General features: G+C 36.6%; 1 protein-coding gene and 1 non-coding gene across 2 annotated transcripts; both read left to right on the top strand.

The window, feature by feature from the left end:
• The first annotated feature begins 10400 nt into the window (after positions 1 to 10400).
• LOC125496234 (small nucleolar RNA R71) lies at positions 10401 to 10507 on the top strand. Its single transcript, XR_007272931.1, has one exon. It is a non-coding gene; the product is annotated as a small nucleolar RNA R71 (small nucleolar RNA).
• A 22651-nt stretch (positions 10508 to 33158) lies between these two features.
• Positions 33159 to 62920, top strand: LOC104888728 (wax ester synthase/diacylglycerol acyltransferase 4). The gene is made up of 5 exons (XM_010673768.4): positions 33159 to 33424; positions 38009 to 38614; positions 44849 to 45202; positions 55750 to 55887; positions 62413 to 62920. Exons 1-5 carry the CDS (start codon positions 33215 to 33217, stop codon positions 62566 to 62568), a joined length of 1464 nt encoding a protein of 487 aa, XP_010672070.2. The 5' UTR covers positions 33159 to 33214; the 3' UTR covers positions 62569 to 62920.
• The last annotated feature ends 9169 nt before the right edge of the window (positions 62921 to 72089 follow it).

Genomic DNA, 72089 nt, shown 5'->3' with positions numbered 1-72089 from the left:
GCAATTATGGGACTAAGAGAATAAAGATCTAGAATAATCAAAAGCAGAACAAAGACGGAAAGAATGAAATAAAAACTAAAACTTTGAATTGAATTGAATGAAAAGTACCTTGAATGTCAATCGAATCACAAACTATGATCACTAATCTCAATTATCAATGGAAACTAAAGTGTTTTCTCTCTAATACAAAACCCTAAAATATTCTCTGAAAACTAGAATGAAAGCGTAAGTCTAAAACTAAAAGAGAAAAAGGGTTTAATGAACGATTTTCTATTCCGGAACGCATGGTGCGGGCGCACCAAAAGGAGGTGCGGGCGCACCATGCTCAGGTGCGGGCGCACCAGACCTCAGGTGCGGGCGCACCTGAGTCTTCTGTCTTTTGTAAAGTGCCACAGATGGTGCGGGCGACAATGAACAGGTGCGGGCGCACCACATGTAGGTGCGGGCGCACCTAGTCTTCTGCCTCAGTCTAATCCTCGTCAAAATGTGCGGGCGCACATTAGTTGGTGCGGGCGCACCAGACGCAGGTGCGGGCGCACCTTGTGCTGGTGCGGGGCACCAATGTCGTCTGTTTTGTGCTCCAAATTGGTCGATGGTGCGGGCGCACCAGTAGCGTGCGGCGCACCATCGTGTGCGGGGCATACCAAGCGCACCTCAGGCTACCTCTCAGCCTCTAGCTCGTTCCCTTGTGCCATGTCTCGATTTCTCGGCCCCGAAAAGGGTCATACCTGCAATAGAAACACGACAAACATGGTGAAAGCATATGTGCTAGAAATTCGATCAAAATAGATCGAAAATCTAGCAAAATGTCACTATGATCAAGTATGATCAAGTGAATGAAATAGAAGGGAAAAGTGAGGAGAAAGAAGGAAGAAAAGGAGAAAAAGGGAGCTAAAACAAGCCAAAAGAGAAGTCATAAAGTGCGTTAGAACGCACTTATCAAACTCCCCAAGCTTAGCGTTTTGCTTGTCCTCAAGTAAACCAAGAATGAGAATGAAGGAAAGAAAAGAAAAGGAGAATAAAAAGAAAAGGGAAACATGCAACAAACTAACCTATATGCTCTAAATGCAAGGTTACAATCATGACATGCAAGCTAAATGAGTTCATAGCAAGATTTAGGAGACCAACCAAACACAAGAGGGAAGATGATTAGGAAGCACAAGAGTGACTCTAAGGTCTCAATCCACCGATCAACCGAGTCTTTTTGAAAGAAAGCTTTCCAAGAATGATTTCTCACTCTTCTCCACTTCCAAGACCCAAGTTTGACTCCTCCCTAGGGATGCTCAACCATAATTGCTCGCCTCTACCAGTTTTGATGACCCTCATCATGACTTGCACAAAATCTCCCCGCCACTACTAAATAGATCAAGTCCAATCTAGAAGTCAAAAGGGACTTTTTAAGGTTGTAACGGGGCTAGGTTAAGGGTGTGGATTATATTCTAGGAATGTGGTGCAAAAAGGGTAAGTGGAGTACAAACTAGGGGTAAATACTCCCCCAAGCTAGTCCTAACACTATTCTCAATTAAAGAAATCTCACACATAGCCTTGAATTTCACTTGTTTCTTTTTCACTTTGTGAACTTTTTCATTTTTCTCATCAATTTGATCTTTCTTTCTTTTCATTTTCAATAATAAACCAAATCAAACAATAAGAATTTCTTTCTTTTATTTCTTTTGTCTTTCTTTTTCACAAATTTTTTTCAACTTTTGCTATCATACAAGCACATTAACTCCTTTCAACCAAGACTTAATATCAAAACAACTTAACTCACACAAAACTACACATAGCATCCACTTTGGGGAAAGTTTGGCCATGACTCATTATGTGGGTTAAGCAAAAATAGGATAGAAAGGCTCAGATGGGTTGAGAAGCGAATATTATGCAGGTATTCAAGCTTTTGGTTTTGTAGCTCCTATTACTAGCAAAAGAAACGCCCTAAATCATTCTCCTAGAGGCTCGTTCTTATGTAATCTTGGGGAGCTAAAATGCAAGTCACAAGTTAGGCGATCAATGGTGAGGGTTGTGAGTGAGTCTTACGAGGTTCTTGGCCCTCCTTCGGGATTCATCGCACAAGGGGCAAGGCAATCCATTCATCCAACTCGCCTAATTTCAAAGAGACTCTACCAAAAGTTATCGGTTTCAAGAGACGCCTAAAGTCACAACAGGGCTTCCAAAATCATCAAGTCTAATATAAGGAAGGTCTTCCAATCAAGTCATGAACACTTTAGCCACAAATCATGCATGCAACCAAGCTATCCTAAATGCAGAAAAAAGAAGAAAAAGAATAAAAGAGGAAAATGTTTTTTTTTATATAAAAATATGCAAAACAAAAGCAAAACAAAACTACCAAAGCAAAGCTATACAGGTGAAGAGAAGTCAGCAGGGGGGGGGAATCAAACCAACAGACAGGAACAATCACCAACTGATACCGAAAACCAATGAGACCCCTAATTCTAACCATCATGACCCCAAACTCCCAAAGATATAGACATACAGCAAGTCCCCCAAGCTTAAGCAAAACTCCGCGCTCGGAGTTGCAAAAGGAGGGAGAGGGAGGGGGGTTATGAAAAGCTCCTAATAGTTCCCACCATTACCCCCATCGGGAGGGGGGTAAGGAGGGAAATACCCACCAGAGTACCCATCAGGATAGTAGGATGGGTAGTGGGGGTAAGGACGGAAAGAAGGCTCCTCAAACGGCCCTTCTCGAGGGTCGAAAGAAGGAGGATAGTGGGGATGGTTAGGGAAGGGAGGCTCATGTCCGGAGTGGACATTGGCGAGGTGAGTGCGCCAAGCCACTCGAGACACATGGTCGAGGTCGGTGCGGATACCGGCAAGAGTAACCGCACGGTGATTGGCCTCCTGAGAGGCCTGCATCTGGGATATGGCTGCCATGACGGACTGCCATGACGGAGCCCATGTCGAAGAATTGAGAGGAGGAAGGTTCAGCCACCTCACTCTCAGGAATGCGGTGGTCGGGCCTCGGACCTCTCGGAACGCGCTCCGTAGGAATGGGCTCAGGGATAGCCCGTGGAATGTCATGGGCAGGGGGAACCCGCCAACGGTTTTCACAGTTAGCGGGAGGTCCCAAACAAGTCGGGCCCTATAAAACAGTAAGGTCGCCCCCCCACAAGCCAGATGCAGTTTTCCTTTTATAATTGCGCAGAAATTTCATCTGCTGCAGACTGGCACCATCCAATCTGTTGGACTGACCAACAGTAGGCACGCTGCTTCCAAGCGAGCCAGGTCATCGTCAATCAAGGTAGGATGCTAGCGGGTGACCATGCCACCACAAAGGATCTCCCCAGTCACCGTAGTCCCCCCGAATCTCCTGCAGTCGGTTGAAGGAGGAGCGCAGCAAAGTTAATCGGGTCTATGGTGGCCCCGTCAGTGGCCAACCAAAGAACCAGCACTCGTCCTTCCTCAACTGCCACTTCCTGTTTAGGAAAGATGGTGTAAACCAACATCCTATGGAAGTAACGGAGAGCAAGATGGATGATCTCCGACGCTTTGGACGATTCGTCCGAAACGGAGTCGTGCCGTTGGTGATCTTTGCCACCATCTTGCTCATTGTATCCCTGCCAGATGGTGCCCAAAGGGGCATCGACAGGGAGCTCGAGGATCCATCCCAAATGCCTCACAGAATTCGTCAAAGACAGTGCTCTAGCTTGATTAAACATACGAAATTGAATAGTTAGAGCACCTGTCCCTCTTACTTATGTTCAACGTACTCAAGAATTCGAGAGTGAGTTGATCATAAGTAGGTTCATGGACTCAAGGAAGTCCGATAACCCGACATTACTGCCATCTCCCTTATCATCGATTCGATGTTAAGGTAGTTGCAGGTAGTGTGGTCATAGAACTTTGTGGACGAAACGTGCGCTCAGAAAGTTGTTGAAAATTTGTTATGAGCGGCATTGGGAAAGTTTCACAGCATAGAGGGGAGGGGGTTAGAGCTGACGAGGGTCCTTGTGAAGAGGACCCGGTCTTTGCTCTCTTAGACCTAGATGAGCCTTCACCACTACTTCTTCCCATGGTGGTAAAGAATTGTGTTTTGCAAAAAGAGGAAGGAGAAGTGATGATCTGCTGCAATGACACAACCACAAAGCGGACTCTCTACACAAAGAAACACTCAAAAAGAAAAATCGAAAACACACAAATAAACACACAAAAAGAAATCAAACCACACAAAAAGGAAAACCACAAAAAGAAAAATCAAAAACTAATCCTAAGATCTACCAGCTAGCCATCCACAATTAGTAGCAACCAAGTTGCTAACAATCAAGAGTATCACCACTCAAAGAGACTTTCAAGCCAATTTCACCAAACCAACCACAATTATGCACAAGAATCAACAACACCTAAAAATTCATGCAATGTAGTTCTCAAAAAGTCAGAATATTATGAAAAATACCACAGTCAACATGAATTCACTTGTTCACACACAACAAACACAAATAAGCCAAAGTTCATGAACAATCAAAATTGGAAAACAAGCATTCAATCTAAAAGAAAACACACTAGAACTCCAATTACTAGATTATTGATGAAAAAGCAAAGATTAGAAGAGAGTTACCAACATGGAGATGAAAATCCCCAATTTTGAAACCCTAGAAATCAAATCCTTGCAAAACCCCCAATTTTTGTGCCCTTGAATGGGTAGAGAGGAAGATGATGAAGAATCCGGTTGAGATTTCCGTCGAAAGTCGCCGGAAAAGGTGTGGTGCCGGATCTAGAGAGGAGCAAGAGAGAGAAAGTGAGTGAGTGTGAGAGAGAGTTTCGAAATATATGAAGAAGATGAGGAGGAGGCCGAAAAAGTCTAAATGCGATTTTTTGCCCAGCCGGTTGGTGCGGGCGCACCTCTCCAGGTGCGGGCGCACCAATCGAAAAATTTTCAAAAAAACGTTGTGTGCGACAAAAGGTGCGGCGCACCAAGAAGAGGTGCGGGCGCACCAAGAAGAGGTGCGGGCGCACCAAACCCTTCTGTTTTTTTCGAAAAAAATTTCACGAGGCTTTGGTGCGGTCGCACCATGTCGAGGTGCGGGCGCACCATGCTGCAGTGCGGGCGCACCAAACCTCAGGTGCGGGCGCACCTAAGTCTTCTGTTTTTTTCAAAAATAGTCGACAGAATTGGTGCGGGCGCACCTTGTGTGGGTGCGGGCGCACCGTGTTTTTTTTTCGAGAATTTTTTATAAGGTGCGGGCGCACATTGACTAGGTGCGGGAGCACCAAAGTCTTCGGTTTTTTTTCTGAAAAACATTGTAGAGGAAGGTGCGGGCGCACCTGCGAGATGTGCGGGCGCACCAAACTAAATTTTCGAAAAAATTTAGAATGGTGCGGACGCACGTCCACGCGGTGCGGGAGCACCTAACCTTCTGTTTTCTCACTCTTTCTTTTTCGATTCACTCATTTCTCTTAACTTTTCACAATAACTTAGATGTCCCAATGTAGCTCTCATGGCTAACTAATAAATCAAAATTCTAACTAACAAAAGAAAAATAAACTAAAATAAAAGAAAGGGAAGAAAAGAAACGGGTTGCCTCCCGTGTAGCGCTTGTTTTAAGTCATTAGCTTGACTAAAAAGGATACATCTATCATGAGAGTCGCTCAGGTGAGCGAAGAATCAAACAACCAATGGAACCAACATCATGCGAATCATGGTAGAGCTTCAATCTTTGACCGTTCACCCAGAATGGACCGTGCTCACCCATAACCTCATAAGCCCATATGGAGTAGTCTGCAACACGGAGAAGGGACCCGACCACTTGGACTTTAACTTTCCGGGGAAGAGTTTAGTCTTGAGTTGAACAATAAGACCTTGTCCCCAACCCGGAATTCTCGTTGTTGAATCCGGTGATCATGCCATTTCTTCGTTTGCTCTTTGTATAGTCTCGAACTCTCATAAGCATCAAAACGAATTTCTTCCAGCTCTACTAGCCTTTCTTTTCGAGCTTCTCCCGCCAAGTGAAGATCCATGTTGAGCTCCTTAACTGCCCACCAAGCCTTGTGCTCTAGCTCAACCGGCAAATGACATGCCTTGCCATACACAAGGCGATAGGGAGTGGTGCCTATAGGTGTCTTGAAAGCCGTGCGAAGAGCCCAAAGGCTCATCAAGCTTCAAAGACCAATCCTTTCCGTGTCCTATTGACCACTCTCTCAAGGATGTTCTTAACCTCTCGATTCGAAGACCTCAACTTGGCCTTGGTTTGGGGGTGATAAGGAGACCTACTTTGTGATTCACCCCGTATTTCTTCAATAGAGATTCTAATTGCTTTTTGGCGAAGTGTGAACCGCCATCACTGATCAACACGCGGGGTACCCCAAATCGAGGGAAGATAATAAAGCTTGGTGACTACCTTATGGTCATTGGTAGGAGAGGCAATGGCTTCAACCCATTTTGTCACGTAGTCAACCGCAACAAGAATGTATACATTCCCACAGGAAGGAACGAATGGACCCATAAAGTCGACTCCCCAGACATCAAACGCTCAACCTCAAGAATGTTTGTTGAGGCATCTCGTGTCGCTTTGTGATGCCACCACTCCTTTGACATCTATCACAAGCCACCACAAATTTTCGGGCATCCTTTTGCAATGTTGGCCAGAACATACCACATTGGAGCACCCTAGCAACAGTTTTGCTTGCTCCACCGTGCCCCCCACATGCCAAAGTATGACAATGAGTCAAAACACAGGTCATCTCATGATTAGGCACACACCGCCTAAACACTCCATCAGCACACTTCTTAAAAAGGAGCGGGTCATCCCAGTAGAACCTGAAACTCTTTAAAAACCGCTTCCTTTGTTGGGAATAAAACCATGAGGCTCAATCCCACAAGCCAAATAATTCGCATAATCCGAACCATGGAACCTCATTTCAGAATGGCGAACAATGCTTCTTCTCTCAAATCTTCCTCGATAGGAATCTCCTCCAGATTATCAAGAGGGAGGCGAGAAAGATGGTCAGCTACCACATTCTCCGTCCCCTTCTTCTCTTTCATCTCAAAATCAAACTCCTGAAGAAGCAACACCCACCTAATGAGCCTAGGCTTGGCATCCTTCTTACTCATCAAATACCGGACCGCAGAATGATCCGTATACACCACCGCCTTATTACATGTCAAGTAGGAACGGAACTTGTCAAAAGCAAAGACCACGGCCAACATTTCCTTCTCCGTAGTTGCATAGTTCCGTTGAGCATCATCCAGAGTCCTACTTGCATAGGCTATCACATGAAGCCTCCCTTCCTTGCGTTGCCCAAGAACAATCCCACTGAAAAGTCACTAGCTCGCACATTAGTTCAAAAGGCAAGCTCCAATCCGGAGCTTGCACAATGGGGGCAGAAGTAAGGGCTTTTTAAGAGTTTCAAAAGCCTTAGTACAAGACTCATCAAACTCAAAATCAACATCTTTTGAAGTAGATTCGTCAATGGTTTGGCTATTTGAGAGAAATCCTTGATGAAACGCGGTAAAAACCAGCATGTCCAAGGAAAGCAGAACTCCCGTCACCGAGTTCGGTGGCGGAAGCTTCTCAATAACCGAAACCTTTGCCGGATCTACTCAATACCCTTTTTCGACACTTTATGCCCAGGACAATGCCTTCCTCGACCATAAAGTGACACTTCTCCCAATTCAGTACGAGGTTCGTCTCTTGACACCTTTTTAACACACATTCAAGATTAACCAGACATGTGTCAAAAGACGAACCACACACACTAAAGTCGTCCATGAACATTCAATGGAATCTTCTAGCATGTCAGAGAAGATTGCTGTCATACACCTTTGAAAAGTGGATGGGGCATTACACAAACCAAAGGGCATCCTTCGATATGCAAATGTCCCATACGGACAAGTAAAGGTGGTTTTCTCTTGGTCATCCGGATGAATGGGGATTTGAAAGAATCCGGAATAACCATCGAGAAAACAGAAGTGTGAATGACGAGCAAGCCTCTCCAACATTTGGTCAATGAAGGGAAGGGGGAAATGATCTTTCCGGGTGGATTTGTTCAGTTTTCTGTAATCAATACAGACTCTCCACCCAGTGACAGTCCTAGTTGAGATTGTTTCTCCTTTCTCATTCTCAACTATAGTCATGCCTCCTTTTTTGGAACCACGTGAATCGGGCTCACCCACTTGCTATCTGAGATAGCATAGATGATCCCGCGTCACGTAGTTTCAAGATCTCCTTTTTCACAACCTCTTTGAGGTTGGGATTGAGCCTTCTCTGATGCTCGATGGAGGAGGCATTACTATCGATGAGATGGATACGATGCATAGCAAGAGAAGGGCTTATCCCCTTAAGGTCATCAATCGAATACCCAATGACATCTTTATATTTTTGCAAAATTCCAATCAGTTTGATATAGAAATGTCATCAAGACTCGAATTGACAATAACAGGATAAGTACATGCATCATCAAGAAAAACATATCTAAGAGAGGAGGGAAGGGGTTTGAACTCTACCTTGGGAGGAGGCTTAGAACACTCCTCTTTATCAGTGGATGAGTGCTAGAACCTCAAACGCCACTTCTTGCGTTTCCTCGTCCATGTGCAAGCTAAGGGTGTTGGTAAGTGTAGTATACAACTCGTCTCCAGAATTATCCACACTCATGGCGTCATCTACCTCATCTTCTACTAGGCTTACCCGGCAAATTCTCTCCATCATAGGTCTCTTCAATGTCTTAGAGAACTCAAACACCACCCGCTCATTAGCTACCTCAACCGTGATTGTGTCGTTTTTGCAGTTTATCACGGCACCCAAAGTCTTTAGAGCTTCTCTTCCCAGAATAAGAGGAGTCTCAGGATCTTCCTCCATATCCATCACCACAAAGTCGCATGGTACAAACACATGCCCAACTTGAATCGGTATATCCTCCAACTCACCACAGGGAACTCTCACAGTGCGGTCCGCCAATTGAATCGTTTTGCGCGTAGGATGAAGAGGAAATTTCAGGTGCTTTGCAATAGAAAGGGCATCAAATTGACACTTGCTCCAGATCGGCCAGTGCACCCTTAGGCTCTAATCACCTATCTTCACCGGCAAGGTGAAACTCCCGGGATCTCTTTGCTTCTTGGGCATAGTTCGTTGCACAAGAGCACTCACTTGGTAAGGTAGGGAGATAAGCTCATCTTCAAGTTTTCGCTTATTGGAGAGGATCTCTTTCAAGAACTTAGCATAAGCTGGCATTTGAGACATAGCCTCAAGGAATGGGATGTTGATTTGCAGGCTCTTCATCACATTTAGAAATTTAGTGAACTTGTCACTCAACTTTCTCTCTACCAACCTATGAGGATAGGGAACCGGAGGCACATAGATTTGGTTGGTGGAGGTGATGGCAATGGTTTTTGTCACCAACTTGAACATGTGACTCATCTTTCTCCAAACTTCCTCTTTCTCAGTTTCCTCAGCTCCATCCTCCTTCTCAACAACCTCAGCTTCTTCATCCTTCTCTAACTCCCCATTCGGCATCTTAGGACCCGCATAACTTGTTCCCGACCTCAAATGAATGGCTTTGGCTTGATGGAGGTTGGGGTTAGGGATGGGTTGGCCTGGAAGTTGATTTGTGGGGGTTGGGATTCTTCTCAGCTACTTGGGCAATTTGGGTTTCAAGCATTTTGTTGTGGGCTTGTAGCTCTTGAAACCTTTGCTCATGGTTTTGGAGAATTTGGTTCATGGATTGGAGTTGTTGGAGAATTTGGAGAGAGGTTGGATCGGAGATGGTGTAGGTTCGGGATTTTGTTTGGGGAATGGAAGATTGGAGGGAGGTTTTGGGTTGTTGGTCCTTTGATGTGGAGCTTGGTAGTGTTGGACCCTTGTGAGGAGGAACCACCTTGGTTATAGTTTTGGTTTTGGTTATACCCTTGCGCAAACCCTTGGTTGTGAGCTTGGTTGTACCCTTGTTGAGGTTGATTCCATCCTTGTTGAGGTTGGTTGAATCCTTGGGTGTAGTTTTGTTGAGGTTGTCTCCAACCTCCTTGTTGATTGTTCCTATACCCTTGGTTTCCTTGATATCCATCTCCTCTTGAATTAATTGCCGCCACATGCTCCGAATGGGTACCTCCACAATAAGAAGTATCATGGTTAGTACCACCACAAATATCACAAGAAAAAGAGTTTACCTGTGAAGGAGTAGACGATGCAAGATTGATCTTGGAGAGCTTCTTGTCGAGTTGGTCCATCTTGCTTGAATTTGATCCATGGGGTCAATTTCAAACTTTCCGCTCTTCTTAGGTTGAGCACCTCTTCGTCTTCCACCCCATGAGTAGTTCTTGATCACTTCCTCAATTGTGGACTCAAGTTGTTCTTGCGGGATCTTAGATAGTTGACCTCCCGCTCCAGCATCAAGGTTGGCCCTGATAATCGGATCAAGACCATCATAGAAAAATCGATGAGTGGTTCTTGTTGAACTCATGGTGTGGGCATGAACGGATCATCTCCTTGAACCGCTCCCAAGCTTCGGCAAGTGTCTCATCGTTCTCTTGCTCAAATGAGGAGATCTTCCTCCTTATGTCCGCAGTCTTCCACTCCGGGAAGTATTTCTTCAAGAAGCCATTGTGACTTCTTCCCATGTAGTGAGGGAATTAGCAGGCAAGCTCTTGAGCCATGACTTTGCTTTTCCGGTAAGAGAGGACCGGAACAAGTGCATCTTGATGTAGTCAGGAGAGACATCATTAGTTGTTATCATGGCACAGATCTCAAGAAACCTGTCGAGATGGTCTAGAGGATCTTCATCTGACCCCCACAAAACTGCTCTGCTTTCACCATCCGAGTATACTGAGGGTGAATGCTGAAATTTGTAGTGGTGGTGGGGAGTCGAATTCCACCTTGAAGAACATAGGAACCCGGATTTCCGAAATCCCTAAACAGTTGTGGATTTGCTTCACCCATTTCTGATTCAACTTCACTTGATGTACTTGAGATTGGTGAAGAAGGCTCGGAACCCAAAGTCAAATTTTCCAAATTCTTCCGAAGCTTTCGCAATGTACGGTCGATTTCAGGATCTAGAGGCAATGTGGGTGAACCGTGAGTTCTTCTTCTCATGTAACACAACAAAGCTAAGCAGAGGATTAGCAAATAACAACCACAGTCAAAAAGAAAATAAAAGAAAAATCAACTAAGCAAACTAAACTAAAATATACTTCAATCAATAGCACAATTCCCCGGCAACGGCGCCATTTTGATAAGAGGTTTTTAGTGTGTCGTTAGGCACTAAGAACCGCTTTCCAAACAATATTTATAATCCTAACAAGCAATTACTAAGAGAATAGTAAGGGCAAGTCAAGGGTCGATCCACAGGGAAATGGGATTGTTAAAGTCTATCTATCTAGACTACCTAATTGAAAGGTATTTGGGGTTTGAAAGATGTTTGGTAAAATTAAGACTAACTAACAACTAGAAAAGCAAATATCACGAGTTTAAATATCAAATAAAAGACACTAGAGTTAAGGTTACTAGTATGAATAAGAAGGATATGATTGTTAATGGATTGTGAAGCAACAAAGACGATTATGCAAGGTTTAGTTCTCCTCTAAAATACTCGAGTCCTCTCTCGAATGGTCCTCAAGAGTAATCACTTAATCAATCAACTAAATCCTCTCTCGAATGGTCTTTAGTTAATTGATTAAGAGATTCAATAAGTTTGGAAAACCCCTAATGAAGGATCCCTTAATTTCCATCCAATATCTTGGTATAGAAATTAAGTTGATTCTTGGGGATGATAAAAGATTCAAAATCCGATTTAAGGACATTTGAAATCAAAATACCAAAGTATAAATGTGATCAATATCTATCCTAAGGTCTCAAAACACCAAGATCAATGCATAACCTTCTCCATACATCACAATCACATCAACATCATATTTAAAACCTAATTCATACTTTCACCCTAACCCTAGATTATGAAACTACTCACTAATCATGGAGTTAAAGCAATTAAACAATGAATCTATGACTAATCTAAGGCTAAACATGATTAAGTAAGATTAAACTAATGTAAATCGCAATTATGGAACTAAGAGAATAAAGATCTGAATAATCAAAAGCAAGAACAAAGACGGAAAGAATGAAATAAAAACTAAAACTTTGAATTGAATTGAATGAAAAGTACCTTGAATGTCAATCGAATCACAAACTATGATCACTAATCTCAATTATGAATGGAAACTAAAGTGTTTTTCTCTCTAATACAAAACCCTAAAATATTCTCTGAAAACTAGAATGAAAGCGTAAGTCTAAAACTAAAAGAGAAAAAGGGTTTAATGAACGATTTTTTATTCCGGAACGCATGGTGCGGGCGCACCAAAAGGAGGTGCGGGCGCACCATGCTCAGGTGCGGGCGCACCAGACCTCAGGTGCGCCGCACCTGAGTCTTCTGTCTTTTTGTAAAAGTGCACCACACATGTCAGGTGCGGGCGCACCTATGTCTTCTGCCTCAGTCTCAAATCCTTCGTCAAAATGTGCGGGCGCACATATAGTTGGTGCGGGCGCACCTTGTGCGTGATGCGGGCGCACCAATGTCGTCTGTTTTGTGCTCCAAAACTGGTCGATGGTGCGGGCGCACCAGTAGCGTGTGCGGGCGCACCATCGTGTGCGGGGCATACTAAGCGCACCTCAGGCTAACTCTCAGCCTCTAGCTCGTTCCCTTGTGCCATGTCTTGCATTTCTCAGCCCCGAAAAGGGTCATACCTGCAATAGAAACACGAGCAAACATGGTGAAAGCATATGTGCTAGAAATTCGATCAAGATAGATCGAAAATCTAGCAAAATGTCACTATGATCAAGTATGATCAAGTGAATGAAATAGAAGTGAAAAGTGAGGAGAAAGAGGGAAGAAAAGGAGAAAAAGGGAGCTAAAACAAGCCAAAAGAGAGTCATAAAGTGCGTTAGGAACGCACTTATCATAGAGATAGATATTTTTGTGCAGATTTAAGGAAGGAAAAAAAATAAAAATAGAAAAATAAGAGTGGGAGAGAAAATATTTACGAGGAAAAAGAGAATAAATAAAAAATTGAACTCATGCAATTTTCATGTACATGCTTTATTTACAGAAGTCTCATCAAATTTGGCACATCATCTATATGTGGACAATAAGGGGAGTATTATGAAGACTAATGTGAGTCCTTTACAATGACTGTGTAATGTATGAATAAATTCACAAAATGTTGCTGGCCACTTATTGTAATTTTGTAACTAAGGCTTTATTTCAAGTAGCACACTTATTGAATTCTAATCATTACTAGCTTTAAGCAAATTTTCTGAAAATTTTCTATAGGAAGTGGTTTAGTCAATATGTCAGCTATTTGATTTCCAGTAGGACAAAAATTCAACTTAAAAAGACCTTTTTCTACATTGTCCTTAAGAAAAGATGTGTAATATGTATATGCTTGACCCTTGAATGATGAATTGGATCCTTAGAAATGCAAATAGCACTTGTACTATCACAGTAGATAGGAACACACTTAAACTTAATACCAAAGTCTCTTACTTGTTGATTGATCTAGAGGAACATGTAGTAGCAACCTCGTTCCTGACATTTTATGGGCCCTGGGCGAAGTGTGAAAAATGCCCCCCTTACCGTTTCTATGATTTAAATAAAATTCTATAATGGACCAAAAAAAGAATTTTATTCAGCATAACAAGTCTTAATACATAAAAGAAATTCTAAAAAATATAAAAAAAGTTCGCTTTCTTGAAAAGCATACAAAACAGCTTCTTTGAGCATTTTGAGATGCAAAGTCATTTATAATTACATCAAGATCAATGTTTTCCAACATATCCTTCTCAATCGATAATGTTGCCAAACCGTTCAACCTCTCTTGCGCCATTGATGATCTCAAATAGGTCTTTATTAACTTCAGTTTTGAAAAGCTTCTTTCGGCCGATGTTACAATCACAAACACTGTTAATAAAATTTTGTAAGCAATTGCTACATACATTCATATAACAATCTGCTGATTTGACATATTTAAGAATTTCAATAGCAGGCATTGATTCATTTGGCAAAGTGAATTATAAGACTTTTAATTCGGAGAACAAACCATCTAGACCAACATCCGATAAATTTCCATGAGAAAAGGTAGAGTAAAACTTTTGACAACATTCTTTCAACTCATTTTCATTAAATGATTTTAACTTTTGTGAATTATATAAAAATCCAAACATACTTTCAAATGTCTTCAACTCCTCAAATCTGTTTTTCAAAGACGTTATTGCCATATTAGTAAAGAAAGCTAAATTCAAATCTCTTGGGGTCAAGGTTTTTCTTCCTATTTGGCCTAGAAAGTTTTCCTTGTAAAAACTCGTGTGTCTTTTCTCTAAGTTTTTGAGTTATATATATTTATTCCGCATTTTAAATTCGAAAAATTTCCCTCAACTATAATTCACCCCCCCTCTTATAGTTGGTTTAGTGTTCATACTAGAACAACAATTGGTATCAGAGAGCTTAATACCTCTAAAAATCAGTTAACCCTAAGAAGCTACTACCTGGCATCATGAACACTACAGGTGAAAAACATAATGAAGGATATTCTACTCAACGATCGCCCATGTTCAATGGGAAACACTATCCACACCGGAAAAATCGTATGGTGATTTTCATAAAACCAGAAAACTATCAAGTATGGAGAGCAATTGAGATTGGCGACTTTGAAGTTGCTAAGAAAAATGATAAAGGGAGTAGATTCCAAAACCTCTTGAAGAATTTGATAAAGAAGATTTCAACAAAATGGAGATGAACAATTTGCCTAAAAAGCTACTCCACTGTGGCCTTGGTCCTTATAAACACAATAGAATCATGGGGTACAAGATCGTAAAACAAATGTGGGAAATCCTTCAAGTTATGCATGAAGGAACAAGCAAGATGAAAAGATCAAAGATAGACATGCTTAGATTTCACCTCCCTAAATGGAACAAGATTCCGGAAGCTTATGCTGGATTCTTTCAGAAAAAACATTCTAGTTGTTTTTTCAACCGACTCAAGTCCAAACCATTTGGCGCGGGCCGGGCCGGGTTTAGAGCGCGTGAAACTCATCGTCAAGTTCCCCCCTTTCTTTGTGATGTCAAAGCAGCGAGAAAGTCAATTCTGCACTGCTGCTGAGTCGTCGGACTTATCCAAAAAGGGATTTGCATAAGTATGACTTGTTTCAAATGAAACAAAATGTGCCTGTTCAAAAAATGCTCAGTCGCTTTTCGAACATCATAAATGAACTTGAGTTTATTGGAAAAATCATTACTTCAGAGGAAGAAGTTCAAAAGGTTCTAAGGAGTCCTCCCCAGGATGAGAAGTGGATGGCTAAAGTAACTGCCTTATTGGAAGCCAAAGATTTCACTACATTCAATGTAAAACAGTTGGCAGGTTCCTTGATGACCCATGAACTGCATCTGGGAACTCACGAATAAGACGATGTGAGATCGAAGGCTCTGACTCTCAAAATAAATTATCAAGAAGAGTCAGAGACAGACGATGAAGAACCAGCTATGATCGTGCGAAGATTCAAGAAGTTCTTTAACAATAACTATAAAGAGAAGGTCATAATAAAGCCTACAAGATTAAGTTGTCACAAGTGTGGAAGTCCATGTCACTTTATAAAAGAGTGTCCCCAATGGGATACCTAGAACGGTAAAGGCAAATTCAAGGAAAGGAAGAAGAATCAACCAAAACCTTATTCAAAAACAGAGATGAAGAGAGCCATGGTTGTTGCATGGGGAGAATCTGATTCTGAAGAGGAGTGGGAACAAGCAAAATAAGAAACTCTCACCTATGTCTCATGGCCAAAACCGAAGATGAAGAAGAGTCATCAAATTCCAAGGTATGTTCTAACACTATAGAAGAAGAGCTTATAGAACATAGCAAAATCCAACTTGTGAAATTACTTCTCTAAAGCTTAGATGACTATAAGGCTATGTGTGTAAATAAGGATCAACTAGAGCATGCCTTAAAGGTCACTAAGACACATTCAGATTGGCTTTATTCTTTAAAAACCGATACTGAAAAACGATTCATTGACCTTTTTGATAAAAATTGAAGTATACAAGAAGAATTTAAAAAGGTTAAAAAAAGAGAATTACTTTTCAAACATAGAATTGGCAGGGTTGAAAATCCTTGTTCCTGAAGGAACAGTTCCTCCTACTAGTACCAGGACAAATTTTGAAAAACTAAAAACTGATTATGAAAACATTTTAAGTAAATATGTAGTACTAAGAACGAACTGGGTTTCTCTAAGAACAAATTGCCTGACCCTGTAAGTTGGATACAAAAGTATCAAAATAAAGGAAGAGATGAACTAGGTTTTAATCACAAGAAGAAAAAAAAAAGAAAAAAAATGTTGATTTGCCTAGTAGCAAGATATGTTCCTAATGTTGGAACAATGGACACATAGTGTCTGTCTGTTTCACCACGGAAGAACGTATAGAAAGAAATACATACCTGGTAAAATATGTATGGAAAGCAAAGGATGATTTGGTCCACAAAAGGAACCCAAGCAGGACTAGGTTCCTACCATTGATTAGTTTCTTTGGATACAGGCTGAAGTGAGGGGGAACAACCTATGGTTCCTCAATAGCGGGTGTTCCAAGCATATAACCGGTGATGAATCCAAGTCTCTCTCACTCTCAGCATACGATGGAGGAACAATGACCTTCGGAGACAATGTAACTGGTAATATTGTAGCTGTAGGAAAGATTGTTAACTCTCTGTCGCACTCCATAGATAACATGTTATTGGTCGAGGGCTGAAAGAATAGTTTACTCAAAATTTCTCAATTTTATGATAAAGGGAATGTAGTGAAGTTTACTAATGAGTTATGTGCTGTTAGCAATAAAAGAACAGGAACCAAGATCCTTAAAGGAACAAGGAAAGGAAACACATACATGGTCGATCTCAACCTTGTTCCTAGGAACAATCTCACATGTTTAAGCGTGACTGAAGAAGGTCCTCTATTATGGCACAAGTGTTGTGGTCATGCCAACTTGTCCCTGCTAAACAAACTAAATGGGAAAGACTTAGTAGTTGGATTACCAACGATTAAGTTCTTGAACCATGGTGTTTGTGATCCGTGTGTAAAAGGGAAGCAAGTGAGATCCTCATTCAAATCAAAGAAAATGGTAAGTACACAAATTCCATTGGAACTCATTCATCTTATGTGGCCCTGTACGCATTCAAAGTTGATCAGGTAAGAGATATGTATTAGTTATTATGGATGATTATTCAAGATATACTTGGGTTATCTTTCTTCATAACAAAGAAGAAACATTTAATGAATTTATAACATTTGCTAAGAAGATCCAACGAACCTGTGGTTTTGAATTAAAACATCTAAGATCTGACCATGGTAAGGAGTTTGAAAACTCCAATTAAGTTTGATAAATTTTGCAGCAATGAGGGTCTAGATCACAATTTCTCAGCTGCAAGAATACCACAACAAAATGGTGTAGTAGAAAGGAAGAACCGAACCCTAGAGGATATGACAAGGCCTATATTAATTGCAAGTGGTCTTCCAAAGAACTTTTGGGCTGAAGCAGTAAACACAACATGCTACATCATAAATAGGGTCATGCTAAGACCAATTACACTTAATATTCCTTATGAGCTGCTTAAAGGATAAAACCAAATATTTCTTACTTTCGAGTTTTTGGATGCAAATACTTTGTACATAATAATGGAAAAGACAACTTAGGAAAGTTTGATGGAAGAAGTGATGAGGCTATATTTCTAGGATATGCCTCAAATAGTAAAGCTTATCGTGTTTATAATAAACGGACAATATGTGTCGAGGAAAGCGTCCATATTATATTTGATGAAACTAACTCCTTGCCTTTGAAATTGGTTTGACTCGATCAAAAGAGTCTAATCATTGTGACGAGGAACTAAACCCTTCAGGAAAAGAGAAGAAGCAAGTTCCTGATCAAGAGAACTCTGTGCCTGATCCTCCCAAGGAACAAGCAGCAGGAGGAACTCAGGAAGATACAGTTTTACCTGAACTTGAAGAAGGTCACATAAATCAACCACCTTATGCAACTCAAGAAGAAACCATGATATTTGATCCAAAACCTTGGAAACACAAAAATTATCATCCCTTAGAATTAACTATAAGCGATATTGAAAAGGGACCTCAAACTAGATCCCAAGTAAAGAATTTTTGTGCTTTTCATGCTTTCTTATCTATGACAGAACCTAAGGATCATATGGAAGCACTCAAAAAGGATGATTAGATAAATGTTATGCAAGAGGAACTGAATGAGTTCCAGAGGAATAAGGTCTGGCACTTGGAGAACAAACAAAAAACCAAAAAGGTACCGGACTTAAATGGGTCTTCAGGAACAAGCTTGCCGAATATGGAACAGTGGTAAGGAACAAGGACAAACTTGTATCTAAAGGGTGCAATTAACAAGAAGGTATTGATTTCGATGAAACCTTTGCTCCTAATGCTAGAATAGAAGCTATTAGAATTTTGATTACATTTGCTGCATTCACGGGATTCAAGTTGTACCAAATGGAAGTAAAATGTGCATTCTTAAATCGATTTTTACTTGAAGACGTCTATGTGGAATAATCTTTCGAGTTTGAAAATCTCGACCTTCCAAATCAGGTTTATAAGCTTGATAAGACTCTTTATGGGTTGAAACAAAATCCTAGATATTGGTATGAAAGGTTGTCAAAATTCTTGCTTTCTCATGATTTCATCAGAGGCAAGGTTGATAGAACCTTGTTCCTTCGATGAAAAGATACAAACATACTAGTAGTTCAGATTTATGTTGATGCTATAATATTCGGTGCTACTAATGATCTTCTTTGTAAGGAGGTTGTTGATCTTATGAGTATTGAGTTCGAAATGAGTATGGTGGGAGAATCAAACTTCAGTCTGGGATTGAAAATCAAGCAAACTGAAAGAGGAACAATGATCCATCAATAAAAATATGTTAAGGAACTACTACAGGAATATGGACTGGAACAGTAAAAAACGAACCACACTCCCATAGGAACAGGAACAAGGTTAAATGAAGGCACAAACGGTAAGTATGTAAATGAGAAGAAATATAGAGGTATGATGGTTCTTTACTTTACTTAAATGCAAGAAGACCTAATATTGCTTTTAGTGTTGGTTTATGTGTGAGATTCCAATCAAATCAAATCCCAAAGAATCTCACTTAACGACAATTAAGAGAATTTTTAGGTATTTGAAAGAAAGTGACGACTTATGTTGTTCTATCCTCGAAGTGATATTTTTTTATCTTGTAAGTTATTCGGATGCGGATTATGCTGCAGACTTGGTTAACCGCAAAATCACATCAGGTATTGTTCAGTATCTAGGAACAAGCTCGGTTTCATGGAGCTCAAAGAAACGGAACACAGTTGTCGTGTCCACTGCAGAAGCAGAGTATGTGGTAGCAGCTGCATGTTGTACCTAGGTCCTTTCGATCAAGCAACATGTAAGAGACTTTGGCATTAAGTTTAAGTGTGTTCCTATCTACTGTGATAATACAAGTGTCAGTTGCATTTCTACAAGGATCCAGTTCATTGTTCAAGAGTCAAACATATACACATCAGGCATTTTTCTCAAATACAACATAGAAAAAGGTCTTGTCAAACATTTTGTCATAATGAAAATAAAATAGCTGAAAATACAACGTAAATTTGCCTAGAACTAGGAATGATTAGAATTCATTGAGTGTGCTACAGAAAATAAAACCCTTAGTCTCATAAAGTACAATAATTGACTGGCAACATGTTATGAAGATGTTCATATATTACACATCATGGTAAAGGACTCACATCTTGTCTTCATAATACTCGCCTTATTGTCCATGCATATAATTGAGTAGAAAATAGTAAGGACAACGTACATATAGCTTAGAAATGTAACATGCATGAGTTCACACCTTCCTCATTTTTCTTTCTTACTATTCTTCTCATTTCCATTTTTTTTTCTCTTTTTAGTTTTATCTTTTTCAGTGCACTCTATCAAATATTAATTATCCCTCTTCATTAATCCCCACAAACAAATTTCAAAAATTAAATTAAGCAGTGTTTCACCAACGTGCATGTACATTCCCAAAATTTGATAAATTCAAAGGATTTAGAGAAGACAAAAAGAAAAGCCGCACATAATTCTTTTACCATCCCTCACAAATCTAACCACGTAATTACCCATCAAATCAACCCACTTACACACGCCAAAATTCACCGCTTTTAACCCCAAAACCTACACCTATGCAAAGGCACTTTATTCTCTCTCCTAAAACCTCTCAACCTCAAACTCATCTTCTTCACCTTATCAAAAATGGCTTCCAAACGAAACACATCCGACAATACCAAAACTTTCCAACCGAAAAATCTTTTCCATTGGGAGATTACAATACCAGTGAAACCGAATCATCCAACTACAACGCCAATTCTTTGGGATCTCACGATATTTCAGGAGAATCGGAAGCGAATTCTCCGGAAAAAAGAAGATATGCTGGAGGAAATTGAAACAGAGCAAGACAAGGAAATTCTGGTTCCTACTCAAAGGGGTAAGAAATCGAAGTCCTCTAAATATATAATTAGGTTTTGTGTCGACTTTTCTTGGTGCAAGAAAGTCAAATGGAGTCAATTTCTTGATATGGTTAAATTCCAAAAATAGGTCAAAGTCCTTAGTTTTGATGAGGAGTTGTATGAAAATGAAATGAGTGAGTTTGTTTGGAGATTTGAGAATAATGAGGGTCTGTGCATTTGAGCAGTCAACGGGAAAATAGTGAAATTTTCAGAAAAAGTATTGGGCGAATGCTTTAAACTTTAAAGTACCTATTGAAGGGTACAAGGATTATGTCAAGGGAAGGGATAAACTTAATGTTAATGGTGCATCGAATGCTATCATTCTAAAATACTTTGGGGGTAAGGACTCTGACTTGTCCCTTGATCAAAATGACCTTTCTCCTCGCCACAAATTTTTTTTCCATTTGGTTTGGCGGTTCATCTTACCAAGAACATCCAAAGGGACTCAAGCGAGTATTATGGATCTCTCATTGATGTTCTTCCTTTCAAAAAACATTAAGATTAATTTTCCTGTCTTAATGATCTCCCAACTCTCTTACTGCATTTCCCGTAACACTAAGGTTGGATATGCCAACCTTATTTATGTGATCCTCAAGAAAAATTAGATAAAACTCCCCTCTAGTACATCATTTGATATTGAACTAGATAATTACTTGACCAAGGATACCCTTTCAAGGTTGTCCTTAAAGGTACTAGGTGGAAAATTGGCCTTTGAGGAAGCAGATACAAAGGTGAAGGGAGAGGTTGGGTCCAAGAGGAAGTTGGAGGAGGAGGTCAACTGAGGGTCCTAGGTCCGTCCGCAAAAGTCAAAGAATATCTGAGACCAAGACTCCCCAGGATCAGGGACAAGGTGCAGTGCATATCAATTTGGAAGAGGATCAAGCTCGTTCAAGATCCAAGGCAATTGATTATCCCCTACTCTCCACCACTGGCCTGTATGGGATTCTACACTCAATGCAGAAGTCTATGGCTCTCTTGAATGTTGGAGTACATGGTGTTGAAGCAAGAGTTGCTCGGGTTGATATCTAACAGGAGCAAATCCTTGCTGCTATGAAGCAAGGCAAAGCTGCAGTGAGAGAGAAGATCGACCATGTGGTATTTTCTTTCTCTGTTCGTCCCAAACCCCAATCTCCAATCTCACTTGCCTTTCTCTTAATCTCATCAAACAATTTTTTTGGATTGTATTAAACAATGGTGACTTGTTCTTAATTTATTTGTATCCTATGGTTGTGCGATGCACATCCTGTTTTGATGATTATTTTGCTTTTCTACCTCTTTATGTTTTGCCTCCTTTTCTTAATCTTTTCATATCTCCTTTTCTCCCTAAACTCATTGTTGGAATCAAGGCTTGAAAAGCCATTTCCTCTTTTCATTAAATGTTCTACATTGCTTGTGGGAGGGATCACTTTCTTGCTTTTTTATTCCCTTCTTCCTTACTCTTATTAAGTTGATACTTGAGATGCTTTTGTGATTGGATGTCATGCTTGGTTTAGGCTTGCTATCACACACGCGCACGTCGTCCGCTCGGACCGGGCCAGGGCCATGGGGTTTATGGAATAAACTTAACTTAACTAATTTTTTGGACCCAGGTTGGGTGCGTGTGTGGCTTTGGGGAATAAACTTAACTTAACCGTTATGGTATTAATAGCAATCCCGTGATATCCTTCCCGGTTTTACTGCCTTATGTTTTGCTTGATCGATTACCACCATTGTCTGGCCGTAATTGCTTTCAAGTTAGTGGTCTCCTACCACGGCACAAGCTTAAAATCAGTGTCTCTTTGCCATTGTGAGTGTCAGTTTCTAACACTCATCTTGAGCATTTTTTTTATTATGCATTGCTCCTGTCTTAATATGCTCATTACTCTGCTTGGATGGCTAGTATTATTAGATAACATGTTTGAGCTACTAAGCCTTGATCCTGTTTATATATTGTTCACTATGCATCTTGCTAATTCCATTATTGATTTTGATGATGACAAAAGGGGGAAAAGGTTGTGGCACATAAAATAAACATTCTAATCTTCTGTTTTCTTGGTAAACCTTTTTTATTTAGTCTCTCTTGTCACAAATGCTTTAGGATGTTAGAATAGATTTGCTTTAAGATGTTAGAGTAGATTTATTAGTTCAATTATTTTTTGTTTTTGAGTTTCTGATTGATCGTTTTTTATATTATTTATATTTTATTAAATTCCATAGCTCTTAATTCTTTTGCTATTGTTTCTTTTTCTTTCTTGATCTTATCTTATGCCTTATATTTGCCATCATCAAAAAGGGAGAATATTGTTGTATTTCATGTTTTGATGATGCCAAATACTTAGGTATTAATATGATTTTATTTTAGAAAATTATAAAATACCAAAAATATTGTCATGTTTATTTTATATATCTTGTAGAGAAAGATTTTATAATCTACGTCAAAATATTATGTCTAATATACTTTGAGTATTATTTTAATGTATGTTTGATGGTCTATTAACTAAAGAATCTTTATATCAAAGATTCTTATAGTTATTAGATGTGTGGTTGTTGTTTTTGTGGTTTAAAAACAGTTAGAACAAGCATAAAAAATGTTAGAGCAAATTCCGACTGGAGCATCTAAGGCACAAAATAAGGAACTACTTGCTTGAGGATCTATAACTACCTAAACCACTTGCTATAAAAATGCAACTCATTGGTGTAAGCTCTCCTACAATCTAGCTGCACTCCCACACTAACGGATAATGGTGGAAGTTGGTAGCCGTTGTAAAATTGGTGGAACAAGTGGAGCAAAAACCATGCCATGATCAACCCTCCATTACAAGTATACATCAAGGAGAAAGTGAAGCTTATTAAGCGCATGCGAAGAAGAATTAAAGGAGCTATAAAAGCGAGAATTTATTGGAAGAAAAAATAGAACTTTCAAGCATAAAGAAAAATATTGTTTTGAGAAAGTTTTTTTTGTATTTTTTCTTCTACATTTCATTGTAATACTCTAAATGTTTGTGTGAGAGAAAAATCAGAGAATCCTTGAGATAAAAAGAGAAAAAGAAAGAGAGAAAAGAGAAGACTTCTAGTGAAGTCAAAGCGAGTGCCATCAGTTCTAGGAAAACTGAGTGACTGGGAACAAATTCCTAGAGGAACACAGAAGGTCCTTATTAGGTTGTAAAGAGAGATGCTTTTGCCTATTTTATTAAAGAAAGTTGAGTTAAAATCCCTTGGCGTCAAGGTTTTTCTTTCTATTGAGCCTAGGAAGTTTTCCTTGTAAAAACTCGTGTGTCTTTTCTCCTAAGTTTTTAAGTTATATTTATTCCGCATTTTAAATTCAAAAATTTTCCCTCAACTACAATTTACCCCCCTCTTGTAATTGGTTTAGTGTTGATACTAAAACAACACCAACCAAATTGATGAACTATAAAATATGCTTGGAGAAAGTTGGGCTTCATCAATGGTAAAAGCAGATATTGAAGTTTCTGAGTTCTTCAATGCTAAACTTATTTTCACATTTGAAATCAATATTACAGTTCCAGATGAGCAAAGACTTATGCTCATTTGGGCGAAAGTGCTTGCTCATTTTCTCAAATGGGTAGAAGTGTTTGGGCATTTGAAAAAGTTTGGTCGCTTGGGTGAATGAGCAGAAGTGATTAGAAATGAGTAGAACTTTATTCATTTGGTGAATTTCGAATGAGTAATAAGCAAAAAATAGTCTTTTATGTAATGGTTACACTTTGACTTTTGACAGTGTTCACAAATTTTAGTTTGATTATCTTTTGTGATTTATGGGAAAGATAAAATATAGTCATGTGGGATCTTGTTTGATTCGTATCGTTATATACTTTTGGAATATCAAATTTTTCTAATTCTTACAAATACAAAATTAGAGATACTAATGTTGAAACATTACTAGCGGAGCACGAAAAGTTAAAGTATAACCATTAAATAGAAATGAGGGAGTAATATTTTCACAAAAATTTACTTTTCCTAATTTTATCTAACTATTGTATTTACTTTAAGCACCATTTCCAATCTCACTTTGGTTCTTGTCATCTCTATACATAAATGTGTTTAGAAATGAGTGTCATTTCAATGAAGATGATTGACTTGTTGAACTCCGATGTTTTTTTTAACGGTCGTGTCTAAACCTCAACCCGCACGATATTCTTGGTCTACCATTTGCATGCCAGGCACTTGAGAGCAGGGGGGAAAGTAAGAGGAAACACTAACGTGAGTATCGTAATTGGGAGGATTCGACCTTGTCGCATTTATGGTTACAAGGTGAATATCCAATCGAACAAGCCTATGACTATATATGGATGTCAAATAATACTTCAAGTCATCTCTTTACACATTGTGTATGCTTCTTTTCTTTTCAAATGGCAGACAATGTTCCTTTAATTTTTTCTTTATTGCAACATATGAGTTTTCACGATTACCATTATACAACTTTAACCGTTAATATCCTTTTTAGTAAAATTAGAAACAAATTGATTATTACAAAGTATATATCGAGATTCGAGACGGGTAGTGTGTATACAATATTTATTTATATACTTATCCCTCATTGTCAAATAGATAATCAACTTTGAATTTTGTACTAATCGTAAATGCTAATTTGACTTTTTTTGAACATATATATTAAAATCAATGTTAGGATACAAGACTTTTTTGAATTTGTATCGATATATATGTTTAAAATGCTATTTTTTCATAATTTTATTAGTAATAAAAATTAGATTGTAAAATTTGTATTTTGGTAAATATGAAAGTCAAAATGAACATCTATTTAATAACGAAGTATCATCACTAGTGGAAAAATAAGGAAGGGCTGCACTAAAAAAGGACCTTAGGGCTGCGCTTTTTGACAGCAACCCTTTCAATATAGCAGCCCTTCACTTTTTAAGTAGGGTTGCGCTTTTCAAACGAAGCCCTTCACAACGAAGGGCTGCGCTTTTACCTAAAAAGCGCAGCCCTTCCTACTAAAAAAAAATAAATTTTTTTTGACATTTTTTTACTCATATATTAATCTCACATTTTTTGAATTTTAACATTTGCATTAAACCTTAAAGTAAACCATCCAAAGGGGAAAAGGGAATATGGTAAGAAAAACTAAAACTAAAACAGGAAATCAAAAAATGTTATCACATAATTGCAGAACGAAAATGAAAAAAAAAGAACAAAAACTAAAACTAAAATACAGAAGAACGAAAATGAAAAAAAGGAACAAAAAATAAAACTAAAATACAGAAGAACGAAAATGAAAAAAAAAAGGAACAAAAACTAAAACTAAAATACAGAAGAACGAAAATGAAAAAAAAAGGAACAAAAACTAAAACTAAAATACAGAAAACGAAAATGAAAAAAAAAAGAACAAAAACTAAAACTAAAATACAGAAGAACGAAAATGAAAAAAAAAGGAACAAAAACTAAAATACAGAAGAGAAAAAATTATAGATCTGAAAATACAAGAACATTAATCAAAACAAAGATTAAGAAATTATAGATCTGAAAAACGAAAAATCTATAACTTGTGTTTGTCGTTGCTGGAGTTCAACCTGCGTTCAGTGAATAAGGAAGTAAAACTTACGGGAAACATCGTTTTTGGATGTTCTTGTGCGCTTGCGATTATAAAACAGTGTAGTTCACATTGCTAGTCCATAGAAGGGCGTGAGAGAGAGAAGAGACCCACTTGTTCAGAACTAGAGACCCCATCATGTATTTCAGCTTTTATTAACTCCATTGAATGACTCAAATCCCCTAGTTCAGAACTAGAGACCCACTTGTTCAATTCGTTTTTTTTCGATGGCATACTGTAGTGATACATTGAGGCCTTGTTTGGTTGTATATAGGAAGTCATACTTCCTAGGAAGTTATTTTTTCCATGTATTTGAAATTCCTATGAAGTATAAAATTGTGTTTGGTTGATAATGGGAAGTAGAACTTCCTATGGGAAGCTCTACTTATCTAGGGGGACCTAGGTAAGTAACTTCCTCCATTTTGGAGGAAGTAGAACTTCCTAGGAAGTGCAAATTCCCATGATTTTGCCAACCAAACAACTTCATATACTTCTACTTCCTAGGAATTTGCACTTCCCATGATTTGTTTTGCAACCAAACAAGGCCTGAGTGTATCAATAGTTGATATCAGGGTTGCAATATTAGCCATAGGTATTCGCAGAGGAAGGTCGTAATAGCATATTAGTAGGTACGGAAATGGAATTTGCTTTAGAGGGAGGGAGTCTAGTCTTGGTCACTTGGAAGCATATAAAATGACAAAATTACCAATTCAATAAACTTTTGCTGATATTTTTACTAATACAAGAGAGAGGGTGAGAGAGAAGAGGGAGGATGAGAGAGAAGAGGGAGGCGTGAGAGAGAGACAGAGAGAGGAAGTGAGGGCTGCGTATTTTTTTTTTAAAAAAATATCCCATAGAAGGGTTGCGCTTTTTTAAAAAGCGCAGCCCTTATGTAACAGTAGGGCTGCGCTTGGCGCTTTTTTAAAAAGCGCAGCCCTTATGTAACAGTAGGGCTGCGCTTTCTAAACAAGCGCATCCCTTCACAAAACAGGGATGCGCTTGTCTATTAAAACGCAACCCCACTTTAGTGAAGGGCTGCGTTTTATTTAAAAGCGCAACCCTACTGTATAGAAGGGTTGCGTAATGAAGAAAGCGCAGCCCTTCCAGTGCAACCCTTCCTTTTTTCCCCTAGTGCATTTTACAATGATATTAGACCATTAACTACAACTAAGATCTCTTTTAAAACTTTATTAATGTTTTCTAAATTGCAAATATGTTGTTGGATAAAACCCAAAGAAATGTGAAGATTGCCATTGAGCCTGACGATGTGTGCCTCGCACGGTTGCTACGTGTCGTACATGCTGGCTGCGCACTGCGCATCATTTTTTATAAGTTGTTTGCTGATTTGGGGACCCTCCAATCGGGCGGTGGTCTGACCAGTCGAGCTTGAGACTTGCTAGACCGAGTTCTTTGGCTGTTTTCTTTTTCTTCCAGTTTTGCTTGTGAGCCCAACAACGTGAGTTCAGACTATCCCCACCGGATGAGCTATGTTTTCGGCGGGAGTTGGATTTTCCCTTGGGTTTTATCGTTTATTTTGTCCTTCTTTAAAATCCAAAAGTTTATTCTCCCTCTAACCCCAAAACACAAGCCTACCTTTTTACCTAAGATTTAAGCAGTTCTCGAGAAATTACAACCCTTGGGGTTTGGGGTGTAGAATTCAAGGTTGTTGTGTGAACCTTGGGGGGAATTCGTCATTGGAAGTCTGAACGGATATAGTGGCGAAATAACTTCTAGATAGGCAATAACCCTCTTACCACGGTACAACGCTATATTCGATCAAATTCAACATGTTCAATTGACAAATTAAATTTATGTAGATTAGTTTCTTTAACTCTATTTTTTTTATCAATATCTTTTATTTATTTGTTTTTCATGAATTCTTCAATCATAACCCTTATTTCCTGCCTAATTTGCATACAAGGTTATCAAAATTGCGATCTAAATCGTAATATAGCTTGATTCTACGATCTAACTTGGGCTAAACTATTTGGATCATTCATAGAATCGTAATTGAAGAAAAATCTGATATATAGAATCTTACAATGTTGGTAAGATCGGTAAAATCGCGATTTATTATCGATTTTGATGATTCTACATTAACCCCTTCTATTGAAGTCTATTGTTGGATATTAAAGTAAATGTACCATGTCCATAAGATCTCATTTGTTTTAAGTCCTGTCTGCCACATTTTCACCCTCACATCTCACACGTATGCACAAATTTCTCTATCTTCTTCGGTTCTTCTTGGTGCAATATGTGTATTGAATCATTTCATTTGTTTTTGACTTAGAGAAACATGTATTTTCAATACCTCTTTTATACCCTTGATGGCATCATTTCATTCTTGGTGCAATATGTGTATTGAATCATTACGGCTAAAATTGAATTTTGAGTGTTGTCTATTGGAATAATAGGTAAACAATTTACGTATTTTATCATAGAATCTTATTACCGCGAAATTCGTAGAATATTATGAATTCAGGATTAGGTTTTACAATCCGATTTTGAGAGACCCTTCTAATTTAAAGTAGAAGTGCGATTTTGACAACCTTAGTTGCGTATGTCATTCTACTTAATTACTACGCAAGCGTTGTTCAAATAATATTGTATACATGAATACATCTGCTTAGCCTCATATCTGAAGTAGAAGTGCCTTTAGGAGATGCGTTGCACATAGCTGAACCACAATCGAAACAGTTGTCAACTTTAATTTAGCAAACAGCAGTTAACACGAAAATGACTAAACCACATTTTTTTTTTTGGAAATAAATGACTAAACCACATACTAGCTAGAATAGGTTATCTTTCATTATCTTTCACGTGATCATAGAACAAGGCGAACAAAGAATTACTAGACACATTTAATTCAAGTGGGACAAATGATATACTTCCTCCGTTTTATTTTAATTGTTACACTTACACTTTTTATGCATGTCAATACAAAACTTTGACGATATATATCTCTAGTTTTGTATTTGTAAAAATTATAAAAAGTACATGTTAATAAAATACATACTAAGACGAATCTAACAAGATCCCACATGACTATATTTTTATTCACATATTAAATCACAAACGAGGGTCAAAATGCAATTTGTGAATAGTGTAAAATGTCAAAGTGTAACAATTAAAATGAAACTGAGGGAGTATTATGATTTGAGCAAGGCGTGGTCCAAACTTAAATAAGCATACTATGAGTTTATTTATCTAGTGTACATATATAATTATATAAATGGACGCAACTACAAATAGTGGTGTCAGAATCAGATCTGACCGGTGGGTCAACCTGATTCTGACCTGACTTGAACCTGGTTCGACCTGTGAGGGTCAGTCCTTAGACCTGACCGAAACCTGACCTGGGATTACCCAGACCTGACCGGCACCCGGCAAGATTATATCCTGACCTGTTCAGACAGACCTGCTCTCAAACCCGAACCCGACCGCAATCAACAAGATATTATTAAAATTCAATTTTTTTTTATATCTACAAAATAATTTAAATATGTTAATTTATAAAATTGCTTACATTTAATAATTAATTAAATAAAAAATTAAAAATTAAATTACATTTAATTTGACTATTTGAGGCTTACACTTTCAATATCATGTATTTGTTTATATTTTTATTTTCATTTATTTTTGAATTATTTGTGTACATTATTCTCTTGTTTTAATTTTACATCTATTGATGTATATTATTAAAGTCACAACGTCAACATGTAAATTATTTTTACTGAAATTAAATTGAACAAAAATTGAGTTGAAACTTGACAAATTTTAATCAAAAATTGAACTTGACTAACACAAAGCTGTTTAGTAACCAAATTAATTTATTGTTATCTACATCAAATTGTACTTGAATTCACAAGTCAATTATTTTTACTTTGATTTTTTTATTAAACTTATTAAACCTAAGATAACATCAACTTACAAACTATTTCTAGATCCCAAACCAGCAATTTTAAATCGCTTAATCAAGTACTTGTTAACTACTGGTTTTATGCAAATCTTGTTCAATTAACAAACACCACCAAAATCTTTTATCATTTCTGAAAAAGCAAGAGATTCTACATGCAATATCATAATACAGTTAAATTAATAAGAATATAAAAATAAGAAAAAGACAGTAAATAAACAAATAAATTAACAAAAACAAGAAGAAAAAGACAGTAAACGAAAAAATAAATTAATAAAAACAAGAAAAATGAATTACAAAATTCTGAATTATTCAGCGCAAAAAATAATATTATACGAATTAAAAATCTAAAAACTAATATTTAAACAAGCTAAATTAATAAACGAATTGCGAAAATAATGTATATTGACAAGCTAAATCAAAAATCTAAAACAATATTCAGCCTTGTTGAAGATTTCGACAATTAAAAATCTAAAAATAATATATAAACAAGCTAAATTAAGAAATGATTTACAACGATGAACAAACTAAATTAAAAATAGACAAAATTTCCCCTCAAAAAAAAAAAAAATAGACAAAATTTAGTTAGAGTTTATTAAAATTAAAATTAAACGCTGAATAATTCAGAATTTTAATAAACTAAATTAAAAATAAACGCTAAAAATCTTTCGACATTCTCTCTCTCATCAACTCCACATCTCCTTCCTCTGAACTCAACTCTTCGTTTCCGATTCCTTCCGTCGATTCGTCCTTGGAGGTTGGCGTGCGGTTGTTAACGACGGTTGTTGATGAGCTATAACCGGTCTTGGAGGACTGAACCCACGTATGTGGCAAAATACATAAAAATGGTGGCCGTCGAGGGAGATGGCCAGATGGGAGATCGATGAAAAATGTGGGTGCTTCTTTTATACCTAAGAATGTTAGGGTTTTTAAATTCAATCTCATTCGTTCGATCGAAATCATCAACGGATGAGATTAGATCCCTTTTTTCCCCCTTTTATATTTCAATACACAATTAATGGTTAGATTTTAATCCTTCTCATATCAATGGTTCTAATTCATGATCCATGATATCATTTTTTAGCCAATAGAAAAATAGAATAACCTAGCACATGGATTGATGACCTAGCACATGGATTGATAATCTTATATTCTTATCGTCTTTAATAGTTCTTATGTTGGTTTAGTCTTACGGTCTTTAGTAATTAGTTAATTATTACTATTTCATTATAATTTTAAATTTTAATTATCTTTATTGAAGTTGTTATTAGTATTATTTAAGTATAATTTCATTTATTAATTAGCATAGTATAACTATTATTATTAGATTAAAATTGTGATTTGAGTTTCTAAATTTTTATTCGACTCCTTATAGCATTATTTATACAGCTATCAAACTATTATTCAATTAAGTAATTTTATGTGCCATTGATTTTTATAATCTAACGGTTTAGGTTTTCTCCTTAGTTGGTATTGGATTTTTCCTTAAGAAAAGAAATAATCCTACTAAATTAATGAATTATTATCCCAAACAGCTAACCCTATACTCCAAAACTTAAACCCAAATCTCATACACAATGTCCCTATTCTCGTGTCAATTATCTCATAGTCTCATTTATCATAAATTAATTAGGGAATAACAAAATTTCATATCATAAACAAATAAACCAATCATATAAATATATACTTGAAAAATTATCTTGAATCTTTATAATGTAATGAGCATAAATGCTAACCATTAAATTTTTATACTAGCTATATTGTTATAAGGTCATTACTTATTAAACTATACTTGGATTACTTATACAACTATTACTTGCTTAATTAATGTTTTGATTATAGTCATTTACGTGAATTATAGTATAACAATATAATTATATTGATGTGTTATAGCATACGTATACTTTTGCTTATCAAGCTATACTTCTTATAGTGTTACGTATACAACTATCACCCAATCACGTAATAGTTATATTATATCTATTTAAGTGAACTTATTGTGTAACGATATAACTTATATGAATTTCATTGAGTTGATACTAACTTCTTATAATTTATGTTTTATTATTATTGTTCTCATTGTCATTGTTGTTGTTGTTGTTAAAAACTTCTTAAATAATCTTATAGCTTATAAAGACAAGGGAGTGTTATTGTTGTTAATCTTATAGTAGTATTAAACTATATGGTTGTTAAATGTTAACAAGTTACTACTTGTTAACTATTTTACTTAACTTTGGTTGTTATTGTTAAGAGTTAACTTATTTTAATAAGTTATGATTAACTATTTTACTTAACTTATGGTTGTTACTTGTTACATGTTCTTATGATTAACTATTATTATTTTCATTTGATGTTTATTTGTAGTATTGTTCTCATTACCATCATAGCTATTTACAAACTTATATATCAATCATAATGCTTATAATAATAAATCATTTATATCAAGTTTGGAATTGATCGTATACTCATTATTGTCGTTGGTTATAATATATACTCATTAGAGTCGTTTTACGCAGTTGATTATTAGAAATAAGAGTTGACTAAAAGAATACATTAAACATCACGGTAATCAATATAGTGTTTTTATTGATTTTTCATTGTCATCCTTATATTTATCGCACACACACATATGTATGTATGTATATATATATATATATATATATATATATATATATATATATATCGATCTTAATACTTTTATTAATATGATTCATTTACAAAATACATAACAAAATCAAGATGACCCGACAAAGAGTTACCCGAAGTTGAATTGGCGTTCAATAGCGAATGGACCCGATGTTTCACAATGATTGAACTAAGGTCATTACTAATTCAACCCGAGGACATTTCACTTAACTCAACCGTACATGGAACCTAAATACGACCTTCGTAAACCCGGCTAAAAAATGTCAAAGGGCGCTTATACCCGGGAATGGATCGACTTGTAAATGGAACGTTCAGACCTGTCCGGCACCCGGGAATCCAATGATTCAAATGTGTTCGACCCAGTTGAACAAAACCTGACCAGTCATGACCCGGGGGACTGACAATCAGAATTCTGACCTGTCCGGGTATGACCTGGTTCGCCGTGGGTATACCCAGAACCTGTTTATTAACCTGTTTTGACACCACTAACTACAAATTAATTTATCCATGTGTGGAGGGTGCAAGAGTATCCATTATAATTGTTGTTCAAGAAATCAATAAAAAAGAATAAGGAAATTATGTCTCTGAGGGTAAAAACTAAAGCCAATAACAAGTTAGATGAGAATTTAGAGCCAACTAGTCCTACATCAGAATACTTCTTGACTGAGGTGGCAACACTCTATGTTCTTTGTATTTTTGAATTGGAGATACCTATTGATTCTTCATCCATCTATGCTTTTTTCAACGATGCCTTCCTTGAAAGTTATCCTCGTTTCTCGTGCATTCCGGTAATAATTTTTCTCTCTCTTCTCACTCTTGAAAAACATTATATAACATGACAGGAGATGCAACATATCATGTGGTTAAAACTTAAAAGAGGATTCTACTCTGGTTCTCTCAGATCACATGCATCTATACTACTTCCTCTGTTTCTTTTTACTCGCTACACTTTCCATTATGGGAAGTTTCACATTACTTGCGACACTTTTTTTTTGGGCAATAAACTCTTTCTATCTCTCTCCTCCCACATGGGTCCCTTTTCTTTTTACTCTCTACCTCTCTCTTCTCCAAAAATTGCCTAGGAGTCCGTGAAATGAGAAGTATAGCGAGTAAAAAGAAACGGAGGAAGTATGTTAGTTTATATCTTTCATTTCATGCTATATGCATATATAGGATCATGTAGTAACTGATCAATGTGTTTGAGCTTGCCCCATATTGTATATCCGTATTAGAATTTAGAAATGATATTGTAGACTATAGTGGATGTGATAGCTTAAGAGAGTGCTTGGCGCATTTGGTAAAGATTACATCTCGTGACTTAAAGGTCAAGAGTTCAAATCTCACCAAGTGTTGGGCACTTGGAGGAGGACTCTCCTTACCATTTCAAAATGGCTTAAGCGAGCCAAAGGAGTGTAATAGTAGTCAAAACTAGGAGGAACGTTGTTGGTTGTCGGCGATCCCGTCACAAAGGCCCGTTTGTAATCACTTCAGAAAATTAATTGAAAAATCGCAACAAATGAATATTTTATACCTTACAAATATCACCCATTTGTTGCAAATTTTTTATTCCGAAGAAAGTATCTAATATAATTTTGTTTTATTCAAAATAAATCAGCTTCAGTAGTAGAAGTTATTTTCAGTCAATACAAATCAGTCAATTGCATTAGACCACCAAAGGTGAACAAAGTCGATTTAAAATAAGAAAAGGTGAACAAGGCCTAATTAAGAACTTAAAATCTCTAATTAAGCAATAAGCAACGAAATATCTCAAATTTAAATACAAATATGAAACACCCCTGCAGAAACGTCGTCGCTTCTAATCTTATCTTGCATTATCTTACACTAATTATGTTTCACAATACATGCACCATTTGCTTTTTCATTGACTGCAACACTCTTCTTTCGACATTAATATCTTTAATTGTGTATAAGTAAAAAATTATATAAAGTTAACATTTGAATCCTTGGATTGAGACGAATTTAACAAGATCTTACTTGACTATTTTCTTACATTGATATGAGAGAAAGATTATAAAATTGGTTAATAAAAAGTGCCCAAATAAAAAATGGTGCATGTATTGTAAAACGAAGTTAGTACATCATTACATCGCTCTTGCTGCCGTAGCTCTATTTATGTACTACCAAGGTGACAAGATATTAGAATTTTGTGCCCTCGTACTTAATATATAGGGTTAGTATCAGGGGTGGATCTATGAAGTAACACATGCTAGCCCTAAAACAAACTTCAAAATTTTGGCTGGGAAAAATATTTAGAAAACCGACATATAGCAATTAGAGATGTATAGTGATGCACTTTGCCTGTTGGAGACTTGGAGTGGTTGAATGTCCTTTAACAAAATGCCATCACCCAAATTCGATTCTCGCATAGTGCAATGTTAATTTTTGTTGTTCTTTTTTTTGTTTCTTTTATATTTCCTTTTCCCCTTTTTTCCTCATATCTTTGTCATTTTCATCAAAGTGTCAAACACACTTATAAATTCTAAGTAGCATATTACAGTATTACACCAGATATGGTCCTCTTACGTAAAGTTATTGAAATATGTAAAACTCCCTCTTTCTACTAATAAAAAAAAAATCTTTTCATATTTGTTGATACACAATTTTATTTAACTATTAATATGTCTAAAAATAAACTAGTAAGTGTTTTAAAAATTTGATATTTTGTTGAAGTTAGTAACATACTCCCTTCGTTTTCTAAAGATCTTCCATCGTTCCGTTTAAGTAGATTTTCAAAAGATCTCCCCACTTTTACTTTATTCTTTATTTGGAATTTTTTTCCCTTTTTACCCTCTCATGTCCGTATCATATGGTCCACCATTACATTATGAATTCAATTTTACTTCATTTCTCTCTCCTACTTTAACCCCTTTTTATTTGTTGATTTATATTAATTGCTTTCTCTCTCCTACTTTACCCACCCTACGCCCCACACAAATGTATCTTCTTTGGTATCTGTAGGAAACGGATAGATTATATAAGAGCATATTTTATCACCATTAGCTAGTAGTACAAATTCTACCAATTTCTATACCAATCGAACACAACTTATGTATTCATATAAAAATTTATATAATTGGTATAACTAGAGAAAAATTAGTACCAAATAATCATTTTCGAGTAGCTCAAATGTTTAAGTAAAATTGGAAAAAAATGTTAAATCTAAAGCGTTAAAGTTGTAAATGGACCGAATTCAAGTCATGAGAAATAATTTTCTATAATAACATCATATCATATTTTTTTTAAAGTGAATTATATTTCAGTATAATTTATAAACGCTATTGTATAGTTTTTTATCCTATTCCTGATTGAGAATTCTGACTCCTTTTCTAATTGGGACTCAACTAACACGTCATATGCGACCACATAGATCCCAAAAATAAGGGATCCAAGAATATCGAGTATATTTCTATTGTCATGCATGATTGGAGCAAAAATTTGTTCTGGATAAGTGGTTAGTTAAAAATATTAAAGGTCAAGAGGTTTGAATTTTGTTGATGTGTTTTTGGGAGGCGTTTGATACTTGTAGTTAATATTCTGAAGTTCGATACATCGCCTCACAATTACTTAAAATCGCTTAAAAAAAAGTTGAAATTACATTTGTAATCTTTTTTTTTGTTTTCTTAAATCTCCACCACTATTCACCTCCTGCCAGGCTACCACTACCACTACCCACCACCCATCTCCTGCCAGGCTGCCACGACAACACCTTTTTTTTTTTTCTTACATCACCACCACCATCCTCCTCCTGCCAAGCTGCTACCACCACCACTCACCTCCTGCCAAGCTGGCACCACCACCACCCACCTCCTCCCAGCCTTCCACGTCAGCAAGGATGTTTCCCACCACCACAACTTTGGTTGCACAAACCAGGCGAATTTTTTTAGGCCATGGACGAACGTCCGCAATGGACGTTCCACCCATGGCCCGAACGTCTGGTCTGGACGTTCAGGCCATGGGTGGAAACGTCCATCGCGTACGTTAGCCCCATGGCCCGAACGTCTAGGCGAGACGTTTGTGCCATGGGTGAAACGTCCACCGTAGACGTTCGTCCATGACCTAAAAAAATTTCGCCTGGTTTGTAGGTGGGTGGTGGTAGAGGTTGCGGGAGGTAGGTGATGGTCGTGGAGGTTGTAGGTAGCAGTGGGGAGGTAGGAGGTGGTGGTGGGTGTTGGGTGTTGTGGAAAAGAGCAAAAGGTAAAATGGTCTATAAAAATAAATTTGGAGCAATTTTAAGTAATTTTGGGGCAATGTTTAACAAACCCCTTAATATTAGGGATTGATGCATTATTTTTCCGATTTTCTTTAAACAAGCCAGTGACTACTTTTTTTTTCTTTTCATATTCCCTCATCTTTTCATCTTATTCCATTTTCTTTTATCTTTTCATCTTCCCTTTTTAATTTCCAACACAACGAGGTCAGACCCATCTCGAAATATATAGAGGTCCTGTGCAAACTCATATTTGAAAATTTAATAATGTAATAGTTCATCCATTCATGATTCTTCACTTCATATAATCATATTATGAACAAAGAGTAGCCCAAATAAGTAGATAAATCTTTTCTTTTTACTACCTAGACTTTTCTCTATTTTGAGGCCCTCACAATTACAGGGCCTTGTTCCATAGAACATGTTGAAAATAGTAAAAAGTCGACCCTGAATGAGGCCCCTAAACAAGAATATGCACGACCCCTGTTTATATAGTGGAATTTTAGATACTTGTCGTTCGTGGTTTTTTCTCTGTATTTAAAGATTTTTCTATGTTCAAGGGCGGTTTTTGGCCCATGCAGTATAGGCGACGGAATAGGACCCCAAAAATAGAGGGGCCCCAAAATATATTATATATATTAAATGTTTGAAAGAAAAATAAAAAGAAAACATTTGAATCAGTGGTAAAGTGGTAAGGGATGGAGTAAAGGGGCGCGGGTTCGATTCTAGTTAGGAGCAGATTTAAATATGATGTAATTATATATTATTTTCAATGTAAAAGTATTTTTTTTTATTGAGAATCTAATATTTTTTATGAACTAAATATGAAGGGTCCAATTTTAAGAGAGCGTATAGGACCCCGTTATGTTTGCCCCGCCCCTGTCTTTGTCAAATATTATGTTTCCTTTTCATTACTTTTCTTGTCATAAATTTGGCACAACTCATGCAATGTTTGATAGGCATGGATGGCAGATCAAGTTTGTTGTTGTTATTACCTGTAAATTATGTCATTAGTACTAATGGGAATAAGAGAAAACAACATGCACATCTCTAGCCTGTCGTGTTTTTCTCATCTGATACATTTTTTTACCCCGTTATAGAAAAAGATGAGAAAAACTGATTGTTTGTCATTATTGATGAGCAGATTGAAGACAAGCAGAGGAGGAGAAATGTGTGGAAGAAAGTGGAAGTTAATGTGGAAGATCATATTAAATTCTCAAAATTCCCGGAACATTTATCACCAGAAAACTATAGTGACCATTTTGATGATTACATCTCAAAAATCGCTACATCACAACTTCCGAAAGACAAACCTTTGTGGGAAGTTCACACATTCAACTACCCAACAAAGAATAACGCAGCTGCAACTTTAATAGTTAAGTTTCACCATGCAGTTGGTGATGGTACATCTCTCATGGGCGTCGTCTTCTCTTGCTTTAAGCGAGTCGACGACCCGACGCTGCCTCTCACTTTCCCTTCCACTACTAGGACTTCTTCTTCAAAGGGACATGAATTACATGATTTTAAAGCTACTTTGATGAAAGTTATCAACATTGTGCCGAAATTTTTATGTTCAATGTTGTACAACATATACGATTTTGGACAAACTCTTAGGGTTCTGCTTGTTGAAGATGATCGTACTCCAATCAGGTCCGGAATTACCAACATGGCTCTTCCTTATTCCGCAAAAATTTGTTCAGTCACTTTATCTCTCACTGATGTCAGGAGAATCAAATCACTTCTTAAAGTGGTAAGTCATTTTTATATAGAGCTTTGCGCGTGTGTTTACCAATGAGTACTTATACTATAGTTAGTCAGCCTCTCAAATAAATTTTCTATAAAAAAAACTCAAATGGACCCGGTGCACACTAACTTAGTATGCACCGGGTTGGTAAGATATTAATTTCATATAGTGAATTCTAAAGAGATATAGTGAACTTATATACAATATAGTATATTTCATTAATGGAAAACATAATGTGAAATTATATGCAATATAATAGAGGAATTAATTTAAATGTTTTAACATACAGGTCGATCTAAGTTACGTAGTATATATCATGACACGTGTTCTAACATATGGAATGATTTAGTCTCCATGATATAATGAGTGTCTGAATGATATAGTAAGTTTTTGCTTGATATAGTGTGTGTTTGAATGATATAGTGAGTTTCTGCATGATATAGTGTGTTTCTGAATATATAGTGAGTTTATGTATGATATAGCATGTGTCTGTATGATATAGTGTGTGCCTGAATGATATAGTGAGTTTATGAATGATATATATAGTGAGTGTATCTGAATAATATAGTAAGTTTCTGCATGGTATCGTGTGAGTCTGAATGATATAGTGGATTTCTGCATAATATAGTGGGTTTTCGCATAATATAGTGGATTGTCAGTAATGATATGTTGTTTTTGCCTGGTGCATACTAATGTTAACGTGAACCGGGTCCACACAAGTCATATTGAATTTTCTAATATAGTCCAACTAGTTGTTGACCCGGATGATGCCCAGATCATCTACTAATGTGAATTTGAAGTGTTAAATCAAAGACTTGAAAGAAGTGAAAAAAAAGTTATAAGCATTGGATTGTGCTCGTGAAATCATCTTCCAGTTTCTTTTAAATTTCTACATAGTAAAGTACAATATAAATTATTGATCAGTATAACTCTCAGCTTCAAGAGAGTACATATATATAAATATATAACTAATTACAAAAACTATAATACAATCTTAATTATTTTTGAAATGCAGGTTAATGTGTAAGAATATAACCATGCAATATAATAGTATAACTGTGTTGATTAAGGAGGTTATAAAAACTTTAAGAGTTTTTTTTATAGAATATCATAGTACTAGAAAGTAGCACAGACTGTTATTATCATTAAAAATTAATGAGTATTAATATATGAATTTGTACTTAATTGTTTTTAAAAGAGAAATATTATGTTGTCTTTAAATAATTTTGTTTCCTACAAAGTCCATGTAGGCGGCAAGTTCAAAAGAAATTTAAGCTATCTACTTAATGATTGTGCGAATATTGTGGGATGTAAGTAATTATATATCTAAATGTTTTTCTTCGATGTATGTTAAATTTTTTCCCCCATAAAAAACAAAAAGTGATGGTAGAATAGTAATTTAGAGTGTTCGTACTCAAATGGGAGGTTGCGTGTTCGAGTCTTCACTTATACATTTTTGTTGATTACTTTGTATCATCTATTTGAGAGAGGGGAAGAGTACATGTGATAGCAGGACCTTTGTTTGCATTGGGTTATATATATATATTCTTATCTAATACTCCACTGTTTCTAAATATATATATATGTTCCTTATTAACTTACACTAAAACAAGGAAATAAAATAAATTACGAAACTAAAAGCTAAAAACAAATAGAAACAACTAAAACTAATCTAATTAATCCACCAAATAGTAATATAAACTAGTTAGTGTCCCGGGCGATACCCCGGATTGTTTCTTTTCGTAAATTTTTGTCTTGTTAAAGAAAAATTGACGTCATAATTTAAAGAATGCAAGAAATTGGAGTAAGAGTTTATGTCTACGATAGTCTACTATTATTACCATTAATGTGTTAGGTATCCAACTACTTGTATAATCTTTTAATGAGATATAATTACAAGACTTGATTATATTATATTTTGAAATATTAAACAATGATGTTATGTTGGATTAATGGTTAAGCTTTCACTTTCCATTTCAAAGGTCATGTGTTCGATACCAACATAATTTTTTTAGTTAAGGGGTTTGACATGAAAATAGAGCATTTGCATTAGAACCTTAGAGGAGAGTGCCACATGGCACATAGACATTCTTATAAACACCTTTTAATATATTAGTATAGATAATAAAAGGATAATAAAGAATAAGATAGAAAAAAGTAACCAAAATAACTCTTATTCAGCACGAATTACTACCCAAGTGACATAAATATCACCCATCAGTCATTAATTTCACCTTTGAAGAATTTTAGAAATTACAATGTTGACTCTCAAAATTGAAAGTGATTCTGCTATTGATAAAATTCAGAACTCCAATGTTATTTTTGTCATTCATTCATTATAATGAAGATTGTAAATTTGGAGAAGAGACAAACAATATGGAAGAAGAATTTGGAGGTGTTTGACATGAAAATAGAGCATTTGATTAGAACCTTAGAGGAGAGTGTCACATGGCACATAGACATTCTTATGAACGCCTTTTAATATATTAGTATAGATAATAAAAGGATAATAAAGAATAAGATAGAAAAAAGTAACCAAAATAACTCTTATTCAGCACGAATTACTACCCAAGTGAAATAAATATCACCCATCAGTCATTAATTTCACCTTTGAAGAATTTTAGGAATTACAATGTTGACTCTCAAAATTGAAAGTGATTCTGCTATTGATAAAATTCAGAACTCCAATGTTATTTTTGTCATTCATTAATTATAATGAAGATTGTAAATTTGGAGAAGAGACAAACAATATGGAAGAAGAATTTGGAGGTGAGAAACAACGGAGGAGAAAGAAATTTGAAGGTGAGAAACAATGGAGGTGAGAGAAATAATAATGGAGAGAAAAAATTGAAGGTAAGATAAACAATGAAGAAGAAAAGGTGGAAAGAAGAGAGAAATAAGCGATTATAATAAGTAAAATTTTGCTTATTTGGAAAATTAATTACCAAATTACCTAGGTAAAATATTAGTAGACACTGGAGCTACTATTAATTTTATGTCACTCTCTGTATTTAGAAAATTAAGAAAGACTAAGAAAGATTTGCACAACATAGAAATCAACATAATTGGTTTTTCTGGTTTATCAGAAAAGTGAAAGGAATGACTATTCTAAAGATAAGAGTAGGAACTAAAAATACTTATAATCAAATTTGATGCCATTGATTGTAAATATAAAATAGAAATGTGTCGCTACACCACAAAGAAATCTTTATCAATGAATCAAATTTTCCTAAGATATCGAACTCATAACCCCAAAAACTCACATGAATAATTTAGTAATATCTTGCAGGATAATATATGATATTTATATATGTTGCAACTAAAGCAATAAACAACGAAGAAATGAAGAAGAATTGACAAAAGGATTTAACGTGGTTCACTAACAATATACTTCTTCCGTCTCAAAATAGTTGCACCATTTGCCATTTGGTCACTATTCATCAACCAACTTTGACACGCTTTCTCTCACCATTATATAAGAAAAAATATAGTCAAGTAAGATCTTGTTAAATTTGTCTCACCATGAGGACCCCAAATATCAACATTTTATATTTTTTATTACGCAATTAGAGATATTAACGTTCAAAAAATCGTCTTGACAAACATGAAAAAGCAAATGGTGCAACTATTTTGAAACAGATGAAGTATTAGCTGCATCCACATGCGGGGTTTTTTTAAGGTGATTTATTATCTTGATGAGAGAGTACAGAAAAAAAAAAAAAACAGCAGAAATTAGTTAGAAGATTTATATAGTACCCTCCTAATCAAGCTAAATAATAAAGGTCATAATAGGCCCCTTTGCTGGAATATTGTTCAAAGCACCAGATTGCATGTTCAAGGTATTCCAACAATATTAGTGAAAATTCGTTAGCTTTGCAATCTGACTCCTGGATGCAAATAGGAAACTTGTGTGGGGGCAGTGCGAGTATATATGTTCATATTCATATCGATACCATAATCGTCAGTTTAAAATATCATCACAATAATTATTAATATTTACATTAAATATGATCAACGACTATTATTATGTGTGAAAATGGTTAAAACAACGAATAATTCTATACAGATCCTTATTTTAACCTAGGAGTGCTAATTGAGTGAGCCAATCGCAAGTCCAATCCTGCTCGACTCATCCTCGTTGCTAGTTAAGCTCGTCAAATCCCTGCTTGACTCATGCTCCTTAAGATTTGTTGTAACTCAACTCGAGCTCAACTCGAGCTTGGTTTCTTAATATAGCTTGACTCGAGCTCGATTTGGTCGAATAGCTCGACTCCATTGCTCGACTTGACCCCAACTCGACTATTCGAACCCAACCGAGCTAATGACAAAGTCAATCCAAGAATTCAAACCATTGTCATCATTTAAGTTCACACCTAGCAAGTCCCGTATATGATAGTGGTATATTAGGCTCGCAAGGAGACAAGAAAAAATTGCTTGGTTATCTCTATTATATAAGGGAAGGGAGGAGCAATAGTGTCCTCCTTTGAAATGCCTATTTTGCCCCCCTTCCCTTTCTAAATTACAAAAGGAATGTCAAAATCATAATCGGCACTAAAAAAAAAACTACCGAAAATTAATTTACAACACTCACTCACAAATCACTTAAAAGAAGAAATTTTACAAATCACTCATACAATTGAGAAAATCACGTTATAAAAATCACGCAAATCATTCAAATAATCAGGAACTTTATTAAAACTTAAAATTAGCATACAAACTAAAAGTAATAACCTAGAATGTCAATACATACAAAAACATTTACAAAAATTTAGTTACAAATCACTATTCTCAAGAACCATTCACAATTAATGGTGGGTCATGATAAAAAAATAGAGGTGTATTTGTAGTGAAATTGAAATTTAGAAATTAGACAAGGAAAAAAATTATTTACTTTTTTATAGTGTTCCCTATATATAATGAAACTTTTACATATATTTGGACCTATCCTTTTCTATTATATAATAGCGATTAATTATCAATGTAAAAAGGTTTATGTTACTAGAATTAAAGTACAACATATCTCTATTATATAAGGGAAGGGGGGAGCTATATATGGTGTCCCCGAATAAAGAGACTATGTTACCCCCTTCCAAAAATTGCAAATGCACTTACAAATCAAATGGGGCTTCAAACAAAAATACAAAAAATATAATTATAACAATCACTCATAAGTCAACTAAAAAAATTGCATAATTTATGTTATGCAAATCACTAAAATGAGAAAATTTTACAAAAACTTAAAAATTCACTTACAAACTACAACCTATGAAAAAATTGACTTGAAATCAAAGTGTCCACTTTCTTTACAATTTATGAAGTACTGTACTTAATTCAAAAATCAACTAAAAAATTATAATATTAGAAATCATAAATAAATTCAATAAAATTTCTTTTTTGTTCATATAATTTAACTTTGAAAAGAAAAAAAATAACAAAAAGATTGGTGTGAGACTTAAGTGACAGAAACTAAACCAATCAAATTTTGCAACTAAAACCAATTATACTTCGTATATCTAATATTCAAATTTAGACTCTTATGCCGAAAAAAATCAAGTTTTTGTTTTGAAAAAAATTCAAACACGCATCGCGTGCAAAAAAATTCTAGTAAAGTAATATTTTATAGACCGTGATAACTCTTATCTCATGATAATCCATCGATATTGTGGGACTAATGCTTCTCCTACTTTGCACCTTTTCAATTGTTTTCCTGATCCTTCATCCCTATTTTTTTTTTTCCAATTTGTTGCTTCTTTAATGAGTCACATAAATTTATTCAAATTTGGATTTTAAAAACAGAGAGTAAATTGATTCATATTTTCAGCATTATAGATATGGAAGGATTTTAATTTTCTACTTGAATATTTAGCTAATATGAGTATCTTTTTTCTATATTGAATAAAATAAATTTCTAGAAAAAAATATACTAAAAATAGTTACTGAGCTGCTCGCGAGCTTATTGAATCAAGCAAATTCTCGCGAGCTTATTTTTCTTTTCGACGATTAACCAATTCCTTAAAATATAAAGTAAGGAATCCCCCCAAACCTCTTCTATATTTAGGATCCCGAAAAAGCACTTTTTAGATTTCTCGTCTACCTTTCGAGAGTCGAGTTTTGGTCGAGTCGAGTTCGAGTTCCTCAATAACTATTATCTATATACTCTTAAATATTTAAAGTGCATCTTATTTGAAAGCCTTTGAGCATATAAAGCTCTTGATCAGATTTGTCTTTGCCCATTTTCAGACTGTTAATGATGTTGTTATTGGGATAATCTCTTTTGCAACTCGGTTGTATATCCAAGATGCAGACCAAGGAGGACGACTAAATAATGCCCGCCTAACGGCATCAATGGCTGTCAATATGAGGAGTATCAAGAGGTTTGCAAGTCCCGAAGAGATGCGGAAAGAAAATACATGGGGAAATAAATTCTCAATTATTGAAATGCCACTCCCAACTTTAGGGAAAGATGACATTAGAAATCCCCTAAATTTTGTTATCAATACAAATAAAATTCTGAACAGAAAGAAGAGGAATGTGGGTGCCATATATCTCACGGCATTGACCCTTGATGCTATAAGGATATTCGGAGGCTTCAAGGTTTGTTATTTATTATGTGCATCTTTATATGTTGATTTTTTTTTTTGAAGAATATATGTTGATTATTAAATTACATTGATTTAGAAAGTTGTCTTTGTATATCAATCAAATATATAAGTATAAAAATTATCCTCTAAAAGAAAGTATTAGAATTCTAAAATACCTTCGATCCTATATTTATGGCATTCCGAAAATAAATAATTTCTATTTGATAAGTTAACTTGTGCCTATGTAGACATTAGACAAATCATTTTAAAAAAAAGAAATGATTTTTTTTGGTGTGAAAAGAGGGCAACAAATACCCAATACATCTAGAAAGCTGAAAATAAAAGCGAAGAAAACTAGAGGAAACTAGAAGCAAAGAACAAGCCTTTACTTGAAAACTTTCTCTGTAAGAATAACATTTTAGCAGCACTCACTTGTCCCATTTTCATTCATTCTCTCTTGATTGATTTACAATCTAAGATTTAGATCTTAAATAGACCTCAGGAGACTAGGAAATTACTTAAGAAAGTGCCAAAACAAACGCCACAATGCAGAGCTAACCAACTATTAATTAAAAGGACAAAATAAGAGATATTCCTAATCCTAGGATCAACTGCTACAAGACATTCAGTGCTCTTCACTACACATCAATACAAGGAGAATAAGGAAAATATGCTAGCATTAACCTTCGTTCTTTCACTCCCCCTCAAGCTAAGAGAGAAGTTGGAGACTGAACTCTTAGCTTGGAAAATAGGAACTGGTGATGTTCTGTATTACTCAGTATCTTAGTAACAACATCAAAAACTTGGAGACTTGTAGGAACATAAGTAGGATTAATCTACCCTTCACTCACTTTTTCTTTGATAAAGCTCAGTGGCAATCAATCCTACATGCTCAGTCTTTTCATGATTTATTGGATTTGCAGCTATTGTTAAGGCTGCTTGATTGTCATAAAAAATGGGTGCGCTTCCCAAATGTTTAAGACCAAGCTCCTTGAGCAGTTCTTTAACACAAATTACTTCACATATAGTCGTAGCCAAAGACATATACTTAGCTTCAGCTGTAGATCTTGCCACTACAATTTGCTTTTTAGACTTCCATGCAATAGTTGATTTGCCCAGCAGAATACAGAACACTGTAGTTGATTTTCTTGTATTTGGGCACTTTGCCCAGTCACCGTCACAATAAGCTTGTTGCTCAGCACCAGACTTGCAAGTAAGCAAGATTCCTTATTCTACCCGCTAGATACCTCACTACTCTCTCTACAGCTTGGAGATGTACTGAAATTAGATGATGCATGAATTGGCTCAACACACGCACTGTGCATGCAATGTTTGGCTTTGTTAGAGTCAAGTAGATTAATTTTCCAATTAACCTTTCATAAGTCTCAAGGTGAGACAAAAGTTCCAAATGTGGTGAAAAGCTTAACATGTGTATCTATTGGAAGCGTCAATTGCGTACACTTTGTTAGGCTATACTCTTCCAGCATATCATTAATATATTTTCTCTGTGAGAGAAATATTCCTTGGTTGCTCCTGTCAACTTTAATCCCAAGAAAGTACCTCAATTCTCCTTATCCTTCATCTTGAATTCTGAATTCAGGAATTCTTTTACTTGATTTATATTCTTCATGTTGTTTCCAGTTAAACTCATGTCATTTACATAGGCAAGTATAGCTGTGAACGAACTTTCACTTTGCTTGGTGGAAAGAGAGTGATCTGATTTTGATTTAACAAACCCATCAACCTTCAATACTAAACATAGCTTTGCAAGCCTTTGTCTAGGGGATTGTTTAAGCCCATAGAGAGGTTCCCAAATTTGGCAAACTTGTGTGCTTGTTGAGTCATGAGCTTTGAGCTCCCCTTGGCAACTTACATCAAATCTGAACCCTTCCTTTTCATATCCTAGTGGAAAGGTCATATACACCGTTTCTTCCAACTCACAATGTAAAAAGGCATTTTTTACATCAATTTGGTGAATGAACTATCCTTGCATTGCAGCCACAACTAATAATGACCTCACAGTGGTCATTTTTCCAACAGGTGCAAATGTTTCTTTGTAGTCCAGACCATATTTTTGTTTATTCCCTAGGATTACTAGCATAGATTAAAACCTTGTATTCTCCCTCCAAGGATCATATTTGGTAGTGTACAACCACTTACTACCTATAGCTTTCTTTCCTGTTGGAAGCTAAGTGATCACTCAGGTTTTGTTCTCTTCTAATGCTTCTAGCTCTTCATTCATAGCCTGGAGCAATAGGCTATATTTAACAGCTTCTTTGGGACACCTAGGATCAGTGTTCTTAGCAATAATGCTCATAAGACAAATGTATTGCTTGCTGACTTGAGTTTCTCCCACTTTCTGAACATTCTTCGGATTGATTTGATAATCTGAGTTCCAAGAGGGGGTTTAATGATCCTTAGCAGATCTTCTTAGAACATCATACTCCTCTTGTTGTTCATCAACCCGATTCTGCTTCATTATTTCTCACAGGCTCACTCTCTATATTCTCATCCCACGCTTGAGATGTTGTAATTCAGTGTTGCTTATCCATCCCCTGTTGCTACTGAGATGAAATAGAATGAAAACATATGGTATGGATATATAGACTCATAGAACCTTACATCCATTGACACAAAAAGTCTTCTTGTGATCAACACTACAAGAAAAAGGCGATTCAGCGATCGACAAGATCAGTCGGTGAAACAGGAAAACAGTCGCTAAAACAGTTTAGCGACCGCTGGATACCAGAAATAAATTGGTCGCCAAGACACTAGTCGCAATTTTGTTTCGGCGACTGGAATTTGGTTGGTCGCCATTTTGCGACTGAATTGCGAAAACTTAGCAGCCGTTATGTTTTGCGACCATGTTTGTATTTTAGCGACTGAAACTCAGTTGCTAAATGTAGCGAGTGAAAGTTACTTTTTGCAACTACTTTTTCAGTCTCTATTTTTAGCAACCGATTTTGTTTTTTAGCAACCACTTAGGTAGTCGCTAAAATTAGCGACTGAAGTTGAATTATTGCACTACTTTTTCAGTCTTAATTTTTAGCAACCAATTTTATTTTTTAGCAACTAACTATGGTCGCAAAAACTAGCGACTGAAGTTTAATTATTGCAACTACTTTTTCATTCTCATTTTTTAGCAACCGATTTACCTTCTCAACAATTAACTCGGTAGTCGCTAAAATCAACGAGTGAAAATTATTGTTTTTGGGGCTGTATTTAATAATGCATTCCATTAATGCAAATATATTAATATACATTCCGTGCTCAAACAATCTGCTCGAATAACAATTAGTCACCAAATGTGCAACCAATTTTCAATTATAAGTTCTCTAATAACCAAAGTAATCACGAGCTACTAGTTCCAACCATTTTCAATTTACAAACCCAAAGCTATATCCGACTATTTTCAATATACAATTTTCAATATACAAAAACCAAAGCTATTTCCAACATAATAAATCATAGCTACTACCTTTCGACTACTTCCAATATACAAAAGCCATGGCTACCTATTACCAATAAACATAGACCCACTATTTTCAATTAAATAACCATAGGAGGGAATACAAATAAAACCCAATTAATGTTATGAATGGGTGTACAAAAATAACCCATAGAATGTTTTAACCTACGATTCTCAAGACCACAAAAAACATAGAGCTAATCTTTAATTAGATGGCACATAGAGCATCTCCTCCCGATGGATCAGGGGGATCATAAGGAGCACTTAAAGTGAAACTCGAACTACAAACTCGAGCATTCAATGATTGTGACATCTCCAACACCTTATGTTGTAACTTTGCCATATTAGCTTCATACATTTCTTTCTTCTTCATCCATAGAACCATTCATTTCTCATGTGCTTCTTGAGTTGCTTGAGCAAATTTTAGGCTATCTTATGCTCTCTTTTTGCTTTCTTCTGCCATACGTTTGCATTCTTCGACTTGGGAGTTAAGTTGGGAAATCAAAGAAGGAGATGAGGTGACACTATTGTTTGTGATGAAGTGGGTGCCTTGTAGAACAATGAAGATGCACTACCTAAACCATACACTTTACCCTTCTTTGGACCAACAACTTCCAAATACACTTCATCGGGATCTTTTGTAACTCCCGGGTATTTATAATCTTCAATCTTCTCTTGGTATTGAGTTTGCAACATATCATTTAATAAAATGGAAATATAAGCAAGAACCATAACAATAAAACATTCTGCAACATATCATTCAATAAAATGGAAATATAAGCAAGAACCATAACAATAAAATCAGGCTAAATACATCAGTTTCTAAAATTCATCCAAATTCAGTACACAGTAGCAGCTCCAGCCAAATAACAGTACACATAACTATAAATAGGAGTTCCAAGAAAAGGAGAAAAAATATTAGTATGAGTATACAGTAGCTCCAAAAAAACTCCTAATAACAGTAAAGCAGGCCAAATACACCAACCCCATTGAGAGTTTCTCATAGCTAAGAGGAAAAAATTTCCTCCGTTTCAATCATCAAGCCAATCATACATGAGATCAAGCATACATTGCATCACATTCTTTCTCATAGTTATCCAGTGCACACAAATGATCTAACCTATCATAAGCAAACAAGAGATCTAATTTCTGAACCAAAAAGTTATAAGTTGTGGAAGAAGCTAAAGCAGGTGATATCTTTCTCATGTAACAACACATCTCTTTGTTTGCTCTATCACTTATCAGTATATTCTATCACTCTGTTTTAGTCAACGTATTAGAACAAACAATGACACATCAGGTCAATCATACATGTTTCAATCACCACTTACCACAACTTTGTTTGCCCTATCACTTATCAGTATATTCTCACCATCCGACATTTCAAATCCATGAGTCTTCTCATACACATAAGTAGCTGAGGGTATTACTCCGTTATTCAAAGAAGCCTACATTTTGATTTACATATGAGTTTTTTTAAAAGAAAATCTATAAACTATTTGACTTAAAAAGACGGTAGCTAGATACTTACCAAACATTCCGCCACTTCAATTGTGGAAACACTTCCTTGACGATGGCCAGGATCAAAATTTTCGATCGATTGGTCAGATAAACAATTTTTCTTGGCCTTTTCAGAACGCTCCAGGAAATTCGGCTCCCGCCTCTTACGGAGGAACTCCACACGAACACTGTCAGACATCCACGATATTTTTTTGTTAAGAGGCTTTTTTGCTGCCTTGTTCACATGATCTTTAAGGCTTCAACGCCTTTCTTTCATAATCTCTTCTAACCTTATCCTCATATTCTGGTCTCATTTATAGTGACGCTGACAACATAACCAAGCTAAGGATTATAATATAGATTAGTACCCACTGAAAATTAATTTTGGACAACATAACCAAGTATTATAACTTAGATTAGTACCCATGTGTAAGTCTTTGGTCCGGCTTGGTCTGAAATGATTCAGACAAGTAATAAGTTATGGGAATAAGATGAACAAAACATAACATTCATGCATTGGGGGACTAATCTTTATTTATTGAAGGAAGGACATTTGACTCTTGCAAGTCGCATTCCCAGTAGGAATGTATTTCTCAGCACATTCCCAGTAGGAATTGCTTCACTAATGAGAGAAGCAAACCCATCAATACATCTGTGAGGTAAATTCTACTCGCATTTCAAGTTTGTTATCCTTGAAGCCATCTCTAGAACTGATAATTGACTCCCTTCATACAATGGCTCTTGTGAGGACTTTAACATGTCAAAAAACTTCTTAGGCTTGGGATTTGGCTCTTCTTTGACATCATTAAGCCTTTCAACAAATTCAGTGCCTTCCCTTGGACCCAATGCATCAACAACCATGTCCATGTATCGATTAGTTGTAGAATTAGATGACCCTAGACTAGCAAAATCCTCTCCATGACATACCCATTGAAAATAGTCATTCACAAATCCTATTCTATAGAGATGTTGTTTCACACTATCAACATCTAAATACTTTCTATTTCCGCACTTAGAACATGTACATCTAATATTTTGAGAATCGGTGAGATTAGTGTGTTCTTTAGCCAACTCAACAAATTTTCTTACTCCATCCACGAACTCCTTCTTAGTAGTCGACCTTCATATCTTTCATACATCCATTTGCGATCCAATCGATCCATAAACCTTACTTCTAAGTGTTGCCATCATAAAATGAATAGAAATTAGGAACAAATATTTCATCTAATATATGCATGTATAGACATACATTTGTACTTATAAGTATTCTTTCTATTGATTTACATATATAACATACAAAACAGAGGAAAAAGCCTACATATTGTTTATATTTTAATTCAAATCAAACTCAATATAATTAATGAACAAGCAGTGAGAGAAATAATCTATGAAAACAAACACTTATCATGAATTACCATAAATAGTAGTCAATTTCATACTAGATATATAAAGTACAATTTTCACTCTTCTATATCCTTATTCCATGTAACTGTTTAAAAAATTAGGAGAAAAAAACAAAGAAATTTAAAAAAGGCAGAACAAAAATGCACAATTGGTTTTGGTCATGATTCAAGTATACAGGGTTTGTTTGTTTTATAACAGTGTTAGAAGATCCATTAGTTTTTGGTCATGATTCAAAGATTGAATTTTTGAGCTAAAATGTATAAAATTTGTGAGGAGTTTTATTTTAGAGCTTTAGCTCTGATACCATGAATATTTTCTATGAAAGAACAATAGTTTAGCAACACTCACTTGTCCCATTTTCATTCTCCTTTGATTGATTTACAACCTAAGACTAAGACCTTAAATAAACTTCAGGAGACTAGGAAATTACCTAAGAAAGTGCCTAAACAAACTGCACAATGCTGAGCTGGCCAACTATTAATTACAAGGACAACATAAGAGATCTTCCTGATCTTATGCTCAGCCGCTACAAAATATATTGTGTTTTCCACTGCACATCAATACAAGGAGAATAAGGAAAATATCCTAGCATAACCTTGTTTCTTTTAAATACTACTAAAAACGAAACACTAAACATTTAAAGCAATTCTTCAAAGGAACCATACGAGGCCAAATAGAAATGACTATTCAATTGCTATAATAGAATGGTATACACTAAAACTTTTGAAATATTAACCTTTTATCTCTATTATATAAGTGAATAAGGGAGCATGGTATCCCCCCCTATGAAATGACATTTAAACCTTTCTACATTGCAAAAAAATTGTCAGTTTCAAAAAAATTTCCAATTAGCGTTAATTATTAATTAGTAGCACAATCAATGCAAATTGCACAACTATCTTTGTCAACATAAAAAAAATCAAAAGCTCACCATAACAAAATAGGACACTGACGCAAAAAGTACATAGAAATAATGTTGGATTGATAAATACAAAAATCAAAGGTGCTTCTTTCAAAAAAAAAAATATCAATTGCAAACACAAACTCAAAAATACACCAGTATTCTCGAATTGCTTGCAACATCTCAACACTCTCAAAATATGAATATCACACTTCGAATCAAGGTACGTAATTTGTTTACTTTATCTTCTTGCTCAATAGCACATGCTTCCGAATCTACATTTTCAAGAAAAAGAATGAGTTAGATGAGAATATGATGGTCCTCGTAAATTTTACAACTATGAATAGCACTTAGAAATGTTAAGAGAAAGCCATGAAAAAAATTACTTTATAGCCATGAAAAAAACTTCCCAGTTGTGCAATAAAATATACCAATTGAAATGCAAACAATCGAAAGAGGTCGACAATCCTAGTCATAATTATTTTAGTTGTAAAATTAAATTTAGAAAAAAAATAGTATAACCAAAAAATTTGGGGAAAAAAACGTGGAAGTCATTGATACCTATTGAATTAGTTTTTTTTAATACATAAAAATTAGAATTGTAAAAATTAATCAAAAAGAATCCTAAATAAATACAATCGAATTTGGAAACTACAATAAAAAAATCTACAAGGATTTTTTTTAAGAATTTGTTTCAATAACATGAAAATTAAAATTTTCAAATATAAATTTTAAAAAATTCTTATATCAGTAATAGAGGAAAATAAACTGATATTAATAAAAGTACATTCACAACAAACACAATTGTAAAATTGGAGATGTATGCACTATAAAATTAGGAAACAAACATAAATGGTCGAAAAGATTACCTAACAAAAATAAAATAATACATGTAAATCATAAATCAAGAGTTCGACTTTATGAAGTTTTCTTGATTACACAAGCATTTTACATATCAATCTTCTATGAAGTTTCAACCATGATTTTTCTTCTTTCGTAGTGGGAGATTGTCATTATCACACCAAAATTAAATAAACGATACTTTAAATAGAGATATTCTACAAAGTAATCCATAAAACCCAAGGATGAAAAAAATAACCAAAAAAATAGAAAAGCTCAAGACACCCAAAAAAGGGGAAAAATTTATTAATTCCGAAACTCAAAAAGAAAAAAAACCCAAAAAATCCAAAAATCAAAATATCAAAAGTGACCCAGAAAAACTAACCATGCATGAAAACCTAAGATCCCAGAACTGAAAAAACCTTGAGTGATAAACCGGCAAAAACACAAAATAATCGCTATCTACAAATTTACAAGACAATGTAGAGTATTATTGTAGTGTTTTTGTAAAGAAATTTGGTGAAAATTTTAAGAAAATTGCAATTTTTGGAAGGTATAAATAGTACAAAACTACAGGTCGACGCAAAATTATGAAAATAAGAGAGAAAAAGTGATGTTATGTGAGTGAAAATGAGAATTTTAGAACCATGTGATAGGTATAATTATGAATAAGCGTAGTATGGTTGATGAAGATTTTTATTTAAAATATAAATTTGTTTATAAGAGTTATATATACGTAGGGTGATGGGTAGAAGATGCGAGTATTTCAATCTTTCTTATTACTCACAAATTAGAGATAAACCTAGATACGAACTTTCGTTTCTGTTTTGTTTTACTACAGAGTAATAGTTGTGCCTAAAATGTCGCCGCACGCATAGCGTGCAGAAATAGCTAGCAATTGTCATTGAACGTCCGTTACTTAGTCATTATATTTCTTTTGAAGTATTGTTCCTTTCTTTCCTTGGTATATATAGAAATTTTAATCTATACATATTTTAATATAAGAATTATCAACGTATAAATTTTAATTGTTGTTTAATTATAAAGTCAACTTAATAAATGATATGGATCTAAAATTATGAATATATGGTGTGATATATTCTAATTTTATTATAGTCATTGTAAAATTATCTATAAAATAAGATTGTTTTGAAAACTTTTTTTAATACATTGTGATAAAATATATTCTATATTCTATCACATGGTTATCATTTATTACTTCCTATAGAAGACATCTTGGTTGAGCCATAATTGAGACATCAGCTGCTAATTTAGTTTATCTATGTTTTGTTATCGGATTATGCATAGTTGTTATTCCGTCCGTTTAAAAAAGTTTTTCTATGTTTTGTTATCGGATTATGGATGCATAGTTGTTATTCTCTCATTTAGAAAAGTTTTCCTACTTTGATTAATTTGCTCTCACAAAACCATTCCAAGAAAAGAAGAACGAAAATAGAGGGATTATTAGTTTATACTTCCTTTATTTCTTTTTACTTACAATGTTTGACTTTTACACTATTCACAAACACTACTTAGTTTATATTTGGTGATTTATAGTTAAGATGATGTAGAAAGATTAGGTGCACGGTCCGACAAAAAAGCCCATCCTCGAAAAGCCTGATATGATTTCTAATAATCAAGCCTCTGGTGTCATAATGCTTAATAAAACTACCTTTTCGAAAAGGAAAACAAGTTCGTTTAGCGCATGAAAACAACATTTTAATAATTTTCAAAATTTGTTTTTAGTTAATTTTCGTATCAGAGCTTTGCTAAGACTATTAATACTTTGAGAGTTTATCTCTTTTCTAGTGGATTTCGGAGCATTTGACAGATTTAACGCTTGTGAATATGCTTGTTCGGATTAGGAATGACGCTTGCTTTTCCTTCATTTATTTTAACTGCGTCATAAAAAAAACATATGTATGTGAAATCTTCTCATATTCATCTATATGTATATTTTCGAATATCTACTGTTACTAGGGTGATCCTAGAAGATTTTATCCTATATTTATATTATATTATTGGGAAATTCCCACTGGTAACCCTGTATAATGGAACAATTGGAATGGTAAACTGTTTTTCTTTTGAGTTTCAAAAATAACCCTATACTTAGTAATATTATACAACTGTGACATTAATGATGGTTTAATCGTTACTTCAACCATTAGTATTATTAGATTTTTCTTCACTATGATGAAGTATTGAAGAACATTTTATTTGTATTAGTTAATATTGGTTAGTCTGGGTTAGGTAAACCAATAATACTAATGGTTGAAGTAACGATTAAACCATCATTAATGTCACAATTGTATAATATTACTAAATATAGGGTTATTTTTTAAACTCAAAAGAAAAACGGTTTACCATTGCAATTGTTCCATAGTACAGGGTTACAAGTGGGAATTTCCCTATATTATTCACTTATCAGACATGATCATCCTTGTAGGCAGCAACTCGGACCTTTGAAAAGAGCTGGAAAAATTCTACCGTTGCGATTACCAATATGATTGGACCCGTCGATCACATCAGTGTTGGCAATCACCCAATAAAAGGCTTTTACTTCGTACCGACTGGATTGAACTTGGTCAGAATCATCTCTGTTGAATTCTCCTATATATATGCTATTTGATTTTCTAAACAGACTCGCTATATATTGCAAAAATGTACATATCATCTGCCCCTTTGTTAACAGATATTGACATAAGTAATAACTCTGGACTAAATGATTAATGTTAGAAAATTGACCGTTTCATATGATCGACTATATAAAATAAAAAATCAAATTGATAGTTTATTGTCCATTTGATAAGAAGTCATAAATGATGGTAATTATGATCTTAACTTGTAATGATGTTGTCAAAAAAAAAAAACTTGTAATGAGTAGATTACTAACATTGTAATTTCGCTACATAAAAACAAACATTAATAAGACCAATTGTTGGAATACCTTGAATTTGTAGTTTGGTGCTTCCAACAACAAAACACGATTTTTGTTTTTCCCGTTGTTGGAATGCCTTGAATGCTATTTATTTTATCTTTTTTGGTCCTTATTTGGGTTACTTCCTCCGTTTTTTACTTGCAACATTTTTTTTCATCAACTTCAATGTAAAATTTGAGTAGGAGAGAGGAGAGAAAGAAAAGAGAGGGCCTCATGTGATTGGAGATAGATAGAGAGAAAGGAAAAACAAAAGTAAAAAGTATTGCAAGTAATTAATTATTTCCCTTTTAGAAAAGTGTTGCAAGTAAAAAAAACGGAGGATATATTTCGTTTTAGTTAATTAGAAGGGTTCCATATAAACTTTATAATTGACTTGTGCCTCCATGTTTTTCACGTACTCTCTCTCCTCAAAGATAATAAAAACAGTACTTGGTTTAAATTTTTCATGAACTACGTTAAATTTATGTATTGATTGTTCTCCATTATTCGTTGCTTTATAGTAATATCCATAAAATACTAGAAAATCTAACTCCAAATTCTAGAATAAGGGTAAGAGTCTCTCCTTGGGCGATTCCTAGGGTTTGAGAAGTAGTCTTGCTTTTCGAGTGGGACAGTCTCGTTTTCAGTGAGATTTGTCCTTCTGGGAAAGATTTTGTCAGTCATCATGGCTGACTAATTAATTTTACGGTGCTCTCAATTAACAATTATGGCGGAAGAAGATGAAATTGTTGGTGTGGATGATTCGATTACGGCAGAACCGAATCCCGCCATAGCACTTTCTGTCGTGGGGAAAGTGATGACGGAAAGGCCTTTCAATTTTGAGGCCTTCAAAAAGGCGATGAATCAGATTTGGAGTATATCCAAACCGGCGCTATTCAGGCAGATTGAACGTGGACTTTTTGTGGTGCAATTTGCCTCGACTAGAGATCGATCCAAGGTGCTTGATGGGCGCCCATGGACCTTTGATCAACACTTAATTATGATGAATGACATAGACGGGAGTTCACAACCTTCGGAGATTGCTCTCACGCACTCGCCGTTTTGGATTCGTCTTCATAATTTACCGTTGGATAGCAGGTCCAAGAATCATATTGTGAAGATTGGTGGTATATTGGGAGAAGTGATGGAGGTGGAATATTCGGGGGTTTCGTGGGATAAATCAGCACGATTGAAGGTGTTGATGGACATCACTAAACCTTTGCACAGGATTGTGAAGTTCCGTAATTCGAAGGGCCATGTAGTGATTATAGAGGTGAAATACGAACGTCTCCTTATTTTCTGCTATGCTTGTGGCACCATTGGCCACATAGAACGGGACTGCAACAAGGTACCGGAGGATGAACAATTGGTTGAAAAACAGTGGGGTGCATGGCTTAGGGCTTCGCCTAGTTGTGGACTTATCAAAATGAATGAAGAGGTTAAAATCTTCTTGAATTGCTTTCAGGCTTTGGTGTTTGAGGACCATGCTTTAAATACCCATCCTCATGCAGAAAAGGACGCGGGAGATATAGCTAGCACAAAATATGTTAAAACCAGCCTATGTGATGAAGCGAATGCAGCGGCGAAAGGTGATGTTTTCCACAAGGAGCATGAGGTGCCTATCTCTATGGCTCCCCAATTCACCACATCAGACGATATAGTAAGTCCTATCCCTTCTCTTTCATTTGTTGTTGGGAGGAATAGTTCTTCACAAAAGAAGATGGTTAAAGTAACAAAAAAACGTGTGAAAAAAGACGAGAAGTTGGGTGATAATTCTGGGGTTTTGCTCGGGGAGGGGTCTCGAAAAGAAAAGAGGAAAATGGGGGATGATATGCTGGTAGATGACGAAAAAGGGGAGGAAGGGGGTGTGGAAAAGAAGTGTAAAACTGGTATAGGCGAGAAGGACATGGAGTGTTCGTTGGCGACGACGGTTTCGATTTTTGGGGATAATCTGGGTCATAGTGGTATGTCTCAAGTAGCGGAGGTTGGTGTGCACCAACCCCGCGAACAACAATGAAAATCTTAAGCTGCAACTGCAATGGGCTTGGCAACCCATTGACAGTCAAGTCTCTCCAAGACTGGTGTTGGAGAGAGAAGCCGGATTTTGTTTTTGTTATGGAAACGAAGATTGATAGTCAGCGTTTAGAGTTAATTAGAAATAGATGTGGGTTCACAAATGGGTTGTGTTTGAGTAGTTCTGGAAGATCTGGTGGGATGGGATTCTGGTGGAGAGATACGGTGGTGAGTGTATGCTCTTATTCGAGTCATTATATTGAGGTTGATGTATGTAATGCTGATAACAACCCTTGTTGGAAAGCGGTGGGTATCTATGGTTGGCCGGAGGCGGGAGATAAGCATCTTACTTGGGATTTGATTAGGAGAATGGCTATGAGTAATGCATTACCTATGCTCATGTTTGGGGATTTTAATGAAATTCTGGGAGCGCAAGAGAAAGAAGGTGGGGCGGTGCGGGGTGAAAGGCAAATTGATGCTTTTCGGATGGCTGTCGAAGAATGTGGTTGCCGTGACTTGGGCTACAAAGGCAATATTTTTACGTGGCAACGTGGAAATTCGATTGACACACTCATTAGGGAGAGATTAGACCGATATATTACGGAAAATAATTGGTGCGCTATGTTCCCAGTAGCGCAAGTCATTCACTTTCCGATTTGCAATTCGGACCATGCCGCTATCTTACTGAAGTTTGGGGACAAAGTTTAAAGGAGACAAAACAGCCGCCTTTATAAGTTCGAAGCACTCTGGTTATCTAGTGAGGAATGTGGGCAGAATGTGTCGCGGGCATGGCTTGAAGGGGCCGGTGATCTTATTCATGATCGTATTGCGCATGTAGCAGGTAAGCTTACAAATTGGGCTGCTGTAACATTTGGTAATATTAAAAAGAGAGTGAAGGATGCCGAAGTACGCTAGCCACGTTACAAGGTGGGCAGGTGGATGCTAGGCGTTTGCAACAATGTAATGAGGTAACGGAGGAATTGAATAATCTTAGAAAGCTTGAGGAGTCTTATTGGCATGCACGCGCAAGGGCAAATGAGTTACGGGATGGGGACAAGAACGCTTCTTATTTTCATCATAAGGCCTCGCAACGTAAAAAACGTAATTTTATCAGTGGATTGTTTGATGAGCATGATGAATTACAGACTGAAAAAGACGATATGAATGTCATAATTGCAGACTATTTCGTGGGTTTGTTTGCATCTGATAACCCGTGCAATTTTGAGGCAGCGCTACAAGGATTAGAAACTTTAGTGACAGACGAGATGAATGCAAAGCTTAAACTCGAACCAACAGGAGAAGAAATTAGGGAGGCGTTATTTCAGATGCACCCTAATAAAGCTCCAGGGCCGGATGGAATGCATGCTCTTTTCTTCCAGAAGTTTTGGGGGGTGATTGGCAATGATGTGGTTCAGTTTGTGAAAGGATGGTGGTGTGGTGAAGTGAATATAACGGAGGTAAATCGCACATGTATTGTATTAATTCCGAAAATAAATGACCCTAAACGAATGAATGAGTTTCGACCTATAAGTTTGTGCAATGTGTTGTACAAAATTATCTCAAAAACTCTTGCAAATAAATTGAAACCCATGTTGGGTACTTTAATTTCGGAAAATCAGAGTGCTTTTATTCCTAAACGTCTCATCACTGATAATGCACTCATAGCTTTTGAGCTTTTTCATGCGATGAAACGTAAAGGTGAAGAGCATGATGGTACGATAGCTCTGAAACTGGATATGAGTAAAGCGTACGATAGAGTGGAGTGGGGTTTTATGGAGAAGGTTATGCTGAAGCTTGGATTTAAACACACATGGACTCAACGCATAATGAACTGCATTTCGAGTGTATCTTTTTCTTTCAAGTATAATGGAGGCATTTCCGGCTGTCTGCACCCAACTAGAGGGCTCCGTCAAGGAGATCCGATATCTCCCTACTTGTTTATGTTTTGTGCAGATGCTTTCTCGACTTTGCTCTCTAAGGAAGCTAGAGATAATCATCTTCATGGGGCTCGTGTGTGCAGAGGGGCACCCCGTATCTCTCACCTCTTTTTTGCTGATGACAGTAAATTATTTGCTAAAGCTAATCTGCAGGAATGTTCTAAAGTGGCTGATATAATCAGAACATATGAAAGAGCATCTGGACAGAAAGTTAATCTAAGTAAAACAGAAGTAGCTTTTAGCAAGTGTGTGGCTCCTGAAAGAAGAGAAGAGATTGTGGGTGTTTTGGGGGTGCGGGAAGTGGAGAAGCATGAGAAGTACCTAGGTTTGCCAACCATTATTGGGAGATCGAAGAAAGCAATTTTTACGTGCTTGAAGGAGCGAATATGGAAGAAATTGCAAGGGTGGAAGGAGAAGCTCTTATCGTGTCCTGGGAAAGAAGTGCTTATTAAAGCAGTTGCTCAAGCTATTCCCACGTATATGATGAGCATTTTTAAAATACCGGAAGGCCTTGTTGATGAGATTCATTCGGTTTTAGCCAAATTTTGGTGGGGCTCTAGTGTGAACTCGAATAAGATTCATTGGCATCGTTGGGAAGCCTTTTGTCTTCCTAAGTCGATGGGCGGAATGGGGTTTAGAGACTTGAAATGTTTTAACCAGGCGTTGCTTGCAAAACAAGAGTGGAGATCATACATGGATGACTCTTCCATACTCCATAGGGTCCTTAAAGCGCGGTACTTTAAAAATTCAACCTTTCTTGAGGCGTTTCGGGGTTTTGATCCGAGCTACAGTTGGAGAAGTGTGGGGGGGGGGGGGAAAGCTCTGCTTTTAGAGGGCCTAAAATGGTGTGTTGGTAATGGCTCCTCTATCAAGGTTTGGGAAGATTCATGGATCCCTGGTGATTGGACTCACATTGTACCGTCTCCTACGGCAGCGACTAATCTTGATATGCGGGTTTGTGAGCTTTTGGACTTTGACAATGGATGCTGGAATGTTGATGCAGTTAATGCGACGTTTATAGAGGACGAAAGGCAGCAGGTACTGGACATACCTATCCCACTCAAATGGCGCAATGACTCGCGCTTCTGGTGCCCTAGCCTCGATGGGGCCTATACCGTTAAATCGGGCTACTGGCTCGGCCGCATGGGCCACACTCAAACATGGAACCTTTATTTTGGTGCAGCTGAACGCGACCTTTAGAGATTGGTGTGGAGTATTGATGGCCCCCCCAAAGTTATGTCATTTTCTCTGGAGGGCGTGCAAAGGATCTCTTGGCGTGATGGAGGTGCTTCACAAACGACACATTCGTGACTCAAGTAGGTGCCCAATTTGTGGTCATGACGAGGAAACCATTATTCACACCATTTTTGAATGTAAGTATGGAGTGGAAATGTGGAATCGAAGTGAGTTCAAGGACTTGTTGATGGCAGCTCCTTCCTCGTCGTTCGGGGCCCGCTTTGTGTGGATGGCAGAGACATTGCATAAAATCGAACTCGCTACTTTTGCTTCCATTGCGTGGGCTGCGTGGTTTGCAAGGAACAAGGTGATTTTTGAAGGCGAGGAGAATGTGAATGCTTTGAATATGGCGGTTGGCTTTGTCAAGCTGAAGGCATACTATTATATCTACAAGACTAAAGTGTGTATGCAGCCTTGTGTGCCACGAGAGCCTGTTGTCAACTCATGATGCCCTCCCCCGACTTCCGTTGTTAAACTGAACGTTGATGCCCATGTCTCGCAAGGAGGATGCGTGAGCTTTGGTATGGTGTTAAGAGATGAATGGGGCTCATTGCTTGCTGCGGGTGTTAGGCGTTTGGGAGTGAACTGGACACCGGCTATGGCGGAAGCTGGGGCTGCTCGTTTTGGGATGGAAGTAGTGAGTTCCTTGGGTTATGAGAATGTTGTGCTGGAGTGTGATGCGCTGAGTGTAGTCCGGGCCATTGTGGACCGCAAGATGGGGGCTGCCCCAATATTTCTCCTCTTTGAAGAATACTTGATGTTAGCTCTTCGTTTTCAAATTTTAATTGTGTCCATGTTAAGCGATCAGGTAATACAGTTGCTCATTCTGTTGCTAGGTGGGAAGCTGTAATAGGTTCAACTTTTGTTTGTACGACTTGTTCCCCCAAAGTCTTCAAACTTTGGCTGAGTTGGATATAATTTAATATACTTGAATCGTTTTCCCCTTAAAAAAAAAAGAAGAGTAATATCCATAAATTATTCAAAAACTTGGTTGTTTTTATTGCAGAGTTTAACAGTTTCCGTGCTGAGTTACATGGAAAATCTAAGACTTGGTTTAGTAGTTGAGAACGGCTTCATCGATCATCAAAGATTAGTTACTTGCGTGGAAACTGCATATCAAAAGATTCTTCAAGCTGCCAATGCATCTGCAAAGTCCAAGTAAAACACTATCACTATTTCCAATTTTATGGCACAATATACCACATGAGAGAACAGTGGTGTGCTCCTCATCTTCACTCCTAATAAATCTATGGATCCAGTTAGGCTCCACTTCCATCAACATGGATGCCCTTTAATTTGTCTCCCCAATTATCAAAGCAATACTATAAGAATAAAATATGGATAATTCAAAAGAAATTGTGTTGTATTATTATAACTTTTTATGACCCATTTGGTACTCGTTAATAAATTGTTGTAATATTGTCGGATGGAAATGAATTTTAAGTGTAATGTTACAACGAAAGCACATTTAAAATCTCCATGGGAATGTAATTTCAACCGTCAAGTTTGTATTATTTTTTTCTCCATGGGAAGCAATCTCACCCTAAAATTTGTGTTCTTTTATTCAAACGGAAGCAATTTTCATTACTAATCATTAAGAAGAAAAATAAACACTTTAGAATTATTAGCATTACCATGAAAATGGACAATGCTTTCCTTCACAAATTTACGTACAAATTCATTCTCATTACCAACATTTATAACCAACTACAAACGAGTTATTAAGGCATTAAACATTAAATATAAGTTCTCAAATGGTATTAGTTTGTAATAAGTGTGATAATATAACATGCTGGATATTTTGAAAGTGTATGTTGTACTTGATGTAAATAATTACAAATTGTCATAAGATGGTTGGTCAAGTAACGAAAGGAGAGGAAGAAAAAAACAAATTAATAGAGAGCTTGTTGGAGATTTAGAGCATTTTAATCTGATATTTAATGGACGATAATTTTGACCCAAACGAATTTCAATCTGATGTAAGTTGTTCATTTTTCCGTAATTGTGCAATGTCGGGCAATCCATATGCATCGATTTGCCCTATTTCGTGTAATCTACACGAAACTAATTAGTCTGTTTCATGGAGATTGAACGAAATAGTCTATTTTGTTTCGTGTAGAGTGCATGAAACAGATGCATCTGTTTCTTACAGATGCACGAAATAGTCTCTTCTATTTTATGGAGATCGCACGAAGCAATGTCTTCGTGCACTTTCCAGAAAAATCAAGACTCAATTCTCTTAGCAAGAACGCAATGTCTTCGTGCCCCAAATGAGACTTTGGTTTCATCAAATGAAAAATTTTATGTTGGTTCTACCGCATGTAAATGGAAAAAGAAGGAAAAATCTTTTGAGGAAGAGGGAGAAAGGAGAATTAGAACTACAAATTATGGAGAATTGGAAGAATAATTATGCAGAATTGGAAGAACTAGCCCCAATTTGGACGACATACGAAGAGTACAAAGAGGGAAAATGGTGAGAGGAGTAGTTAGAGAGATATATGAGCTATGAGGAAAAGGGTTGTGTTTAATAAAGTGAGGTTGCATTTAACAACCATGTAGAAATAATGGGGTTGATTTCTTATTTTCCCGACAAAACTACATTAACTAATTATATTATAGTTTTATGGGCTTTTTGTTATAAAGTACCTCTATTAGTTTACCCCTATTCCTTTAAGGGTGTCCCTTATTAGTTTACACCTTTCTTTTTTTTGTTATTTTGAAATGGGACCACAAACTTTTCATCACACATATGTTCAACTTTAAGTATAAATAATCTTTTCTTCTCTCTTTGTATGCCCCACAATACTATTCCTCCTAAAATTTTGTGCAAAAAAAGGGGTAAATTAATAGAGGACGGAGGGAGTATCTAATAAAACAAAAGTTTAATAAGGAGGGATCTAATAAAAAACCTTTGTCTAAAAAGACCTATTAAAATACTTTCGGGTGTTAATAACAATCATTTTATGAATTTCATGCTAAAAACACCAAATTCCGGTGTTGGTTTTTATTTTTATTTTTAATTGACTCTTTAAATTATTAAAGTCTCACTTCATTCACTTTATCTTTTTCGAATTGAATCTTCTTCTAATATCCCATCTTTTTCCTGCTTTTCTCTCCTCTCTCTTCCGTAGAATCAATTGCATTTATAATTTTCCCTTTAAGCTCACTGCTCTTTCTCTTCCAATCAAGATACTGAGAACCACACAAAGCTGGAATTTTATTAGACTATAGCTGAAATATTCATACTTGAAGCCAAAAACCACCTCCTAAGATTATCTTTTGTCCAAGATCTAACCTTTGCAATTGGGGCACCACAACCACATTTGACAGCAATTTTATTGCTTGAAGATGATTTCCAAGACATTTCCCTTCCATTTATGGAAAAAAAAAAATTAGGAGGTGAAAATAAATTCTAAATTTGATTTAGGAAAAAACGTAAAATAGGAACCCCAATATTCAATTTGGGGAAAACGTATAATATGAACCCTAGATTTCAAAAACCCTTAAACATATAGAGGGGAAAACTAGAAGAGCAAAAACATACCTTGGATTTGATGAAGGTTGCAGGAGAAGATCGAATTTGTTGATGCTTCAATGGAGATTGCAAGTGTTCGATGTTTGGGAGCAAAGTTTTGTGAGAATTGAATATGTTTGGGAGAGACCATTTAAAATAGGAAATTAAAAGAGTCAATTGAAGTTAAAAAAAATAAGTCAACTTCGTAATTTGGTTTTTTGGTCTGAAATTTATAAAATGATTGTTATTAACAACCAAAAGTATTTTATTATTGTCTTTTTAGACAAAACAAATCACTAGTGGAAAAATATGCAAGTGTTGCGGTCAAAACAGCCCTAAGGGCTGCGTATTTGACCAGCCGCCATTGCTGTAGCAGCCCTTCACCCAAAATGAAGGGATGCGGTTTTTGATGGGAGCCTTTAAGTTGTTGAAGGGCTACGAGTTAGGGAGAAAAACCGAAGCCCTTTACTTTTAAAAGAGTTGCGGTTTAATAAAAACAACACAACCCTTCATTTTCAAAAGGGTTGCGTTAGTTCATAACCTGCAACCCTACAAAAATAGAAGGACTACGGTTTGTGCCCAAAATCGCAGCCTTTTTAAACAATTTTTTTAAAAATAAATTACCTACAGGCCACAACACACCCTGCTGACCCCAACACTCCCAACCCACCTCCCCACACACCTCCCTACACTCCTGCGCACCTACCCACCCACCTGCCCACCCTAGACCCTCAGACCACACCTCCCACACCCCCTGCTGCCCCCAACCCACTGCCTTGCCCGCCCACGACCACAACAAACCACCTCCCACACCCCAACACCCCCTTACTGCCCCTAACCCACACCCACCTGCCGACCTCCCTACACCCCTACCCACCCACCTACCCACCTTCCCACACCCTGCCCCTACTTGATCTCCAACCGGCCCACCCCAGACCACCATCCACATCCCCAGCACCCCCTGCTACTCCCGGCCCACCTCCCCACACCCCTGCCTACCTCCCCACCCACCTCCCCACCTCCCTACACCCCTGCCCACCTCTCCACCAACCTTCCCACCTGCCACCCCAAACCACCTCCAACACCCCCTGCACCCCTGCTGCCCCCAGCCCACACTCGCCTGACCAGCTCCACACACACATGCCCACCTCCCCCACCTCTGCCTACCCACCTGCCCCTTCCCCCCAGTCGAACACCTCCTTTTCAAAAAAAAATTAACCAAAATAATGTAATAAAAAAACAAATTGTAAATAACCTAAAAAAAATATTAAAATAATGTAGAAAAATCACATAGAATTGACAAGGTACCACTAGTTGAAAAAACCTTATATGCCACTTTGTGACAGATACGGTTTTTGTAAAACCGCATCCGAAAATCAACATTAAAAATGGGAGGGAAAGTTGGGAGTATAATTTGATGCGATCCACAGATAACCAATGTGGTTTTTTATAATCTGATGCGGTTAGTGGACCGCATCAAATTTTTGCTAGTTTTTTCGCTCAAATTTGACACATCACTCCCCTTTTGGCCCAACACACTACATGTTGCCCAACACGCTAAAGATAATCGCACATGGCCCAGCACTCCCTCCTTAATCCTAACCCTAAAGCTCTCCTCTACTCCTGACCCAAAATAACTCTCCTCCCTCATAACCCTAATCTCCCTCTCTCTCACTCCTCTCCCCTCTCTCTCTCCTCTCTACTCCTCCCTCACAACCATCAGATTAGAGATCATAAGGGAATTATGGAGTAAATTAGAGATCATATCTTTTTCTCCACAAGTAATTTCCAAAAATTTGATAATTGGGGTTTTCGGTTCAATTAGGTATAAAAATCCCTTAATTTCTACAAGAGACAGTGGCGGAAAAGTGACAGATTTCGCACAACACACATAATAGTTTTAGGTTTAGTTTTTAATTCAGTCTTAGTTTTTCTATCCGTTGGTGACAGCGGCGGAATCACAAGTGGTCCGGTTTACTGTTCTTTGTTATTCAATTCAATTGCAAGATTTCTGGTATATTCGTTCCTTTTTGCTAGTTTTCATGTTCAATTATTTTGTCAATTCCATATTTCCATTGCTTGATTATAATCTAATCTAGTAATTATTTTGTCTTCTTTCTGGTTTTGTTTCATGAATTTTCATTCACTGTATTTCTGGGTTTGCTCTTTGAATTCTAGCATATTGTTATAGTTATGTTCTCAAATCTGCTTTCCATCGTGCATCAGTAGTGGGATTTTCTAGTTTCTATTGTTATCTAGTTTTCTATGATGCTTACAAAGATTTCATCCTTTATATATGTTATATACTTTTTCGGTTGACTTTTGTTAGATTTAAAACGCTCTCTCTCTCTCTCTCCAAAAACGCCCCAACCCTAACCCTACACAAACTACCGCCGCCTTGTCTCCTAGGCTCGCCGGAGGGTGGCTCTTCAGCCTCGACTCCGGCGAGCTTAGGCCGCTGCTTTTCGTCGTTTCTTTTCTCTAAATTTTAGTCCCCGGTGCCGTCGGTCCCTAACACCTCCTTGGTTTCGGATCGGTTTTTTGGTGTTGTGGTAGCGGCGTTTGGTCCGCCGCCGTCGTCTTTTGTTTCGTTGGTCGTCCTCTAGTCCGTAGGTTCCCCGAGTACGTGCAATGATTCCACCCCCTCCCCCTGTTCGCTGCGTTCCCTTCCCCCTTTTTATGTGGTTTATGTGCGATTCCGCCGTCGTCTTTTGTTTCGTGGTCGTTTCTTTCTACCACCCCCATTTCGGCTCGTCTGTGGGGTGCTTAAACCCCAGCTTCCTTGGTCAATTGTCTCCCCTCCCCGATCCCCCCCTCTTTATGTGGTTTAGTCTAAGTTTCCCCTTCCCCGTCCCCCTAGTTAGGTTTAGGTGTAGTCGAGTGTCCCCTCCCCGTCCCCCACTAGTGTTAGTTGGTGTTCGTTTTTTTTGTGTGCCAAGGAAGCTTTTGGTGCAGGTTCTTGACGTTGTTGTGTGCAGGCGTAGGTCTATGTGCCGGGTGGTAGGTTTTGGTTTCATTATTTTCAGGTTCGTTTGTTTCAAATCTGTTGTTTGTCGATCTTGTGGAATTGGGATTGTCACTTTGGATCTTAGGATCCGCCAGTGGGGCGTAGTTTATCATTCTAACTCGTCCCAAATTTTCGTGATGACTTCATGTGTCATCACACCTCAAAAACACATCTTGTGGGAGGCCCCCCAACTTGAATTGGGGCACGTCAAGACCTCCACCTCTTTCGAGTTTCAGTCTAGTGTGATTGAACTTCGCATACCCTCGCAGCAGGGTCAGAAGTCACTATCGAAAGTGACTTCTTTGTTAATTGCATCAGGAGAATCCCAGGAAGATCATCCAGGACCTTGGGATTTCGTGCCTAGTGGACAGGATCTACTAGCAGTTGTTCGGCAATCTCTCTATGAAGATCGTAGTTGTGTACTTCAACAGGTTGTGTCTCACCTCCAACTTCACTCCCCATCGCTCAAGACACTCGTTATTCGGACTGGACTTTTACTAGTTAGTGTTTGCGTTATATTGTTTGTACGAGTTATTATGTTTTTCATAGTTTGTTGTTTCTTATTTCTGTTTAGTTTGGTTGTATTACCATTAGGTTGTACTCCCGATTTTCATTAATGCAAATTTCCTTGATGTCAAAAAAAAAAAAAAAAGAATTCCAGTAGATTTAGGCTTGGTTTTAGTTTTGTTTTTCATATAATATCGATCTTAGTTTTAATTTTAGTTTGTTTGCCTTAGTGATCCACATGTTATGTGTTCATCTATTATTTCTTGTTTTAATTACAACTAGTAATTTGTTTTACTATAATGGGTTAGGTTCATATAATCAAGTGAGTGATTCAACATAGTATTAACATCTTTGTGGGTTCGACCCGTATTAGCTAGTTGTGCTATATTGTACACCGTGTACTTGCGGTACTAGTTTTTAATCATACACTGCCTCCCTGCACTCCCTCCCACTACACAACACTCACTGCCTCCCTGCACTCCACTCACTGCCTCCCTCACTCATTGCCTCCCTTCACTCCCTCCTACTGCATTGCACTCCCTCCCATTGCATTTCACTCACTGCCTCCCTCCCTTCACTCCCTCCCACTGCATTGCACTCACTACCTCCCTCCCTCCACTCACTACCTCCCTATATTCCCCTCTCTCTCACTCATTACCTCCCTACACTCCCTCCCACTGTGTACTGCACGCACTGCCACGCACTACACTCCCCATCCCCTCCCACTGCCATGCCCTAGCCACTCCCCACTCCTTCCCCGCCCTGCCACAACCAGTCCCCACCCCCTCCCTGATCTGCCAGCACTACTTGCCCTGCCACTGCCCTGCCACAACACCTCCCCACCCTCTCACTTCCCTCCTTATCCTGCCCTCTCTTCCTGCCAGAACCACTGCCCTGCCACTACCACTTCCCACCCCCTTGCACAATCCCCCCACCCCCGCAAAAATCTATAATTCGGGCGTAAACGACATTCTTCTACCCAAATTGGTTTCTTCCATCATGTGACCTAAATTTAAGAAACTCTAATGGTGACACATATACTAATAAGAACTATATATGACATTACATGCGGCTAAAAGTAATAAATTAAAGAATTTGAGCTTGAAAAGCCGAAATCGGCCCAAAATGGCACTCACTTACCCAAAGTGGGTTTGAAAACATGTGAAGCTAGTTTAATTGATTTTAATACAAATATAGATACTATTAAGAACTATACATGATATTACATGCGGCTAAAAGCGATAAATTAAGAATTTGAGGTTGAAAAGCCGAAATCGTCCCAAAATGACATCCAGTTATCCAAAGTGGGTTTCAAAACATGTGAAGCTAGTTTAGTTGATTGTTCTTGAACCCTAGTTTTGATGCTGATAAAGAAACAAAGATGCAAACTAAGTAGTGAACTAATGAGTTATTTAAGTGTATGATGTTTAAGGTATCAATGAAAGGAACTGGGAGAATACGAAGTCAAGGAAGAAGTCAAGAGAGGATTTCAAAGGCTAAGTAAAGAAGTTTCTATAAGTTGATATGGAGCAGCAGCATTGGATCAAGAAGAATAGAAGCTAGGCGTTTTATTTTCTAGTTCCAATGTAAAGGAACAAAAAGAATGGTAAGGAACGTGGCATTTATTTGAGAATGAGAGTTTGTTCCTTTCTAAGGAACAAACTAATGGCACTAAACGAATCTGTTAAAGGAATTTTTATAAAAGGAACTAGACTTAGGCGTGAAAGTATTAACGGTTAATATGAATTGAGTAAGTCATGCCTAAATTATAGGAAATTAGTTTATCTAATTTCAATCATTAAATGATAAATCAGTTTTAAAAAGAAAATCTGTTTTAGAAAAGATTTTATTTTTCGGAAAATATAAGAAAATAATTATCCGTTTATAAAGATTTGTTAAAAGATATATTTTCTTAAAGATTAAAAATTCAGTTTTATAAATAAAAAGTTTTTTATAACAACTGATTTTCGGATAAAGCTCAAGGAACTCCTATTACTTAGGAGTTGGGCTAAAAATATCCACGTTCATATGAGATCATGGGATCATGGGACATGATGAGAAACGTGTTCCTTAGGGGAAGGAACATCATGGGTTAATGGACTTAACATGTAATCATTTTAACTCCCACGTTCTTGTTATATACACTATAAATATTGAAGTCTAAATGAGTTCCAAAGTGTGTCTGACTAAGTAATTAAGTGAGTTTAACTAATTAAGTGTCAGTGCCTTCATTCTCTCATAATAGCCATTTGTTCTTTGCTTTCTTACTCTAATTCCACTAAGCTTATTTCGATCAATTGTATTTTGGTTTTTGGGGTAAGGGAACTTTGAGTGAAGTTCTGTAAGAGAGAGGCTTTGAGTGAAGCTTGTATGATGTGAGAAAACTTCGAGTGAAGTTGAGAGGAACTCTGTTAAGGGAACAGTGGCTCAGGAACTTGAGTTTAGGAACTCAAGGTGTGGCTCGAGTTAGAATTAGGTTGTAACAAAGTTGTTTGGCCTAATTAGTGAAAGAGTTGAGTTTAAAATCCCTAGTGGTCGAGGTTGTTTCTTCTTGTTGGGCCCAAGAAGTTTTTCCTCGTAAAAATCCCTTGTGTTCCTCTAGCTTGTTTATTCGTTTAAGTTTTAATTTCCGCAAAAAGTTACGTTTATTTCTACACCTACAATTCACCCCCCCTCTTGTAGTGTTCCTAGGGAAATAACAATTGGTATCAGAGCTAGAACTCACGTAAGATAGGAAACCCTATTGAGAAAAAGATCCAAGGAACAATGAATACCACCGAGAAACTTGAAGAAGGTTATTCCACTCAAAGGCCTCCTATGTTCAATGGGAAGTACTACAACTATTGGAAGAACCGCATGGAGATATTCATCAAAGCTGAAAACTATCAGGTATGGAGAGTCATTGAAGTTGGTGATTTCGAAGTCACAACTACAAATGACAAAAATGAGGTAACTCTAAAACCCCTCTCTGATTATGACAAATCTGATTTTGAAAAAATGGAAGTAAATGCCATGGCTATTAAACTGTTGCATTGTGGACTTGGACCCCATGAACATAATAGGATCATGGGATGCAAATCCGCAAAGCAAATATGGGATTTACTAGAAGTAACCCAGAAGGAACTAATGAAGTTAAAAGATCGAAAATTGATTTACTTATGAATCAATATGAACTGTTCTGCATGAAATCAAAGAAAGCATCCGAGACATGTTTACTCGTTTTACTAACATTATTAATGAGTTGGCTTCTCTTGGAAAGTTTATTTCATCTGAGGAACAGGTTCGAAAGGTTCTTAGGAGTCTTCCTAAGGACAGATGGATGGCTAAAGTCACGCTCTTCAAGAAACAAAAGACTTCACTAAGTTCAACTTAGAACAGCTGGCAGGGTCACTTATGACTCATGAGCTTCACCTTGATACTGAATATGGTGAAAGCTCCAAATCAAAATCAATTGCTCTCAAAGCAGATGATGAAGATGATTCGGATTCGAAGAAGAAGAAAAACCCTCATGGTTCGAAAATTTCGAAAGATGTACAGGAACATGAAGAATGGAAACTTCAAAGGTAAAACTAAGAAATTTTCTAACAAAGCTGCTTGTCATAAATGTGGTAGTACAGATCACTTCATCAAGGAATGTCCTCTTTGGGAAAATGAC

Source organism: Beta vulgaris, chromosome 3 (genome assembly GCF_026745355.1).
Source record: "Beta vulgaris subsp. vulgaris cultivar EL10 chromosome 3, EL10.2, whole genome shotgun sequence".
NCBI classification, from domain to species: Eukaryota; Viridiplantae; Streptophyta; class Magnoliopsida; order Caryophyllales; family Amaranthaceae; genus Beta; species Beta vulgaris.
This window is presented reverse-complemented; position numbering and strand designations above follow the sequence as displayed.

What these genes read in the sequence shown, in the direction of transcription:
- LOC104888728 (XM_010673768.4), top strand. Translation starts at nt 33,215, where the DNA reads ATGTCTCTGAGGGTAAAAACTAAAGCCAATAACAAGTTAGATGAGAAT. An exon ending in TCAAATCACTTCTTAAAGTG is followed by an intron (nt 38,615 to 44,848) that starts GTAAGTCATTTT and finishes GCCCATTTTCAG; the next exon opens with ACTGTTAATGATGTTGTTAT. An exon ending in GGATATTCGGAGGCTTCAAG is followed by an intron (nt 45,203 to 55,749) that starts GTTTGTTATTTA and finishes TCATCCTTGTAG; the next exon opens with GCAGCAACTCGGACCTTTGA.